The 63,401-nt window shown below is 54.3% G+C and overlaps 3 protein-coding genes and 1 non-coding gene across 4 annotated transcripts; all 4 read left to right on the top strand.

Annotated features, from left to right (window-relative positions):
* The first annotated feature begins 2,938 nt into the window (after nucleotides 1-2,938).
* EHD2 (EH domain containing 2) lies at nucleotides 2,939-21,920 on the top strand. The gene is made up of 6 exons (XM_090261114.1): nucleotides 2,939-3,059; nucleotides 5,022-5,486; nucleotides 6,246-6,343; nucleotides 10,741-11,153; nucleotides 17,364-17,528; nucleotides 20,145-21,920. Exons 2-6 carry the CDS (start codon nucleotides 5,083-5,085, stop codon nucleotides 20,694-20,696), a joined length of 1,632 nt encoding a protein of 543 aa, XP_090117240.1. The 5' UTR covers nucleotides 2,939-3,059; nucleotides 5,022-5,082; the 3' UTR covers nucleotides 20,697-21,920.
* Nucleotides 21,921-23,435: 1,515 nt separating this feature from the next.
* Nucleotides 23,436-32,711, top strand: NOP53 (NOP53 ribosome biogenesis factor). Its single transcript, XM_090261113.1, has 13 exons — nucleotides 23,436-23,678; nucleotides 24,130-24,194; nucleotides 26,147-26,255; nucleotides 26,873-27,072; nucleotides 27,416-27,486; nucleotides 28,535-28,630; nucleotides 29,948-30,052; nucleotides 30,132-30,335; nucleotides 30,753-30,928; nucleotides 31,129-31,195; nucleotides 32,194-32,270; nucleotides 32,359-32,415; nucleotides 32,635-32,711. Exons 1-13 carry the CDS (start codon nucleotides 23,455-23,457, stop codon nucleotides 32,639-32,641), a joined length of 1,458 nt encoding a protein of 485 aa, XP_090117239.1. The 5' UTR covers nucleotides 23,436-23,454; the 3' UTR covers nucleotides 32,642-32,711.
* LOC149994914 (small nucleolar RNA SNORD23) lies at nucleotides 31,239-31,349 on the top strand. The gene has a single exon (XR_016507952.1). It is a non-coding gene; the product is annotated as a small nucleolar RNA SNORD23 (small nucleolar RNA).
* Nucleotides 32,712-47,012: 14,301 nt separating the features above from the next.
* SELENOW (selenoprotein W) lies at nucleotides 47,013-51,390 on the top strand. The gene is made up of 6 exons (XM_090260577.1): nucleotides 47,013-47,306; nucleotides 48,725-48,749; nucleotides 48,857-48,910; nucleotides 49,068-49,142; nucleotides 49,246-49,344; nucleotides 51,151-51,390. The coding sequence occupies exons 1-5, from the start codon at nucleotides 47,278-47,280 to the stop codon at nucleotides 49,324-49,326; spliced, it is 264 nt and encodes an 87-aa protein (XP_090116703.1). The 5' UTR covers nucleotides 47,013-47,277; the 3' UTR covers nucleotides 49,327-49,344; nucleotides 51,151-51,390.
* The last annotated feature ends 12,011 nt before the right edge of the window (nucleotides 51,391-63,401 follow it).

Raw genomic sequence — 63,401 nt, 5'->3', positions numbered from 1 at the left:
GTGACCTCAGGGCCCAAGTAACCTGGGCCCAGAAGAGGATTGGAACCCAAGACTGGCATGAGTTCAAAGTTCATCAAGTAACTCCAAGGCTCACTGGCTGCCTTCTCCATGTTTTTTTTTTTTTTTTTTTAATTGTGGTAAAATACATTTAACATAAAATTTACCATTTTGGCCCTGGCTGCTGTGGCTCAGTGGATTGAGCGTCGGCCTTCGAGCCAAGTGTCGCTGGTTCGATTCCCAGTCAGGGCACATGACTAGGTTGCACGTCAGGTCCCCAGTTGGGGGTGTGAGTGAGAGGCAACCACACAGTGATGTTTCTCTCTCTCTCTTTCTCCTTTCCCCTCTCTCTAAAAATAAAATAAAAAACAAACAAATAAATTATTTAAAAAAAATTTACGATTTTGTAAAGATTTGACTTATTTATTTTTTAGAGAGAGGGGAAGGGAGGGAGAGAGTGAGGGAGAGAAGCATCAATCAAAGGCCTCTCACACACCCCCAGCCAGGAATCTGGCCCACAACCCAGGCATGTGCCCTGACCAGGAATTGAACCAACAGCCTTTTGGTTTGTTGGATGACACACAACCCACTGAGCCACACCAGTCAGGGCAGCAGCTTAGCCATTTTTAAGTATAGAGTTCAGTGGCATTAAATACATTCACGTTGTGTAACCATCACCACCATCCATTCTCGTGATGTGTTTCATCCTGCAGAACTGAAACTCTGCCCCTTTAAACAATACCGCCCCTTCGTCCACCCCGCCCCAGCCCCTGGCAACCACCATTCCACTTTCTGCCTATGAATTTGACTGCTCCAAGCACCTCAAATGCGTGAAATCATACAGTATTTGTTTTTTCAGGACTGACTTATTATTGCACTTGGCATAACGTCTCCAAGGTCCATCCATGTTGTAGAATGTGCCAGAATTTCTCCATCCAGTTTTGACAGAGAGGGAAAGAAGGAGCTAGAAAAAAATTTGAACTTGCGCCTTGGAGAAGGGGCTCCAGAGGCTGAGAGGGCATCAGGGACACGGGAGGACACCGGGGACAGATCTCAGAGAGTCCCTGATTCTGAGAGCAGGGAGATGGTGAAACGGGACAGTAGTAGTGCTGGTTATTAGGGCCCAGAGAATATTTAATGAGGCAGGGTAATGTCCACCCGGGGGCTTTTCACTCCACTGACCCCTTTCTAGAAAAATGTCTGTAAATGCATGAAATGAAACCTGTAGGATTACAAGAGAAGCAATTATACCGAAATACAGTTCTCTGTTTATTAAGAAACCCACAAATCTGTGACATGCTCATAGGGGCTGCTATTCATCACACATTAATTACATAGAGCTAGCGGCGGGCCTGGGTGGTGCCGGGTAAACCAGCACCGGAAATCTTGTAAACGACCGAAATGCGATGAAAACATCAGTGATTCCTCCTGGCGACAGTGACATAGGCCTTGCTGATGCCACTGTGTCTCGTGGCTCACACTCATGAGTGAAGAAAACCCTGAATTTCAGTGGAAAGTCCAGAGGTTGTTATTTTTTCCAGGCCAAGTTCACAACCCTCCTGAATTTCACCTGAGAACAAATGGGGAAACTGAGGCTGAGAAGCTCTGGGACAGCCATGGAAGCAGGGCTCTGCCGTCAGGCAAGCTGGCTGCACTCCTTGTCATTTTACTCCTTGGGCCAGAGAGACTCAGCTTCCTTGTACCTCAACTTCCCCATTTCAGAAACAGGATTAATGACAATAGTATATGTAGAAGAGGACCTCGCCTCCTAGAGGGGAGGGAGATGGTCCATGCCAAGTTTTCAGCATAGAGCCTGGCTCCTATGGTCCTGTGAAATAAGACAGATGGGGAAACTGAGGCTCAGGGGGGCAAAGTCTCTTCCCTGCGCTTCTCCAGCAAGCAGGTAGCAGGGTTGGGATTTGACTGGGGCCGTCGGTGCCCTGTGTCGCACGCTGGGAGGAAAACCCAGCTCGGGGCCTGAATCAGTAGAGCAGATGTTTTTTTAAGCATCTGCTATGGACCAGGCGGGACTCTCAGCCCTGAACAATCTCTCTGGGTTTCCTAAATCCACTTCTTGGGGACTCAGTTGTCTCACCTGTAAAATGGGGATAATAATACCTACTTTTCAGGGATATTCTGAGAACTCAAAGAGCTTAGACTGGTGCTTGCACAAAGGAAGTGCTCCGTAAGCATTAGGGATTCACTCAACAAATATTGACTGAGGCCCTTCCGGGTGTCAGGCCTTGTGCTTAGGCTGGGGCCACCGCAGGGAACCACCTACCCGGCTGGAACTCCCTGCCCTTGTGGGGCTCCGTTGTTTGAGGGCAGCAGTCACTTAAGCAGAGAAATGTGGAATACGTGGAGTGATAAGGACTGTGGAGAAAAGTAAAGCAGCCATAATGGCTACCCGGTGGGCGCTGCACTCAATAAAGAGATCAGGGAGGGCTTCTTTCGGGAGGTGGCATTTCAGCAGACACCTGAAGGAGAGGAGGGAGAAGCCATGCCTTCCAGGTGGAGGGAACGGCAAGTGCAAAGCCGCTGAGGTTGGAGGGTGGTTGGTGTGTTGGAGGAACCGCCAGGAGGCCAGAGCGACCGGAGCGAAGTGAGCAAGGGGACGCGGAGGGAGGTGAGGACGGAGGGTCTTGAGGGCCACCCGGTTTGACTTGGACTTTGGCTGAGAGAGAAGCCAGGGAAGAGCTGTGAGCAGAAGAGTTTCCTGAACTCACTTAAGTCTTTTATTATCATAATTATTGCCGCCGTCGTTACTGTTCGTTTTATTCCCTTGTTAAGAAGGTCGAGCCATAGCTCACCTCGCGAAGGCGCCCTCCCGCTCCCCACCAGGGGGCGCCAGAGGCCGGGCGCCGGGTTTGGGGAGGGGGGGCGCCTCGTCCCGCCCCCCCCCCCCCGCGCCCCTCCCTTCCCTCCTTCGGGCTCCAGGCGCCTCCCGGTTCAGACGGCTCCAGACGGGACCGCGAGCACAGGCAGCTCCGCGGGCGCCTCTGATCCCCGCGGGACCCCCGCCCAGCCCGCCTGCCCTGTCCAGCCGCCTTCGCGCCCCGTCGGTGAGTGGCCCCCTACCCCCGCGGTCGCCACGCAGCCCCCGCCCACGGAGCCCCAGAGCCAGCTCTGGCACCCGGTTAGTCCCCTGCTCGCCCAAGACCCTCGGTCCCCACCCCGCAGTGTGTAACGGTCTCCTCGGCGTCCCGAGTCCCTCCTGAAACCCGGCTCTTCCCCTCCCCAGCCCCTCCCAGTCTGGAACAGTGTCCCTCACTCTGTGCGTCCCTCCCAGCCTTGCCCTGTCTCCCCTCTCCCCCAGTCTCTCTGAACTCCCCGCCCCACCCTCTGAGCTAGGGGATCTCCTGGGGTCTCTCTCCGCCGCCCTCACCCATCTGTGTCCTGCTTGGTCCTCCTCCCACCCAAGAGCTCCTCTCCTACCCCACCGACCCCATCGCCTGTCCAGCCACCCCAGGCGTCCTTTCAGCACGACCCCCGCACGCCTCCCTCCTTAGGGCACCCCCCAAGCCCCCTCTCCTTCGCCGACATCCCAGGTCCCAGCTTCTGCCTCTTCTTTACCTTACCTCTTCTTCCCTGACTGCCCCCCCAACCTTTTTTTGAAAATTATTATGATTTTATGGATTTTAAACATTTAATTTCAAATTGTCCCACCTTTGGCCAGTGGGGCCCCTTCAGGTGGGGTCCTGTGTCCCCCCTACCCCTCCTGGAGCACTTCCCCTCTCTCTGATCTGGGCTCACTTCTTTCCCTCTGGCAGCCCCTGAGTCAGCCACTTCTCAAAGGAGCGCTGGTTTCTTTTAGTGGAAAATGATATTTAGAGAGATGACCAAAAGTTGGTCCTGTGAAAAGACCAGTAAAATTATAAGCATCTACTTAGACTGATCAGGAAAGAAAAGAAAAGAAAAGAAAAAAGACAAGACACAAATAACTGATAGTAGGAATGAAAGAAGGAACATCACTACAGATCCTACAGAGAATGAAAGGCTGGGAAGGGAATAGAGAACACAGTCTGGGTGCTGGGGGTGTTCGTTGCTGCTGGGTTGGTAATTCTTTTTCTTTGTAACTCTTTAGACCTATGATAAGAGTGCAGGTTCTGAGGTCAGGTTGCTTGGAGTCCCAGCTTCAGCCCTTTCTAGCCTGTGGTACAAGTTATTGCTGTCTTTCTAAGCCTCCATTTCCTGGTCAGAAAAGTGAGGATAATAATAGCCCTACCTTACAAGGCTGTTATGAAGATTAAATCATGTAGAGTGGTGTCTGGCATTCAGTGATCATAAATGTTGAGTTATTATTCTTGTGAATGCCCAAGGCCTCTCATGACCGGGGTACACCTGGGCGATTTCTCAGCTTTATTTTCCCCCTCCTCCTGGTGCCCCTGTGTCCAGCCACCCCGTCCATACATTTCACAGCCCCAGACCTTTTCACACACCATCCTCTCGGCCTATATGCCCTTGTCACGCCCACTTTGCAAGGAGCAGCTCCAAAGTCAGCCCAGCCGGAGCTTGCTGACTGGTGGCCAGTTCTTCACGTCCCCCTCTGGTGCCCACAAGTCCACTGCCTGGCATTTCCCAGGCATCACTGGCTGCTTGGTGCCCAGACCCTCTTCCCACTGGAGGCTCTTGAGTGGTTGGAAACTGGTCAGCGGCCTATTTCTGGGTCCATAGCTCCTGACACGTGGAGCAATTTCAGTGACAATGTGTGAAATGATGGAAGGGGAGAGGGGAGGAAGAAAAGAAGGAAGGAAGGAAGGAAGGAAGGAATTTTTTCTATGCAGCTTCTGCATCCTTCCCTTTGTTCCTCGGTCTTCTGCCACCAATCCCACTCCTTCAGTCAGTCGTTCCACTGTTAATCTCTCTTCCTCCCTTGGCCATCACCTCCTGCCATCCACCATCAATGGTAGCTGCTCCGCCTGCTGCGCACACTCCATCCCCCTCCTCCTCCCAGTCCACCTCGCAGTTCCCTTCCTTCTTCTCCTCCACCAGGCAGTCCTCATCCACACCCTCTCCTCCTGCAGGCAGCTCTCCTCCTGCACATCTCCCTCTGCCGGCGAGCCCAGTGGGTAGCGTGCTGCCGCCATGTTCAGCTGGCTGAAGCGAAGTGGGGCGCGGGGCCAGCAGCCCGAGGCCATCCGCACGGTGACCTCGTCCCTCAAGGAGCTGTACCGCACCAAGCTGCTGCCTCTGGAGGAGCACTACCGCTTCGGAGACTTCCACTCGCCCGCCCTGGAGGATGCAGACTTTGATGGCAAGCCCATGGTGCTGGTGGCCGGCCAGTACAGCACAGGCAAGACCAGCTTCATCCAGTACCTGCTGGAGCAGGAGGTGCCGGGCTCCCGCGTGGGGCCGGAGCCCACCACCGACTGCTTTGTGGCCGTCATGCACGGGGAAACTGAGGGCATTGTGCCGGGCAACGCCCTCGTGGTTGACCCAGAGAAGCCCTTCCGGAAACTCAACCCGTTCGGGAACACCTTCCTCAACAGGTGTGCAGCTGAGAGCAGGGGGCATCTTCCTGTCCCTGGTCCCCATCTCTGTCCCTTCCCTGCCTGTGCTTCTCTCCGTTTCAGCCCCAATTCCCTTCTCTCTAACTGACCCTTCCCCATCCTGCCTCTGCTCTTCTGCCTTCCCTGGGGCAGCTGTTCAGCCAATGCACCCAGCTGCCGGGGTCCCACTCCTGCCTAGCTGGGTTGCTTTGGGCAAATGACTTGACCTCTCTGTGCCATTCCTACCCTCATCTGGAAAATGGGGATAACCATAGTCCCCATTCCGTGGGATTGTTTCAATGACTAAATGAATTATAATGCATAGAAATGCTGAGAACAGCACCCGGCACAAAGTAAGTGCTCAGTAAGCATCAGCTCAACTTTTTAAAAAAGATTTTACTTATTTTTAGAGAGAGGGGAAACAAGGGAGAAGGAGGGGGTTAGAAACATCAATGTGAGAGAGAAACGTTGATCAGTCGCCTCTCAAATGCACCCCAACCGGAGACGGAACCCGCAACCTAGGCATGTGGCCTGACCGGGAACCGAACTGGTGACCCTTTGCTTTGCAGGATGATGCCCAACCAACTGAGCCACACTGGTCAGGGCACACCTCTAATATTTTAATACTTACTATTCTATGTCCTGATCTTTCTTTCTCCCCTTTAAGTCTTCCCTTCTCTGAACCTGATTGAACCTCTCGATGGGTCCTCTCCTGTCTTTCCCCGCATTGACTGATCCCTGTCCTTCTTTCCACCCCAGGTTTATGTGCGCCCACCTCCCCAATCAGGTCCTGGAGAGCATTAGTATCATTGACACCCCGGGCATCCTGTCCGGCGCCAAACAGAGAGTGAGCCGCGGTGAGTGAGGCTGGGCTCCTGGGTCTGAGCGGGAAGGGGCTGGGGGCCTGGACTCCTGGGTCTGAGGGGGGAGGGGCCGGGGATCCGGACTCCGGGGTCCGAGGGAGGTGGGCCCGGGCCTCTGCTAAGACTTGCCCCTGTGTCAGCCGGCCTTGAGCTGGCTGGGAAGGGAAGGGAGCTGGTGGGAGGGAGCCTGTGACTCGTCCATGTTGGCGCACGTTGCCGGTGGGGGAGGCGGGCGGGCGCACACGTGCGAACAGGCTGCAGCTGCAGGTCCGGGCCGCCGACGGCCGCGGGGTAAACGGCAAGAAGGAGAGACGGGGAGAGACGGAAAGTCAGTGTCGGAGGGACCCGAGGCCGAGGGCTGAGGCCCGGCCACCGAGCCCAGCGGGGAGGCCCGGGCACCGCGCGCTCCCGGCCGGGTCTGGGCCACAGATGGGGCTGGGAAGGGGCTGGGAGGGGGGATCTGGGCGGGGGCCAAGGCCCGGCCTGGAATTTATAAACAGCTGTGCAGGGGGAGCGGCGGGAGGCGAATTCCAGCGGGGCCTCCAAGGCCTGGCCCCCACCGCTGCCCAGCGCCACTCGGCATCTGCGCCCCGCACCCCCACCCCCGCGTTTCTGTCCCCCTCCTCGCGCTTCGGAGGCCAGGAACTGGGGCAAAGGAGGCTGCAGTGTGGGCCAGAGGGGACCGGGAGCGTGGGCCGCGGGGCAGGGCGAGGGCGCGGAGGGTTACTGTGTCCCTGGCTGCGGCCCAGCGGGCGAGTCCCCGGAGAGAGAGGCCGGGGCAGCTGCAAAAGACATTGGGTGGGCGCGGTGCCAGCCCCACCGGGGAGGCAGGAGGGGCGGGCTGGGGAATTCCTGGGAGGATGGAACGGAGTGCGGTCTCCAACCAATGCAGCGGTGCTGGGTGGGGGGCCCAAGGGCAGTGGGGAGGGGGGAGAGTAGAGAACGGGGTCTCCTTCCCTGGCAGTGGGGGTAGAGAAAGAGGAGGAGAGTCTGTCTGCCTGTGTGTGTGTGTGTGTCTGTCTGGGAGTCTGTGCCCGTGCCTGGCCGGCTGTGACTTAGTGCGCCTCTGAAGAACTGTGGGGGACTTTGAGGGACTGTGTGTGACTGTATGTGATGGTATCTCTGTGTACGGTTGCGTGCCTGTGTGTGCAAGGGTGAGTGTGTGCGTGCAGGGGTGCTGTGTGCAACTGTGCCTGGGGGAGTGCCTTTGGGTCTGGAAGGGTGTGGGGGTTGCGTGTGTAAATTGTGGGCGTGCCAGTGTGCTTGAGTGTGCGTGCTGGTGTCCGTCTGTTATTTGTGCAGGTCTCATAGTGTCTTTGTGATTGTGTGACCGCGAGTATCTGTGCAGGTCCTAGATGGTGAGCAAGAGTGTGCCTGGGAGGCTGCAGCTTGTTCGTGTGGCCAGGTGTGCGCTGGGTGTGAGCACGCCTGTGTGTGAGCATTCGTGGGGTGTGGTGGCCTCTGTGTGTAGCATCTGTGAGCGTGCGTGTGTGTGACCGTAGCGTAATGGAGCCCCCTGGGCTCTGCTGTTTTTAAACGGTGGGACCTTGGGCAAGCTACTTAACCTCTCTGTGCCTCAATTTCCTCATCTGTAAAGTGGGGATGATAATAGTATCAGCCCCATAGGTTGCACTGAGGGTTAAAATTAAACGTCAAAATGTGCAGAGCCCCGCCAACAGCGTGTGGCACACAGTAGGTGCTACAGAAGTGCTAGTGTGACTGCTTTTCCTGAGCGAGTGCACATGCGCCGTTCCTCTCTGCCAGGCTGACTCAATCTTCCGCCCTCCTCCTTCCCTCTTATATGAGACACACTTTCCAAATCCGGGCTGGTGTGTGTGTTTGTGTAGACATTGGGGAGGGAGGGGTCCCCAGCTGCCGTCCCTCTGGTGACCCAGCCCTTCCTCCCCCCCAAACAATGTCCCCCACCCGTCCCATCCAGTCCCTAGCAGCCACAAGGAGCCTGCTTCCTCCTTGAGGGGATGGGCCTGGCAGCAGTTCCCCAGCTGATCATGGAGGCCCATGGGGGCTCCTGCTCCGTCATCTTCTGCCTGTGTCTTGAGGAAATTCCTTAATCTCTCTGTGCCTCAATTTCCTCATCTGGAAAGTGGGGGTCATAAAAGTGCCTGTCTTCCTGGGGTTGTTTTGAGGGTTCAGTGAGGAGTCAGGAAGAGCATAAAGTGATGTCAGGGAAATCAGTTCTGGCTCCCTGTTCTGCCAGGTAACTCCTCCCCCTCCCCTGTGGCCAATCTGAGGTCCTTCCTCCAAGAAGCCCTCCCTGATCCCCCAGGCTGGGTCAGGAGGTCCCTCTGGGCTCCTGCAGCTCCCTGGGCTCCCCATCCCAGCCTGACCACTCTGGGGACAGGTCTGTGTCCCCCTTGGACTGTGAGCCTAGTAAGGACAGGGAGGGGCTGACTGAGCAAGCTATGTCCCCAGCACTGAGCAGGCATCTCTGGGGACAGTCCCTGAATGACCCCCCCAACAGTGTATGACATGCACTATGACTAATACCTGTTGAGCACTTACCATGCACTCAGCACTGTTTATTATATATTTTTAATATTTTATTTATTTACTTTTTAGAGAGAAGGGAAGGGAAGGAGAAAGAGGGGGAAAGAAACATTGCTGTGCAATAGATTGGTTGCCTTTTGCACATCCCCAACCAGCAACTTGGCCCACAACTCAGGCATGTGCCGACTGGGAATTGAACCGGCAACCCTTTGGTTCACAAGCGATGCTGAACCCACTGAGCCACACCAGCCAGGCCCTATTTTTAAATGTTTTATTGGGGTATAATTTATAAGCCTAAAACTCGCCCATTTTGAGTATATAGTTCAGTGCCAGGTACTATTTTAAGCTCTTTATATACATTAGCTCATTCATATTCTCTTATTTTTATTCTTTAAAAGGATTTTCTGTATTTATTTTTAGAAAGAGGGGAAGGGAGAGAGAGAAACAGCAATGTAGAAGCATGCCCCCAACCGGGGACAAGGCCCACAACCCAGGCATGTGCCCTGACTGGGAATCAAACCAGCAGCCTTTGGCTTTGCGGACAATGGTGCTCAACCAACTGAGCCACGTCAGTCAGGGCTCATTTATATTCTTTTAATATTCGCAAAAGTCCTATGAGGTTTGTTTTATTATGATTTCCATTGTCCAGAAGAGGAAACAGAGGCTCGGAGAGGTTTCCTACTTGTTTAAGGCCACACAGCTGACGGGGGCGAAGGCAGGATTCAAACCCAGGTCCTCCTGTCCTGAGCATTGCTTGGGAGTAACCAGTGTGAATGCGGGAGTGAATGAGGAAACCAGTGGGGACAGGAAGGAATGAACCCCTTGCGGGGATGGGCGAGAGCCTTGTCTGGGTGGCTTCTGTGGTGTCAGGGCCTGGCACACACCAAGGTGCTCAGTAAGTAGCGTTAAATAAATTTAAAATATTTAATGCCTGCTATGGCAAGAGTGTGGCTGGGCCAATGTGAACTCTCTAGTCATTGGATTGTGAGGAGATCCAGCAGGCCTGGGGTGGGCCCAGTGTGATGGAGGTACTTGGGGGTATTTGGGGGGGGGGGTCCACAAAAGCACAGCCGTTGGAAAATACTTCAGTGTCTTTTTTTTTTTCTTGGTGGAAAAGGAAATTGGCTTTATTTAAAATTTTAACAGATTCAGAATAATGGTGGGTTTCTACCATTATGTCCCCCTCCCTTTAAAACACCCCAAAGCACTTAGTACTACGTCCCCCTGCCAAACCGGGCCAGCTTCAGAACATGCAGTCAGAAGTACCCTCTTTCAGAAAAGCAGATGTCCGCGGCTCAGCCTTCCCGGTCACGGCTCAGCATTCCGGCCTGTCCGACTGATCCGTGCTTGGCTAGGCAGGTCCCCGCAATTCCAGCCTCGCCAGCCGTGCCGCCATGTATTCCAGGCAGGATTCCCGGTGGGGCTCCTGTTTCTTACTTTTGACCTCGTGGTGGACTCTCTCCAAACCACACGGCTTCCCCCTTACACCACAGACCTCCTAGCCGACTCCCATCTACACCCTTTCAGACTGTGCAGCTCCTCTCGCTTCAGCGTTTTAACAACCTGTAAGTCAGGACCCACGCACACCACGAATATCCGCTGAATGAATGCATGCCTGTGTGAAGGAATGAGCGCAGGGGGGTGAGTGTAGCTAGATGGCTTGGGGGACTGGAGCCAGAGTGTTGGGAGAATTTCGCTGGTGCTGTGAAGCCAGAGCAGTGGGATGCTGTAGGGACCTTGGCTATTTCACATAGACAAGGGTTTTGATAGTTAACAACCTGGACATCTGTAAATTCTGGCGCCGACCTAAAGGAAGGGATGCATCCGGATGGCTGCAGGGTGGGGGCTGATCTTGGTCCCCCCTCCCCCCCACCGCCCCCCAGGCTATGACTTCCCAGCGGTGCTGCGCTGGTTCGCGGAGCGCGTGGACCTCATCATCCTGCTTTTCGACGCGCACAAGCTGGAGATCTCTGACGAGTTCTCTGAGGCCATTGGCGCCCTGCGCGGCCACGAGGACAAGATCCGCGTGGTGCTCAACAAGGCCGACATGGTGGAGACGCAGCAGCTGATGCGCGTCTACGGGGCGCTCATGTGGGCGCTGGGCAAGGTGGTGGGCACGCCCGAGGTGCTGCGCGTCTACATCGGCTCCTTCTGGTCCCAGCCCCTCCTCGTGCCCGACAACCGGCGCCTCTTCGAGCTGGAGGAGCAGGACCTCTTCCGCGACATCCAGGGCCTGCCGCGCCACGCCGCCCTGCGCAAGCTCAACGACCTGGTGAAGAGGGCCCGGCTGGTGCGGGTGAGCAGTCCCGGCGGGGCGGGGGGCGCGGGGGGGGGGCGGGCAGTAGTGGGGGCGGGGAGGCAGGGGCATCTCTAGCCTTCCCTCTGACCCTCCGCTACTTGGCTGCCAGTCACGGACATAGCAGCTAACTCTCTGAGGAGTTGGTTGTCTAATCTAAGAGTCCTCCAGGCTGGGTCATTCTGGTGTACAGTGGCCTGGGGGAAGCAGAATTGCAAGAATTGTTCCTCTACCATTGTGTTCAGGTCTCTATCTCTTTCCCTGTCTCCTTGTCTCTTCTCTGTTCTATTATTCCTTCATGTACCACCTACCACCAAATTGTACCATGTCCCACCCTGGACTCCTGAGTCACTCAACAACAACCAAACCCTCCCTGTGGTCCACAGTCCACCCCTTCCTCTCTGTCCTCATCTTCCACTCCCTGTCATCCATTGCACTTCACACTGGCCTCCTCAGTCCTACCTCAGGGCCTTTGCACTTGCTGTTCCTCTTCCTGGAGCCCTCTCCCTACCCACCCCTCTCCCACCTGGCTTGTTTTTCATCTCCTTCTTGTTTTTACTCGTGTCACCTCTCAGGAAGTTTTCCCTGACTGTCCCCCCTTTTTATGAAAATAACTACCCCCTCCTCCCTCCCCCTTCAAGTCCTGCTTTATCACTGTTGTAGTTTTCTTCATAGCTGTCATTACTACCTGGTCCTGTGTTATCCGCTCATTGGGTTTCAGTGTTTATTTCTGTCTCTCCTGCACTTGCATTTAAGCTCCACAGAAGCAGGAATCTATATTTCTTTGAGTTTTTTCCCTGCTCTATCCCCAGTGCCTAAGACAGAGTTGGCGCTCAGTAAATATTTATTGGATGAGTGACGTTGAACAAGTGTGCTCACTGACAAAATCTCTCCTGTGCCTGGCCCTGTGCCAGGTGCTGCAGGGCTGTCCCAGCTCCACCGTGAAGACCCGCTGTGGTCAGGGCTGGAACTGGGGAGCCGGGGGCAATCAGAAGGGCTTCTTGGAGGAAAGGGCACCTGAGCTGCAAACTAGAGGATGAGGAGATGAGGAGGGGAAGGGATTCTAGACAGTGGGAGCAGCGAGCACAGGGACCAGAGGTGAGAACATGGCAAGCAAAGGAAGAGGGAAACTGTCCATTGAACTAGTGCAGGCAGAACTCGTAATGGAATTGGGGAGGTGGGTGGCAGTCAGAGCACCCAGGGCTGTGGCCAGGAACACTGTGCCCCAGGAGCCCTGGGAGCCAGGGGAGGATTCGGAGCAAGGGAGGGACGGTGCAGACGTCAGACGCCTTCTGGGGGGTGGATTCAAGGGTGGGGAGGCTGGGCACCAAGGAACGAGGAGGGGCCTGGATCAGGACAGGCCTTGGGGAGGCGGAGGAGAGCACTGGTTTCCGAGTGATTTTGGAGGCCAGATGGAACATGCATGGAGGAGGCGGCCAGGGTGGAGGCGGGGTAGGAAGCTGGGCAAGCTGGGAGGCCCGGAGGTTGGGGGTGGGGTGGTGGAGGAGCCAGAGGTGTTGGTTTAAAATGCAGGAGAGGGGGTGAGTCAGAGCTCCCACCCCAGGAATCCTCCCTGGGAGGGAGGGCGTGGCCCAATGTGCCCTGGGACCTTCCGAATCCACCTTTCTTCCCTCCTCTGCCCAGGCCCGCGTCTGTCCGTCTGTCTCTCTTGTCTTTCCCTGTGTATATCCTTCTGCCTACCTTGTTCTCAGTTTCTTGCTCTCTTTTCTTTTTTTTTCCCAAAAGATTTTACTTATTTATGTTTAAAGAGGGGAAGGGAGGGAGAAAGAGAGGGAGAGAAACATCAATATGTGGTTGATAATTGCACACCCCCAACTGGGGACCTGGCCTGCAACCCAGGCATGGGCCCTGACTGGGAATCGAACTGGCGACCCTCTGGTTCGCAGGCCGGCACTCAATGCACTGAGCCACACCAGCCAGGGCTCTCTCCTTCTTTCTTTATCCAACTTTTTTTCTTCTTCCGTCCTTCCCTCATTCTTTCTCCCTTTCTCCCTGCATCACTCATTCATTCTCTCCTCTTTCCCTCCGTCTTCTCCTCCCCTCTCTTACTCTCTGTACTTCTCTCCCTCCCTCATTCTATCCATCGATCTACCTTCCTGTCTTCCTCCCAGTCTCTTCCTCTCTGTGTGGTTCGCTCTCGCCGCGCCCCAGGACACCATCCCCCAGACCCCTTCACGGCAGCAGGAGCTGGAGCCCGCGGCCCCGGGGGCCGAGGGCCGGGTCGGGCCGGACACCTGGTACCCTCGCCGGACAGGAGGCGGCTCCGGAAACCAGGACAAACCCCGGAGCCCGGGACCCGCGCCCCGGCCCACTCCGCCCTCCCACCTTATCTCTTCCTGGCACCTTCCCCCGCTTCCTCTCTGGAAAAGCCATCAGCGTTCTGCCGCCCCTCCTCTTCTGGTCCCCGAGAAGCCGCCCGGAGACCCCGCCCCTCGTCTCATTGGCCCGTCTCAGGCCACGCCCACCATCCTGGCCACACCCCTGCCCTGATTGGCCCCCTCACGCCTACAGGCCACGCCTCCCCCTTCGTCCTGCAGATGCATCCTTGGCTCCCCACTGCTACTCGAAGCTCAAGGTCCACTGCGACTGAGCCTCATGGCCCCTCCCCTGCTCCATGTCACCTGCTCACCCCTGGCGTACGATTCTGCCACAGTTGGTCCCACCATCAAACATGTTTTCCCCCAAGGCTTCAGAGCCTTTCTGGACTCTTGGTAGCCACCCCTCTCCACGAGGTCCGTTGCAGAGGAGGCCTCTGGCTCTGCCCTTCAGGGAGGCCAGAGCTGCGGGAAGGGGTGGGTTCGCTGGGCTGTGATACCTGAGGCCACGGTCTTGGGAGGGTCTGAGTCTCCAGAGGCCAAAGGTCCTGAACCTTCATACTGAGCTTCTCTGAGTGGCCCCAGGGACACTCGTTTAACAGACAGTCCCGGAGTGCTTGCAACATGCCCCTTCGCTCTTCCAGGCTCAGGAGATGCAACAGGGAGCCAGTTACTTTGTAATGGGGAAGGGGATATTAAATTGATCGATAACACTATATTGTATGGGACAAGGATAATAAAGATAAATGAAGCAGAGGGAAGAGAGGCTGGTGAAGGACTGACTATTTCAGGGACGTCAGGGAGCGTCTGCCCAAGGAGGTGATGTTTGAGCAGGAGCCTGAAGGTGGGGAAAGGGGGAGCTGAATGGAGATCTGGGAGACCATACAAGTAGAGGGAACAGCAAGTGCAAAGGCCCTGGAGGAAGGGCGTGTTTGACAAGGAGCCAAGGTGGCTGGAGGAGATGTGGTGATGGAGGTAGGCGGGGGTGAGGATTCAGAACCAGCCAAAGTCACCAGAATTTTTAGCATTCTGAACTTATGATTCATTCAATAAGTGTTTTTAATTGAACACTTAAGATCATTCACGCCAGGTCAAACAGGCTCCTTCCCACCTCTGACCCCCCAGCTCTCTGGGCCTCTTCCCTAGAGGCAGCCCCGCAAGCAGTTTCTTATGCCTTTGCCTGGAGATACTGTTTTTACTTAAGCATATACATTTAATTATTTAGCTTTCTACTTAAAATGGAACATAGTATACTCATTACTCTGCCCTCCTTGTTTGTTTTCTGATAACATGTGAGATTGTGGCTCAGAGGTTTGTTCCCTGGCCCATTGGCTTATTCTGCAAATATTTCTTGAGTGTTTTCTGTGCACATTGTGCCAGAGCTGAGGACAGAGGGAACAATTAAGGTCTCAGCCCCCCTGGAGCTCACATTCTGATGGAAAGAGACAGAATAAATAAACCAACAGATAAGTAAAATAATGGTGAATTGTGGCCAATATTGTAAACAGAACAAAAAAGGTGAAGCTAGAAAACAGTTGGATGGTGGTGGTTTGAGGCATCTGCTTGCCACAGTAGCATGTGTGAGGAGGCGACCTCAACAGGAAGCTATAGGGAGACCAGGTCGAGTAGCATGTGCAAAGGCCCTGAGGTGGGGAAGGGGTTGGTATCTGGTCAACCTGGGAAAGGAGGCGAGGCAGCTGGAGCAGTGCCTCGGGGGAGGTACTGCTGGATGAAGCGGCCAGAGCCAGACCAACCACGGAGAGTAGTGTCCCTCAAACCTTTCAGTCCCAGGACGTCTGTACACTCCTAAAAATTATTGAGGACCCCATAGAGTTTGTTCTAAACCTGTCTGTGTTGGCCATATTAGAATTTAAAGCTGGAAAAAACGTTTAATGTTTATTTCAGTATTAACGAGCCAATAACTAACAATTACATCATTATTAGGTAGTCATTTATTATCATTGTTTTCAGTTGTTTATGGATGATGTTAATGTGTATTAATAAGTGCCCATAATAATTAACATTTTAAGATCACTTAAAATAACAACCAACGTTAGTTAAGCTAAGTAACACGTTTTATGAAAATTAACTATTTTTGAAACAAAAAAGTTTAGGAAGGACAGTGAGCCTGTTTTACAGTTTTGCAAATCTCCTTAATGTCTGCCTTCCCCACATCTTGTAGCCTTAAAAAAAAAACTCCACTGCCCACTGCAGAGGAAATGGAAAGTTAAAAAGCTAAATAGCGCCTTCCTATTATTATTCAGATGCTTTTGAGTGGGTGAACCCCTAAAGACCACACTTTGAGAATTGCTTGCTATGGAGCTTTGGCCGCTGGCTATGGTAGGAATTTTGAACTCGGATGAAAAGCAAATCTAGACTTGGGAGCAGCAGCAAAACCTTTGGCGGAGAAGGGTTCCTAGGGAAGAGAGAAGAAGCCAGGAGACCAGTGGGGTGACCGGTGTGTCTCCCGAGGCAAGAGATGGTCACCTTAGCCGTGGCCACTGAGGCGGAGAGAAATGAGAGCTTTAGGAGGGAACAGGAGAAGGACTCACTGTGGGGCTGGAAGTGGCCAGTGAGGAGGAAGATTGAAATCAGGACTGATTTCCAGATTTCTGGCCTCCATGGCAAAGGGAGAGGGGGGTGGGGCACTTGTTTTCCAAGATGAGCACAGCTGAGGGGGACACAGCTCTAGAGGCCGGGCCCACATTCCGCAGAGGGTGGTCTGCGCCGGAGCTGTGCGGGAATGTGGGCACGGCAACCAGCTCTGAGCCTGGAGCTCCAGGGAGCGGGCCGCGCTGGTGTGTAGGTCTGGACGTGGGTGGTGCTGCGGGGTGCTGAGGCCTGGGGAAGGGCTGAGATCGCTGTGGGAGAGGAGCCCTTCTTCCTGGGACGGCTACAGCGCAGCAGCTCACCTGTAATGGTTCAAAATGCACATCCTTCCCTGGCTGGTGTGGCTCTGTGGACTGGGTGCAAATCTGCGAACCAGCGGGTTGCTGGTTCGATTCCCAGTCTGGACACAGGCCTGGGTCGCTGGCCAGGTCCCCAGTTGGGGGCGTGCAAGAGGCAACCAATCAATGTATCTCTCACACTCTTCCTGTATCTGTCTGTTTCTTTCTCTCCCTCCCCCTTTTCCTCTCTCTAAAACAGTGGTTCTCAACCTTCCTGATGCCGCGACCCTTTAATACAGTTCTCATGTTGTGGTGACCCCCAACCATAAAATTATTTTTGTTGCTACTTCATAACTGTAATTTTGCTACTGTTATGAATCATAATGTAAGTATCTGATATGCAGAATGTATTTTCATTGTTACAAATTGAACATAATTAAAGCACAGTGATTAATCATAAAAACGATATGTAATTATATATGTGTTTTCCAATGGTCTTAGGTGACCCCTGTGAAAGGGTCGTTCAACCCCCAAAGGGGTTGCAACCCACAGGTTGAGAACCGCTGCTCTAAAAGTAAATAAATAAAATCTTTAAAAAATGCACATTTTCAAGCCCCACCCCTGGACCAATTGTATTGGCAATACTGGGCAGGAACCTGTGTGCGTGTATGTTTTAAAAGATTTTATTTATTTTTAGAGAGGGGGAGTGAGAGCGAAAGAGGGGGAGTGAGAGCGAAAGAGAGGGAGAGAAACATTGATGCATGAGAGAAACATCAATGGGCTGCCTGTCGCATGTGCCCCGACTGGTCAGGAACCCACACCCCAGGCATGTGCCCTGACTGGGATCTGAACCGGTGACCTTTTGGTTCAAAGGCCAGCACTCAACCCACTGAGCCACACCAGCCTGGGTGTGAATCTGTGCTCTAAGGAGCCCGCCAGGGCACCGTGAGGCAGACGCAGGCGAGCACGCTCCCCCGTCCCCGCAGGTGCACACGTACATCATCAGCTACCTGAAGAAGGAGATGCCGTCCGTGTTCGGGAAGGAAAACAAGAAGAAGCAGCTGATCCTCAAGCTTCCTGTCATCTTCGCCAAGATTCAGCTGGAGCATCACATCTCCCCCGGCGACTTTCCCGACTGCCAGAAGATGCAGGTGGGAGGCCGCCCGGGACAGAGTGGAGGGGTGCCCGGAAGGCGGGCTTTTGTGGGCTCCAGGATGGGGCCTGGGAAACGGGAGGGGTGGGTGGCAGGTTCTGGGAAGCACCTTCTGCAAATGGTTTTGTGGGAATGTGGCTTTATGAATTAGGATAAGGGAGTGAAGGAAAAAACCCCAATAACTGTGGCTTAATGAAGATAGAAGTGTATTTCGCTCTTTCATAGATGATTTAGGGCAGGTTTGGTGCTTCACAGAGCCAGGGACCCAAGCCTTTTCTTAGTTCCCCTCCATGCCTGGCCTCCCAAGAGCCCTCATGGTACAAAATGGCTGTGGAAACTCCAGCCCTTGTGTCTGCGTTCCAGCCAGCAAGAAGAGTGGAGGGGAGGGAAGGTGATGGGACGGTCTGTCTCTTTATACAACAGTGCCGTCCAATAGTACTTTCTATGATGATGGAAGTGTTTTATGCTGTGCAGGCCAATATGGTAACCACTAGCCACATTAGAATTGAAATTTTAGGTTTTATTTAATTTTAACTCATGGAAATTTAAATAACCACATGTGCCTAATGTACTGAACAGGGCTATCCTACTAACGGTGCGCTGGTAACTTGTGCTGACATTGAATTGGCCAGAAGTAAGTCAGGTGGCCACAGCCAACTGCAAGGGAAGCTGGGAAGTGTAGTCTTCCCTTTGGGTGGCCAGGAACCCAGGTAATGTTCAGGGATTCCAGTACTGAGGAGGAAGGGACAAATGGATCTTGGGGGACCAGTGGGAGGCTCCTCGTATGCGCAGGTCTAGGATTAAGCAGTGCTGGGGAAAGCCCTGGGTCGGGGTGTGGCAGCATGGGGTCAGTGAAGCGCTCCTGGGGGTGGGCAGGGCAGGAGTGACCAAATGAACATGGAGACAGAAGATCAGGCTCAGGCACCGAGGTGGGGACTAGTTCCTGCCCAGGCCAAGCCTGGTTTGAGGGCTGATCCTCAAAGCCTGTGATCTTTGGGCCTGAGGTGTCTTCAACTCAAGACAGAGGAATCATGGTAGAGTGAATTTTTTGCCTTGGCCACTTACTAGCGCCATGAACATGAGTAAGTCATTTCGTTTTCTGAGCCTCAGTTTCTTCAACTGGAAAATGGGCATCCTGCCAGTATCTACTTGTTGCTGCGAGTTCTGAATCAGCTAATGCTTGCAAACCCCATGGAACAGTGTCTGGCACAGAGTTTGGACTAGATCAGGTTTTTTACCCTTAGCACTACTGACATTCGGGGCCAGAGAATTTGTCATTGCAGGATGGTGAGCTGCATTCCTGGGCTGTCTAGAGACAATAAAAAATGTGTCTAGAGCTTGCCAACTGTCCCCGTGGTGGTGGGGGATACCATCACCCCTGGTTGAGAACTACAGGGCTAGATAAATAGCAGCTGTTAATATTACGCTGACATTTTTATCCAAGTTAATTTAGCCTTTTCCACCCCTCACATGAGGGGAGTGCTAGTTATCAACCTGTTTTACAAAAGTGGAAACTGAGGCCCAGAGAGGTGAAGTCACTTGCCTGAAGACACACAGCTCATAAGTGGCAGAGCTGAGTGGGAATCCCAGCAGCCTGGCTTTGAAATTGCCACCCCACCACCCCCACTTCACCATTCACACCTCCATCTCTTTCTCTCTCTCTTTAAAGATTTTATTTATTTAAATATTTTATTTATTTTTAGAGAGAGGGGAAGGAAGGGAGGGAGAAAGAGAGGGAGAAAAGCATCAATGTGTGGTTGCCTCTCGTGTACCCTGAACTGGGGACCTGGCCTGCAGCCCAGGCTTGTGCCCTGACTGGGAATTGAACCAGCGACCCTTGGTTCGCAGGCCAGCGCTCAATCCACTGAGCCACGCCAGCCAGGGCCACACCCCCATCTCTTTATGGTCATGATCAGTCAATCTCTCTGCCTTGCCTTTGGAAATTAATGTGGTGCCATAATGTGGGTCAGTCTTTGTTGTGACCCTCCCAGTGTAGGCGACTTAGAGCTGGCGGAGCAAGAAGCCCAGTGTCCACAAACCCAACTCCACAGCTGTTCTAGAGAAAGGGGACTTCTTGCGGGGGTGGGGGGAGGGTCCCGGGATCTCTTCATGATCTGTCCATCCCGAAGCTAACGTCCACATTTGGCAGGAAGCCCCTTCGCGCTTTGCGTGTGGTGGGGTAGCGGAGCTAACAGAGTGGCAGGAATTGTATTTTCTTCACTTGCGTCATGGCGGGGGGAGGGTGGGGGTGGCTGCTGGCTGGGCTGAGGGCTCCCCTCTCCGGGGCTCTGGTGACACGGGAGCTGATGTCGAAATGTTGAAATCCTCCTCGACCAGCTGGTGAACGGCTGCTGCTCTGAGTCATCGGAGGTCCCCCCGGCTCTCTCCTGTCCAGTGACCCTGGGGCACTCCCGGCACAGGGGCAGGGCTGGCAGGACCCTGTTGCCCAAGTCCCTTCTGAGTGGCGGGTGGCAAGCAGATAGTCAAACACGCCTTTCCTCTCGGTAAGGAGCTGCAGCCTGAGCCGCTCAGGCGTCCTGGTGCCACCACGGAGCTGGGGGCCTTGGGGATGGTGCCCCCTGACTTCTCGGTGCCCCCCTTCCCTGCCCCACAGGAGCTGCTGATGGCTCACGACTTCACCAAGTTCCACTCGCTGAAGCCGAAGCTGCTGGAGGCTCTGGACGACATGCTGGCGCACGACATCGCTAAGCTGATGCCGCTGCTGCGGCAGGAGGAGCTGGAGAGCGCCGAGGTGTGCGTGCACGGCGGTGCCTTCGAGGGCACGCACATGGGCCCCTTCGTGGAGCGGGGGCCCGACGAGGCCCTGGAGGACGGCGAGGAGGGCTCAGATGACGAGGCCGAGTGGGTGGTGACCAAGGACAAGTCCAAATACGACGAGATCTTCTACAACCTGGCGCCGGCCGACGGCAAGCTGAGCGGCATCAAGGCCAAGACCTGGATGGTGGGCACCAAGCTCCCCAACTCAGTGCTGGGGCGCATCTGGAAGCTGAGTGACGTCGACCGGGACGGCATGCTGGACGACGAGGAGTTTGCCCTGGCCAGCCACCTCATCGAGGCCAAGCTCGAAGGCCACGGGCTGCCCGCCAACCTGCCCCGGCGCCTCGTGCCGCCCTCCAAGCGGCGCCACAAGGGCTCTGCAGAGTGAGCCAGCGCCGCCCACTGGTCCTCCCTCCCACTCGCCCTGCTGTGGCTCCCCAGCTTTGGTCAGCTGCACGCACACTCCTGGCCCACGTGCACCCTGCCCGCCCACCTTCCCGGCTGTAAGGATGGGGGTCTCTCTACCCCCCCACCAGACAGAGGGGGCCAGGGGAGGGGCAAGACTTCTCTGCTCACCCTTCACACTTCTACCCGTATGTACACTTAGGCACATCACACCAACACTAACACACACACACACACACACACACACGCACGGAGGCCTCCCTCCACCCATTCGTCATCCATTTGAGTATTTATTGAGCACCTACTAGGTTCAGTGTTTGGGGCCCGTTCTAGGAACCGGGGATTCCAGGAGAGAGCAAATCAGACACAATATCTGCCCTCATGGAGCTGACGTTCTCAGAAGAGAGCACTTACATGTCACTCAAACACACACACAGACACCCACCAGCCCTGACCAGTGCCACCTTGGATTCTGGGTAGGACCCCCTCGCCTCTCCCCATAAGTGAGCAGCCACTTGGTTGAAATGACTAATAGGCCCCCTGCTCTACTTCCTCTTGCCCACACAGGCAAGAAACCCCCCCCCCCATCATATCCTCAGTCTTGGGACCACTGGGGGTTCAGAGGGGAGACAACCTCCTATTTCCTCAGATGGACCCCTCTTAGCCCCTGCCCCCAGCTCTAGTCATAGCCTACTTTAATAAGGATCTTTAGGGGACGGAAAAGGCCCTCCGATTTTTGCTCCTACCAGACTGTGCCCACTTGGAGGTATTTCTGTCCTCCGCCCGCCTGCCTCGGGTTGGAAGCCCAGCCTGGCCCCTGTCGCCCCTCCAGCTGGTGGTCATAATTTGAGACTGCTGGGGCCCAGCCTCGCCGCCCATCAGTCCGTGTTGAAGTGGCGCCCCTACCAAATATAAAAGACCCCAGGGCTTTATTTTAGTCCCCCTTTCAGGGATGTCACGGGGGTACAGGCTCTTGGTGCTACAACCCCCCTCCTCTTTCCTATAGGAACCTTGTACCCCCCCCCTTTCCTGCCATCACCTCATATTAGTGCTTGACCCTGGTGGGGATCCCATGGAAGAGACAGGGAAGAAAAAAACAGGGCGCTGGATGGGATTCCCACGCTCACCACCACCATCCCGTGTCTGGGAGGGGCCTGTGAACGGAATAGCGGCCCCACAGAGCGAATAAAGCCAAGGCTTCTTTCCATGTGGGAGTCAGGCTGTGTTGGGACGGGCTGAGGGGGGGATCGCTCTGTTCCCGACCCCTGGGAAGGAGAGCCCGGGGTAGGACTTAATGTGGGGGGGGGGGTCCCCTCCAAGCTCTCAGGGGTGGGGTGGAGGCCATGACTCAATGCTGCGGAGCCTAATGACTCAGCCTGGGCTGGGGGCCAGACCGGCATATTTTCCGAAGAAAAGTTTCTCTGGGGCCCTCCCTCCGGGACATCCCTCCCTCCCGCCGCCTGCCGTGGGGCCTGGGAACCGAGCCCTGGGGCGTGGGGTTGTGTGCGCGCCAGCTTGGGTACAACCTGCCCCCGCCCTGCGCGCCAACGAACACCCATCAACCAGGGCACACAACTCCTGACACGTCACTCCTGGAGGGGGCGGAGGGGTGCTGCTCGGAGGACCACCACGTGTGCGCGCGCGCTCACGCCCAGAGGGCTCTCCGCCTTCGCTGGGCAGCGAGCACACACCCAAGACCACACCCGCGGCGCCCGGGACACGGCGGCCCCGCGCTCGGCCCGCCCCCGCGCGCCCGCTCCCGCGGCCCCCAGCGCCCTCTGGCGGACGCTCGGGAGCTGGGCGGGCTGGTGGCCGAACCCCCCCGCCCACGGTGGCGGGCGCTCGGGTTTCCAGGGCCACAAATGAGGGCCTGTCGCCTTCCAGGTTCTCTGCGCAAGGACCCCGCGGAGTGGTGCTGTGCGACGTCCCGCGGAGGTCCCTCCCTCTCTGTGCCTTTTTTTCCTTTTTGGGTCGAGAGCAGCCTTCATGCGGCCCTGGATCCCTTGGCTGGTTGCCCGGGCCCCAGGGCCTCTGAGCTTCCTTCCTTATTTGTAAACAGTTAAGATTTAGTTGATTCTAGGATGAAGTTCATGGGTGAGACAGTAACGAGGGCCAACGATCTTAAGCGCTTTGTATAAATATATTATCTCGTTTAAGCTTCAGAATAATTTGAGGCAGATGTACTATTATCATCCCCATTTTCAGAGGAGGAAACTGAGGCAGAGCTAAGGAGTTTCCCCAAGAGTAACGACTCGGAGTGTGCGCTTCTAGGATTCTAATAGTTTATGTTCCTAACATTCTTCCCATATACTTTTCCGAGCGTGCAACCTGGACTTTCCGAACGCTCTTTGATTTCCAGGATTCTAGGATTGCTCCATCGAGAGGCCAAACGCTCTGAGATTGGGACGTGTGTTGCTTCGAATCTGCCATTGATGGTTCCGATTTTTCTTTTCTAAGAAAACGAGATTAAAAAAATAATACTCGGATTCAGAAATATTCCTGGGCAGCCGGGAAAGATGTTCGGCTAGGGAGAGAGCCAAGAACCTAAAACCCGCGGCGCACGGGAATGCAGAGGTGGGAGGAGCCGTTCGCCCTTCCCAAGATGGCTGCCTCCCCGCGCCGCGGCCACTTTACCAAGATGGCGGCCACCGGCGTGGGTCTCGGGAGTGACCGGGGCATCTGCGCGCGCATGCCCCGAACCGGATTTCCGCCGCCGGCGCGTGGGTTCTCCCTTTAACAAGATGGCGGCAGGAAGCAGTGGCGGTAACGGCGAGCTGGGCTCGAAGCGCGAGGCGGATTCCGGCTTCCTGGGGCTGAGGCCCACCTCGGTGGACCCAGCGTTGAGGCGGAGGCGGCGAGGCCCGAGAAACAAGAAGCGGGGATGGCGGCGGCTCGCCGAGGAGCCGCTGGGGCTGGAAGTTGATCAGTTCCTAGAGGACGTGCGGCTGCAGGAACGCACGAGTGGGTGCGTGGGGCGGGACTTTGCAAGCTGGGCCGCGTTCTGTTTGGTCCGGCGTGAGCCCGAGTGTGCGGGAGCTTCCGGGTGCTGGGCGCTCCTGTCCCGGGTCGCCCTGGGGAAGCCGAGAGCAAGGGCTGGGGACCCTGGGTCGGTGGCTGGGGGACTTGGTAGTGTGACCGTACACAGGACTCCCAGATAAATTAGGAATCACGTAAACAAGTACTGTCACTGTCTAGTGTCTGTATGCCCCGTGCAGCCACCATAGCATAGTGCATTTTAAGTATTCTGCAAGCTGACGGGGGAAGCCTTGGCCGGAAGGGGTCCCGTGCCAGCAAGAGGACGAGTGGGCATAAGAGGAGAGCTGGGCCCCGCCTGCCTGCGAGGCGACACCTACTTCTTTCGCAGCGTCTTGCTCCCTCCCCAACATCTGTGGCTGACCTGTACTTCCGTCTCCCAGTGGCTTGGTATCAGAGGCCCCGGATGAAAAACTCTTCTTTGTGGACACCGGCTCCAAGGATACAGGTGAGGGTGGGCTTTGCGGTGTTGCAAGGCCGTGATTGGTCGTTGTCTAGCCCACCTCGGCCTCTCAGGTGTCTGTGTTGATGACATGGCTTGGATGGCAAAGACCTTCCAACAAGAGCACCTGGAATGAGCAGAAAGCTGGCTAGACACTCAAAAGAAGTCAGATTTTCTTTTTGAGGAATCAGATCTCAGTGCCCCCAAAACAGCCAGCAGGGGTCTGCCTTGATGAGTAGATTAGACCTAAAATAGTGGTGCTCATTAATTTGCTGAAAAGCAAGTCAAGGACCTGCTGTAATGAATCAGATCAGTGTTAATAAAATGTGTTTTAATAAGAAGTAGAACCCTAGCTGGTGTGGCTCAGTGGTTTTTGTGCCAACCTGCAACCGCAGGGTCACTGGTTCGATTCCCAGTCAGGGCACATGCCTGGGTTGCAGGCCAGGTCCCCAGCTGGGGGCATGCAAGAGGCAACCACACATTGATGTTTTTCTCTCTCTATCCATTCTCTCTCTAAAAATAAATAGATAAAATGTTTTATTTAAAAAAAAGTAGAGGATCCACTTGAATAAGTGGGTGAGAAGCTTGTCTTAGCCTGCAAGTCCTAATTTGCCAGAAAGCAGGGACAGGACTTGCTGGAACAAGTGGAGAAGGGAGGTGGGGATTGTTAGGGTGCGTGTCAACCCCTGGAACCACAGACTAAGGACAGGCAGTCTGCTTTAATGGGGGCGTAGAGAACAAGCGCCAGGACAGGGCCTGCTTCCGTGGGAAAACTGAGAGCTTTAAAGGCAAGCCACTTTAACAGCAGGACACCCTTAATGCTCATGTTTGAGGTCAGTCAAGTGACCTGCCCTAGCCAAAGCGGGCAGACCCATTTCAGTGAGCAGGAAAAGCGTGCGAGGGTCTGCTTTCAGGCTTGGGAGCCTTTCCACGGGCAGGGGAGAAAGGATTGTGGAGGAGGGCGACTCTCCCCGCAGTGAGTGCATCTGGGCTGCGGACAGAAAGGGTGGGTCAGATCCGCCCTGGTGGGCAGTTGAGGAAGCAGTGGAAACTGCCTTGGCTAGTGGGAAGTGTCTGGGGAATGGAGGGGGAGGGCAGGTTACAGGCTCTGCTTTAGGTTAAAGCGGTAGAAGGACAGTAGCGATCGTGCGTGCTCACGGGGTCGCTGTGCCTTGGGCCTGCACACCCCGTGAGGTAAGCAGTTACGTTCTCGTTTTGGGAGCACGGGGGAGCAGTCGTTTTCACGAGGTCCCATGGTAAATGGAAGGGTACAGATTTTGTCCCAGCATGATTTGTCCTCGAGTTCTTGCTTAGTACTACTAGGTTTTATTTTTATTTTTTATTCTTTTACTGATTCTAAGGAGAGGGGAAGGGAGGGAGAAAGAGAAACAGCAATTGGTTGCCTCTTGGGCATGCCCTGACCAGGGACCAAACCCGCAACCCAGGCACATGCCATGACTGGGAATCAAACCCGCAATCTTTTGGTTCAGGCTGACGCCCAACCGGCTGAGCCACACCAGCCAAAGTTACTATCAGGTTTTAGACGTGAAAAGCAGGAAACCCGCCTGTGCTGATAATCTGTCACATTGGGTCCTGAATCCAGCTTCCTGGGCCTCAGTGTCACCTGGCTACCTGCTTTCTTCCGTGTTAGCATTCCCGGTTCTGTGGCCATTTCCCTGCATGTGCGGGGCTGCGGGGCTGACTCCCTCTGTCCCCAGCACAGGGCTGCGTCCCGCTGGCCCAGGAAGTAGGTGTGGTGGGGGCAGAGCTTGGGCACCTTGGGCCCTGCTCTTGGGGACCTCTTTCCTCAGGTGGGGGCCTGGGGTCAGCCTGGGGCCCCCATGTCTGTGCTGGGATGCAGGTCCCATGGAACTGAAACGTGGGTGGGGGGCGGGGGGATGGTCTTGGGACGTATGGACGCCTGAGGCCTTGACTCCCCTCTTTTCTCCCACACCCAGAGCTGAAGAAAAAGAGGACCAAAGACCAGAAGAGGTCACTGCATCTCAAGAAACCCCTTCGGGTTGACCTCGTTTTAGAGAACACATCCAAGGTCCCTGCTCCCAAAGAGTGAGTGTCCCGTCGCCCTCGGCCCCTTTCCTCCCACTGGCTGGGCCTCCTGCCTTCTCTGTGGCAGTCCCTACTCGCTTCCTGGCCCTACAGGACTTGCTGGGGAAGGAGGGGGCAGGGGCAGGGTTGGATTTGGGCTTTGGAGAACGGATTGGAGGGAGGGAGGCTCGGGAGGCAGGGGCCGGGGAGGAGGGGGTGGGCAGGAGCCATCTCAGGAGGTGGGTCAGGCAGGGCTCTGACTGACTGACCGCTGAAGGGGGGGATGTGGTGGCCGGTGGGAGGGGCTGCCCCTGAGATGGGAATATGGGGGGACGAGGGGCTTTGGGGGCAGTGCTGAGGCCAGTGGCGCGTGGTGCTTGGGAGGCAGCAGAGCAAGGGCTCCAGGGGCTGTTCTGTTGGGGCTCGGGCTCCGCGAGACCTGGGCTGGGGCCAGAGGTGGGCACGTGTTAGTGAAAGCTGCTGGACAGTGGGCGTGGGAGGCGCTAGGAGGACGCTCACCTTGGGGAGGGGGCTGCGGGAGGAGGGGCTGCCCGAGGGCTGGGGTCTCCCTGGAGAGGCCGGGACTTCCCCAGGCCTCTGCCTCACCCACTTCGCCTGTGCGGCTACTCCCGCCCCAGCATCCTCGCCCACCAGGTCCCCAACGCCAAGAAGCTCAAGCGCAAGGAGCAGTTATGGGAGAAGTTGGCAAAGCAGGGCGAGCTGCCCCGGGATGTGCGCAGGGCGCAGGCCCGGCTCCTCCACCCTCCTGTGGCCAAAGCCAAGCCCGGGCCCCGGGACTCCGTGGAGCGGCCCTTCTACGATCTCTGGGACAAAGACAGTGAGTGCCCTGCTGTCCTCGTGGGCAGGGACCGGCCGCCACACACAGCCGTGCCCGCTGCGCGCGAGCGCTGTGTCGGAGGGGAGCCCTGCGGGGGTCGTCTGCACCGTGCATCTCCAAGTGCTTCCCTTCCCCAAGTGGGCGTTGCTGGGGCACCCCTTCCCCTCCGCGGTGGAGCCCGGCCGGATGCTTTTGGGCCTGGCTTTAGAAGCCCCTTGGGGTCTGAGAATCAGCTCTTCCCTGGCCCGTGCTTCAGGGCCACCTTTGTGCGGAGGGAGCCCCGGGAGGCCGTGGTGTCCCCGCGCTGGGAAGCCCCCAGCAGCCGCCTTCCCTCTCTCCGCAGACCCTCTGGAGCGGCCCTTGGCCGGCCAGGACACGTTTTTCCTGGAGCAGACCAAGAAGAAGGGCGTGAAGGTGAGACTTGCCGGGGGAGCATCCCGGCTGCTGGAAGTCGGGGGGCGGGAGGGGCTGGGAGCCCAGGCCTCAGAGCCCAGCCGGCCTGTGACACACGCGTGGGAGTTGGTGCCGTGAGGGAGAGAGCAGGGGAAGGTCAGGGAAACAGTCCCTTGCAGCGGAGAGGGTGGTACCGACTGGTGGGATCTGGTGGGGCCTGCAGGCCAGGGAGGGGCGGGGCCAGCGAGGGGGAGGAGCCTTGAGGTGGGGGCGGGGCCAGCGAGGGGAGGAGCCTTGAGGTGGGGGAGGGGCCAGCTATGGATGGGGCCTGTGAGGTGGGGGGGAGGGGCCTGATGGGTGGGGGAGGGCAAGGCCAGCGAGGGGGGGGCGGGGAGCTGGAGGGAGGCTGCTGTGGTTTCGGCGTTCATTCTGGGGATAGCGTGCAGATGAGAGTGGTGGGATCGCATCCGTGCCACGTGCCATCCGTGTGGCTGCTGAGGAGGCCGGATTGAGGCGGAGAGGGTTGAGGGCAGTTGGGTGGGGGGAGACAACGAGGGCTGGGGTGACCCTGGCTTCTGCTGGGTGGAGGCCAGACAAGCTGGGGCGAGGGAAGAGCGCAAGTGGGGGCGCCGTCGAGCGTGCTGCCAGACCTGAGCGAACAGTGCCACCCCCGGGGGGCTGGGGGGCCAGGGGGCCGGGGTTGTGTTCTCCTCTCAGGGTCCCCAGGGGCTGCAGGGTCACGTCCTGCTCCGACAGCCACTGCTGCAGGCTTCAGAGGGACAGGCCGCGGTGACTAAGGTCAGACGTGCTGGACCATCTCTGCACCAGTGTCACCACCCCCAACTGCAGTGGAGTTTACAGGGACTTGTCTCGGGAAAGGCGGGCAGAGCCCCTGCCTGCAGGGAGCCTGCTGGTCCTGGGGGTGCTACCCCCGGGGCTACCCGCCATCGCTTGTTCCAGAAGCGAGGTCCCACAGCATCACCTCGCTTCGGGTCCCAGCTCTGGAGCTCATGCGAACGCGGGTCCTGGGGCTCCTGGGCCTTATCCTGCTCTGGTGTCTGTCCTCCAGCGGCCACCACACCTCTACACCAAGCCGTCCCGGGTGCCTGCCGTGGAGGTGACGTCCGCCGGAGCCTCCTACAACCCGTCCTTTGAGGACCACCAGGTACACAGCTCTCTTCTTGGTCTGGGCCTCGCCGCTGGTCAGCATTTCCTTGCCTGGCACTTGCTCTGCGCCCACTGGGAGCTGAGGGCTCAGCAGGGACCAGAAGAGTCCTGGGCCTGCCCTCTTGGGGCTCAGACCTGTCCTAGACAGTGGTGGCCCAGAGTAGGCAGGGCTGGGAAGGGGGAACCCAGAGGGATCTCCAAACCCAGCCTCGGGGGGTCAGGAGGGCTTCCTGGAGGAGGGGACATGTGCTGAGCCTGAGGGGAAGTTGGCAGTGGGAAGAGGGGAACGGGGGCTTCTGGCAGGGAACAGCATGCGCAGAGGCCCAGAGGTGAGTGAGTCCCTGGCACCTTCGGGAAGCTCACGGGCGTCGGTGCTGAAGGCCTCAGTGAACTGTTAACAGACACACTGTGTGACCAGCTGAGGTTCACCCAAGGCCAGAGCAGTTTAGCAACAGGAAAACCCGGCTGTGAGAGTCACTGTGTTCATTTCATAGACGTTTGTTGAGCGCAGGTGTCCTGAATGGTGGGGACACCCCCTTTGCCCTTGGGGAGCACATGTTCCCAGAGAGCAGTCAAGGTCCTTGAGTAGATGCAGGACACACTTGGAAGCTCTTCCGCGTTCATGGTTAGAGGGTCTCAGCCGACAGGAGTGGATTCGGTGCTCCTCACCCGGAAACGGTTTCTACGGGAGCGGACACCGGCACCCCCGGGTGACAGGAGGATGGGCGTGGCCGCACGAGGTGGCGCCACGACTGCAGTCTGTTGGCAGTTTCACTGACATGGGCGGTGTGGGTGCTGGGGGGGGGTTCAGACAGATGGTTGCTTTTAAAAATACTTTTATTTCTGTAATTGCTTTGCAGAGACATAGTTCCTAGGCCATATGATTTGCTCACTTACAGGCACATTTCAGTGAATTTTCAGGATATACACCGAGCCACGTAGCCATTGCCACAATTTTAGAACATTCTTATTGCCCCAGAGAGACACCTCAGGCCCACCCACCGTCATCCCCAAGTGCCGTCCCCCCCAGTCTTAGGCAGCCACCGCACTCCTTCTGTCTGTGGACTAGTCATTCTGAGTGTTGCATGCAAATGAACTTGGACGGTGTGAGGAGACCAGTGTCCTTGACGGGAACCAGCAGAGCGGCCAGGAGGTTGAGGGTTAGAAAGTCCCCTCTGGCCTCTGCAGGAGGGCGGGGTGAGGCTGTAACTGGGGGATCAGGGAGAGGACGGCATAGGGATGGGGGGCCAGGTCTCTAACTCCCAGGAGAGGCCCCTGGGGGCTCGGTCCTAACCCCACCCTCGCACCCGGCCAGACCCTGCTCTGGGAAGCCCATGAGGTCGAGCTGCAGCGGGAGAAGGATGCAAAGAAGCTGGAGCGGCAGCTGGCCCTGCCCCCCGCAGAGCAGGTCGCCACGCAGGTGAGCCCACAGCCGCCCACGAGCCCCTCCCTGGCCGGTGTTCCCCCTCCCCTGGCCCCTGACGCCCCCCTCTCCCCAGGAGTCGACATTCAAGGAGATGTGCCAGGGGTTGCTGGAGGAGTCGGATGGGGAGGGCGAGCCGGGTGAGGGCCAGGACGGGGGGCCGGGGGCGGCCGCAGACCAGGCGGGAGAAGCCCCGGCCTCGGCCACACCTGCCCGCCTGGCCGCCGTGGAGAAGAAGACGGAGCAGCAGCGTCGGCGGGAAAAGGCCGCCCGGACACTGGTGAGCACTGGGCTCAGGCCTGCTTTCCCCGCGCCGCAGCCTGACGTCTTGTCTGCAGCCCGCTTTCTGTCACGTCCGCAGCCTGCTCTTTTTTTTTTTTTGCCTTGGGATCCTCGCAGTTGCTGAGAGCTTTCTGCCAGCACCCTGTTGGCGTTGCTCTGGGTTTAGGGGAAAAGTGGGGGACAGGCTGAGCTTACCTGGGGGGCTGAGACGGAGGGACCACTGACAAGCAAAGAGGCGAGGACAGTTCCGGGAAACCGCTGCTGTGAAGACACTAGAGCAGCTGGCCTGCTGTGACCTGGGCTCGGTGGCCAGGAAAGCAGTCCCCTGGGAGGCGGTGTTGGAGGGGCCCTGGGTGGGGACAGGCCCGAAGCCAGATGGCGCTGGGCAGAGCCCTGACCCCAGCTGTCCCTGCAGCGGGCACAGCAGGCTGCGGTGCGGGCCACCCGGCTGCAGCGCCAGGAGCTCTTCAGGCTGTGTGGGATCAAGGCCCAGGTGGCGCAGCGGCTGGCGGAGCTGGCACGGCGGCGGGCGCGACGTCAGGCAAAGCGGCTGGCCGAGGCGGACAAGCCCCGCAGGCTGGGGCGGCTCAAGTGAGGCCCGGGCACAGGGGGTCCTGGGGGGGTCCTGGTCCCCCATCCTGGTGCCTTCCTGCCTGTGTTCAGCCTGGCCCCTCCTGGAAGGCCGTGTCTTATCCCCAAAGGCCTCCTGCCCGGCCCACTCTTGCCCAGGAGGGGGCTCTGGGCTTCACGCCCTGGTCCAGGCGCCCTGAGCTCGCTGCCCTGTTTTCCAGGTACCAGGCCCCGGACATCGATGTGCAGCTCAGCTCAGAGCTGTCCGGCTCGCTCCGCACCCTGAAGGTACTTGCCCGTCGGGTGACTAGGTTCTGTACCGGAGAGCCCGTGCCCAGTGATGACACCCATCCTTGCTCCCCATGCCCCCCGGGGGCTGTGGGCGACACCATGGCTGCCCCCAGGCTGGGCCGGGTGGGCTGATGCCTGGGGGCTGAGGGCACGGGATCCCGAGATTGCGGCTCCCTGGGGTGAGGCGCTAGGTGATGTGTTGGTTTGGACCTGTGACCCTCAGAAGGCCCTTCCCCCCAGCCAGGCCCCATTGCAGCCCCTGGTCTCCTGCCCTTGCCTGCTCCAGTCCCAGAGGGGTCACCCTAAAGCTCACCTTGCCTCTCCCCGACTCAGAACCTCCCATGTTGCTCTGGCTGGTGTGGCTCAGTGAATTGAGCGCTGGCCTGTGAACCAAAGGGTCACAGGTTCAATTCCCAGTCCGGGCACATGCCTGGGTTGTGGGCCAGGTCCCCAGTTGGGGGTGCATGTAATAGGCAACTGGTTGATGTTTCTCTTGTACACTGATGGTTTTTTCACTTACTTTCTCCCTCCCTTCCCTCTCTAAAAGTAAAATCTTTAAAAAAATTTTTAATATGCAATTTAAGAAGAGAAAATATTTTTCCGTGGCTCCCCAGTGTGCCAGGAGAAGCCAGGGCCCTCACGGGCCATGGGCCCTGCGTGGTCTGGCCTGCCTCGGGCTCCCGCCCCCAGGCCTCGTTGGTGGGCTGACCGTGCCCCCTTCTCTGAGCCCTGGCCTTTGCCTCCCTGCTCCCTCTCCTGCACCGCTTTTCCACTTCCCCAGCCTCCTCCCTGTGGTTCCTTCAAACCCGGCTGTGGGTCGGTACCTGCCACCCCGCGAGCACAGGCCCAGCGGAGCCCCGGAGCCTGGGGAGAGCTGGGCGTCTTTGCTGACACGGAGACTGTAGGCCTGAGCCCGCACTGCAGCCCCGGGGGGCTGGACCCTCACCGGGGGTTCCTGCTGGGCGCCCACTGAGGCCACCTCCTCTGTCCCACAGCCCGAGGGCCACATCCTCCGCGACCGGTTCAAGAGCTTCCAGAAGAGAAACATGATCGAGCCCCGGGAGAGAGCCAAGTGAGCGCCGGGCTGCGGGGGGGAGGCGTCGGAGCCGCCGGCGCTGGTGGGCCTGCCCGTCACCCACCGCTCTTCTTTTCTTCTCCAGGTTCAAGCGCAAGTACAAGGTGAAGCTCGTGGAGAAGCGGGCGTTCCGAGAGATCCAGTGAGTGACACCCCCTTCTCAGTGGCGGCCGCTGGGTCACCGGGCCCTAACTGTAGCCAGTGGTTGAGGGTCAGCCCACCAGATGCACCTGAACCTGAGTTGGAACAGGAGGGTCCCCACGGGGAAACGGAGGGGTCCAAACCAGGGAGGGGTGTCAGGTGGGTGAGAACGTGGGACCCCCACTCCTCTCATCCACCCTCAGCCTCCCTCTCTCCCTAGGTTGTAGCTGATGCTGGATGCCGGAGCCCTAACCCCTCAATAAAGCCTTCTGACCAGCACCCTGGGTCTCATGTGTTACTTGTCCCCTGCTGTGGGCAGCTTCTCTCTGTCTGTCCCCCGCTAGCAAAAATCCTGGAGAGGACCAGGACGTGGCAGAGGGCCCAGCCCTCGGGGGCAAGGTGGGCCACCTTTCCTCACAGCCCCAGGGGATGAGAGGCAGGTCTTGAGGACAGGCCCGTCACATGGGTGGTGGCCACAGTGAAGGTTGCCGAGTGCCTACTATGATTTCAAGCAGATGGAGACACTCCCTGACCCTCACGACCATCCAGTCAGGGAGGGCTGTGCTCACCCCATTTAAAGGAGGAAATGGAAGCACGTCAAAGGGGGTAATTTTCCTTCCTGTGACGGCTATTTAATATGTTTTTTTTTTGAAACCTTAATTCTACAAGTAATAAGGGGCTGTTCTGCCCTGGCTGGTGTGGCGCAGTGGATTGAGCATCGGCCTGTGAAACAAAGGGCCACCGGTTCGATTCCCAGTCAGGGCACATGCCTGGGTTACACAGGCCAGGTCCCCAGTTGGGGGCGTGTGAGAGGCAGCCAATTGATGTATCGCTCACGTGTTGCTGTTTCTCTCCCTCTTTCTCACTCCTCTTTCTAAAAATAAGTAAAATCTTTAATTTAAAAGAAAGTGACTGTTCTCAGTGTAAATCATTGATATGGTACATAAAAATACCAAAAACCATGCTGTCATTGTTGACCTTTGCCCTCTATGTAAACCTCTACAGTTGGGGTGAAGGGTGCAGTTATGTCCCTGTTACTTTTTAAATACTTTATTTTTATTTATTTTTATAAACAAAATATTTCTCACACTGCTGGAGGCTGGGAAGTTCAAGATGAATGTGTCAGCAGACTTGATGTCTGTCTGGTGACAGCTTGCTTCCTGGTTCACACATTCACCTATTCGCTGTCCATTTTTAGAGAGAGGAGAAGGGAGAGAAAAAGGGAGACAAAACATCGATGTGAGAGAGAAACATCAATCAGTTGCCTGTCACATGTGTCCTGACCGGGGCCAAACCCACAAGCTAGGCTCATGCCCGGCCTGGGAATTGAACCAGTGAACTTTTGCTTTGTGGGACGATTCTTAACCAACTGAGTCACATTGGTCAGGGTGAAAATAGAATTAGTTTTTATTTTTCTGTGCCTTGGAAGGAATCACACCATATGTGGTTTCCAACATGCTTTTTGGTGTCTGTACAAGGCAAGTCCTCATTCTTCTTCGCACCTGCGTAGACTTCCACTGTGGGCGTGTGTCATGATTTCACTGAAACAGGCCCAGGTTGCTGCTAGTGACACTGAAATGAATAGCTGTACACGAGCCATTGCACACGTAGGACAAGAGCCTGGGCTAAAGGGAAAGTATTCCTAAGGGGTCATTTGATAAAGAGTCAACTGTGTGGGCCGTGCTGATTTTTATTCTCTAGCTGCACGGGAGCCCACATTTCCTCGGGGCTTCACCGCTCTGTGATCTTGCCATGTTTACCTCACTGTGCTTGGGTGCCAGTGATGTCGAGCATCTCTTCATAGGATCAGTGGCAATTTCCTCTTCTATGCAGGTTCACACCTCTTGACCATTTTCCTCCTGGGCTATTTGGCATTTTCTTGTTTATTTGTGGTTACTCTTTACTTACTGTGGATCGGAAGCCTGGGCTGTGCCTTTTGACTTTGTGTAGGGTATATTTTGTCAGAAGTGTTGAGTGTCTTTAGTTTTCTGTTATCTTTTCCTATTTTTTATTGCGGCCACTTAGAAAGGTTCTTCCAGGACAAGTTATTTATAAAAATAGACCAAGTAATTTATAAAAGATATTGATGAAGGGAGTCTTAACGTCAGAGGCTCCCCCCATATCCTGTGAATCATCAAGACTTGAAAGAACTGAAGCCCTGGCCTCTGACCCAGTAAATCCATCCTGGGGAGCGAGTCTGAAGGAACCTGCTGGAAGAGGGGAGGAAACTCTTAATGTCCAGAGGGGGCCATCAGCACATCTGGCAAATTAATGGATGGGGTGAGGCGGTCACAGCTACTTGGGCAAAATCTGCAGCCTGGACGTTAAGTGGAGTCCGCAGGAAACTCACGCATTTTGGTGCCTGCGGAAATGCATCTTCCCACGGGTGCAAAAATGGGCTCTGTGACAAAGGCAGCCTGTGTTTCATTGCACGTCAACTGCCTTTCACATCTGAATTTTACAGCAAAAGGAAGAAAACTTGGAAATGCTGAACTCTAGTTATAAACAACTTGCAAAGAGTATAAAACAAAAAGGAGGTGAGTGGACGGATGAGGGATGGGTGCCCGGACGCGTCCACAGCCCAGTACAGTGAGACGTGAAGGCCAGAATCTAGGTGGCGGTGGCTATGGAACGTTCGGACCCCACTGTTCGAAAATATTCCTAATACAGGGAGAACGGCACATTGGGATTTAGTGAGATGCTAATGGAGCTCATGTCTCGGCCACTTACTTGCCTGCTCTCTTCCAAGGCCCTAGGCCTCCTTTTGAATTTGTAACTGATTTTTCCTAGAACAGGTCCCCCAAACCGTAAAGCTTCAGGTGCCGCAAAACCTGGATCTGCCGCTGATATAAAACAAACTGAAAGGACTACCCACTGACCGGGTAATCTATACTGAAGAATGAACACAACTTGACTATTTAAAAGGATGACCGTGGCCCAGTAGCTCAGCTGGTTAGGGCATCATCCAGATACGCCACGATTGCGGGTTTGATCCCCGGGATCAGGGCACATAAGAGAATCAAACGAATGCATAAATAAGTGGAACAACAAATGGATCTCTCTGCCTGTCTATGCCCCCCCACCAACCCGCCCCCTGCAATCTTCCTTTCTAAAATCAATAAAAAAAAAAAAAAACAAAAAAACGCTGGAGATTGTCTGTTGGCAGCAGCCTAAAATTATTAAGGGCATGGTTTGGGAGCCAGCGCTCTGATTTCAAATCCCAGTTCCGTTGTGGATCAGCTGTGTGACCTTGTGAAGGTTACTCACCTTCTCTGCTTCAGGGGCCCCAACCACAAAATGGGCATCATGATCGTACCTTCCTCGCTGTGGCTTATGACAGGGTTACGTGAGTCTACACAGGGGAGATCTCATAACAAAAGGCCTGGCACCGAGTAAGCCCTAGATGAGTGCCTGCTATTAAAACAATGTTGAGGAAAGAAAATAAACACGGCTTTAAAAAAAACATGGAAACTTGTGATCTGTGCCAGAGACCCCTCACAAAGACTTGCTACCTTCTGGCCCACTGATTGCTCTCTTGGGAGTGTGCCCTAAGGAAATGGCCGGAAATTTGGGTCCAGCACAGTGCTGTGTAGAATGGAAGGAAACGTGGTAATGGACTTGGGCAGGCCCCACCGCTTCGGGGAGGGAGGCCTCTGTGGCCAGTAACCCAGGGGTGGGACACACGTGTAATCACGGGGACTTGTTTACTTTCTGATACTTTGTGGGAAAAGCAAACCGGATCTGGCACCATTCACCCTGGGGCTCATCAACCTGACCCCGGGCCCCAGGTCTCTGGGCGGGGGGATTCCAGGGGCTGCTTTCCCCTTGCTGTGACTTTTTCCAGCACATCCAACTTATTTCCATAAGGGAGAAAACTTAAAAACAGGAATTCAAAATGTGCACAAAGGTTTATCGATATACATGAGGATGTCTGCCACTATGGTATTTGCAAGATCAGAAAGAGTCCAAATGTAGAACACTAAGAAATGGGCTTTTACAACGGGGATGTCGACAACTTGGGATATTTTACTACCATTAAAACAAACAAACAAACAAAAATCAGCTTTGGGCAGAATTTTCAATGATCTGGGCAAATCCTTATGATCTGTCTCAGAGAACTGTTAAGTGGGAAAGGGCACAATGCGACCCTGACTACTTTAAAATGTGTATGAACACATGCAGAGAAGACACCTGGGAGGATGTACACTGGGGTTAACAGGGACCATGCCTGGGATAGTGAACGACGGTGGATTGTTACTGTGGACCCTGAGAAAAAAAGACACCTGTTGAAAAGGGCTCCTGGTGGCTAACTGGGCTCAAACTTTTAAAAACAGAGCCTAGCAGCCATTTCTACGCTTCAGGGAGAAGCCTGCGTTGATACCTGGCTCTGCACTGAACCGCCTGCATGCACTGTTTCCCACTGTGAACCCACCCTTATAAAGAAGTTCCTGGAATCCTATTGAAACCAATAGGACTGAGGCTTTACTCGAGCTGCACAGCTCTGACCAACCAGAGCAACTCTTTTTGACCAATCAGGACAGTGTTTTTTGGACCAATCAAACTGTGAGGATTTGGAGTCCTTATCTGCATGAGGATGAACCAATCAGGGACCAGGGGTGGGAACTTCTGTCTATATAAACCAGTTCCCCCCCCTTGTTCTGGCAGCACACTTTCTGTTTCCCCAGGAGGGTGTAACTTGTGTCTTCTTGGCTGAGCTGAAACACCCAAGGTATCTCGCTGGAGAGAGCAGACAGGCGCCGCAGCGCAAAGGCCACGCAGCACGGAGCAGGGTAGACCGGGAGGAGCAGCGCTGTCCAGGCAGAGAGGGGCCTGGCCCCAGGGCTGCCTCACAGCCCTGCTGTGTCACAGTTGAGCTGTTTTGCCCTGAGTCAAGCTTCCTTTATCACCGCACCCCAAGTTGGGATTCCTGTTGGTATTGAATTGGTGCCCATGACCAGCAGACCTCACTCTTCCTCACATCTGCTTTTCTGCCTCTTCGCTTCCTCCCTGTTCTTTATTTTGGGAGGACACTGGTGGGCTTGGCTGACCTCCGCCCATCCTCCTCACTGCCGCGGCCACCGCGTTTCCCAGACTCACAGCTGGAGTGTGGATGCAGAACGGGCCCAGCAGTTAGTCCCCCCAGAGGGGGACAGAGGAGGTGACCCGGGGTCACAGCTGGGACTCCTGAGTGTTCTTGAACCCGGTGATGCCAGCAGCGGCCTCAGGCACAGCACCCCTGGGCCGTGGGTTCTGTGCAGTCGCATCCTGGGCAGCATTCCCGAGGGCCGGCCCGGAGCCGCTGCTCCAGCCTCCCAGGGTCGTATAAGCACCTGGCGCCCTGCCTCGAATACCTTCCCGTTTAAAACACCTGGAGTGGTTTCTGTTGAGGTTTCAGTCCCTGCCTTCAACAGTCGTGTGCTGCTTTTATGTTAAGAAAAATAGTTTTTTAAATTCTAAGAGCCTTCCAAGATAAGCATGAAACAAAACCAGTGTGAAAAATGGACATAGTTTCTGTGTTCATTTGCCAGCAAAGAAGATGGTGGTTCAGCAAAGGAAGGGACTTACCCAGGGCCACACAGACTTGCCAGGAGTCAGGGTCCAGCCAGGACTTTTGTCCGTTCCACTTGGAGCCCAGTCTTCCATGAGCGAGGTGGGAGGGCACAGAGACAGTTGAGGGTGACCCCACCACTTTGTGCCTTACCTGCCCAACACGTTCGGGGGCGAGGAAATAACTCATGATCTAAAATCCTGTGACCCAAACTCTGGAGTGACACAAATGTCCCCCAGGCCAGAAACCTGGCAACATTTGAAATTCCTCCCTTTTAAAAAAAATTGATAATATGTCATTTAAATAATACTTATTCCAAATGTAGAAAGCTGTCTCTGTCCCAGGTCCTTGTTCTGGTCCTAGCGAGACCCTCTTTTTTACAACTGAGGAACTTGAAGCACAGACAAGGGGAGTGACTTGTCGGGATGTGAGATTCCACCCAAGTGGTGTCCGTTCTCCCTTTGAAACAGTCCGTCCGCTGTCCCCACACCCTCACCCACCCAGCTACTGAGCCAAAATACTGAGTCCTCTCCTGGTAGTTGACATTTGAGCAGAGACTGAAATAAAACAAGAGAGGCAGCCATCGGGATATCATGGGGAAAACCTTTCCCGTGCAAAGGCCCTGGGGTTGGGAACCTCAGGAAGGGCAAGGAGACCTCGGTGCCTGCAGCCAAGTGACCCAAGGAGAGAATGTGGTAGGTGAGGCCCATGATGCAACCTGGGACCAGAGAGAGTCCCTCTGACTATGGGTGGGGAACAGATTGTAGGGTGCAAGGGATGAAGTGAGGGGCTCAGAGATAAAACAATCGCAATAGTCCAGGGGGGAGATGATGGTGCTGGACCACAGCGGAATCAGTGGAGGTAAGAAATGGTCCGGTTCTGGGTCGTTTTGAAGGTGAAAATGCCCAAATTAGCAAAGAGGCCGCACGTGGGTGTGAGAGGTCGGGAGGGAGACAGGGGACGACCCCAAGGACGTTCTGGGTGGAACGTTCGGATGGATGGAAGGACCCTCTACTGAGATGGGACACGCACAGTTTTGGGGACACAGGCTCTGGAAAGAAAAGCCCTCACGCCTTCCTGGGTGAGGGGGGGGGGGTGGATGCAGAGGGAGGCGGAGCGAATGGAAACCGAATGCATGAATGGAGGGAGCGTGAGTTAACGACGGGTCAGCTGAGATGGGAGCAACTCGGGTGACAGCGGGTTTGGGGCAGAGAAATTTGACTTCGGCCGGATGAAGCCTGAGCTGCGTGTTAGGCTTGCAAACGGTGGGGTGGGGGCAGTGGCTGGACGCAGGAGCTGGAGCTGGGGGTGGCGGCGGGAGGGCCCGGTCAGGGGGACACGTGGCCAGCGTGTGGAGAGGGGGCACTTGAGGCAGCGGAGCGTGGCCGAGCGGGGGAGGAGGGAAGAGAGCGAGGTCAAGATGGAGAAAGGAAAGGGGGGCAGCAAAGAGGGCACAGCAGAGGCGGCCAGAGAGGTGAAGACGGGGGACCAGGGCGGTGGATGAACCACTCGGGCCACCATCCCCACCCCACAAGGCTGGAAGTAACCCCAAAAATTGCCCTGGAGAGATAGGAGCGAATCCAGGGCGGAGACCCACCCCCGCGACTGTGTGGGAGCGGTCTGGGGGCGCCGCCGGTGCTCCTTCGTGAACGTGACCCCCCCCCCCCCGCCCCCGAGTGGCCCTTCGTGGACCGTCAAATGCAGGATCTCCCAAGTTCGAGGGGAAGCGATACGGAGGAGAGATAGTGGCCGCCAGGGGGCGCCGAGACCCCGCGCCGGAACCGGCCTGGGCGATCCCGCGCGACCCCAACTCCGGGGTCACCCTCACTCAGGACCCCTCAAAGGGACACACCGCAGCAGGCGGGATAAAAGCTGCACCGGGGTGGGTGCACATCCGAGGAGACACCTCTCTAGGCCCGCCCCGAGGGCTTCTGGGGACCTGGGAGCTGTGGGTTGGGGCTTGAAGGTCCTGCTCCTTCTGTGAGACTTGATTAATGTCCAGGAGGGTCACAAACGCCCTCAACCGGGGCCTGGACCAAGACCGCGCCTGGGAGTGCTGAACCTGGAGAGCTTGAGGGGGGCTATTGAACGCGTGAGGGCCAATGGGAGGGTAGGACGGACAGGGTTCGCTGCTCCTGAAGGTCACGTATAAATCCCAGTGGGGCGAGGCCGGAAGGTGCAGGAGCTGCACTACAGGTCTTTGCCACTTTGCTTTGGGAAGGGGGTGGCAGGCCTCAATCTTGACTCCCCCTGCCCCCCTCCCTGTGCCTCCTCCCATCGCCAGGCCGAGACCTTACCCAGATCCCCCAAGGACGGGCAGGTATCTATCATTCCATCCCATCGTTCCTCAGCGGACCCATCTATCCACTCTCAGTCCATGCGTCCGTCCGTCCACCCATCCATCCATCCATCTATCCATCCATTCCAGACAGGATATAAGGAGCTAGGGAAATTCCTTGACAAATGGAATGAGGGAAATTGAGACAAAATAATTATTTAAAAAATTTTTCCTTTATTTTTAGAGAGAGTGGAAGGGAGGGAGAAGAGAAGGGGAGAGCTATCAATAAACCTGGCCTGCAACCCAGGCATGTACCCTGACTGGGAACCAGAATTGAACCAGTGACTTTTCAGTTTGCAGGCTGGTGCTCAATCCACTGAGCCACAGCAGTCAGGGTGAGACAAAATAATTAAACAAGGCCAAATAATGTGAGCAATTTACAGCCAGCTAATGAATCACAAGGTTTTATCTTTCTAACCAAGGCTCCTTAGGAGCAAATGGTTTACACATTCCAAGCCGTGTCAGGGGAGACCCACCTTAGTCCTGTCCCTCTTTGATGAGGTTCTTTAAAAATAAAACTAACACCCTGGCCAGGTGGCTCAGCTGGGGTGTCATCTGGTAAACCAAAAGGTAGTGGGTTTGATCCCCCGTCAGGGTGTGTACAGGAGGCAACCAATTGATGTTTCTCTTTCACATATCTCTCTCTCTCTCTCTCTCTTAAATCAATAAAAACATATCCTCTGGTGAGGATTTAAAAATAAAAATAAAAATTAGCCCTGGCTGCTGTGGCTCAGTGGATTGAGCGCCAGCCTGTGAACCAAAAGGTCACTGGCTCGATTCCCAGTCAGGGCACATGCCTGGGTTGTAGGCCAGGTTTCCAGCTGGGGGCGTGCGAGAGGCAACCAGTTAGTTGATGTATCTCTCATGTGTACATTGATGTTTCTCTCCCTCTCTTTCTCTCTCCCTCCCCCTCACTCTAAAGATAAATAAATAAAATCTTCAAAAAAATAAAAATGAAAATGGAACTAACCAAAAATAGCCCTGACCCCTTTATACACACATTTTGATAAACTGACATACTGAAGGACACACCTGGAAAGCTGATGACTATTCTGTTGACCCCTCTCGTGAGACCTCCCCTAAGATTCCAGCTGGCCAAAGGAAGATAAAAAGCCTCAAGACAAATAATTATTCACTCATGTTCTCTCTCCGGAGCACGCCCAGGCCTTTCTCCCTTGGGTGTGTGTCTCTGCTCTCTTTCTCCTAAACTCTGAGGGTCCCCATGAGACATGCAACCAGGGGAGCAGTGGGCGGCTGCAGCTAGTCCCGGGGCTGACACCGTGCACCGGTCCCCAAAGCCCCCTTTTCTCTGATTCTCCAGTGAGCTAAAAGTAGCCCCACCTTGGCTCACTTCTTTTCTGTAACATTTCTAGAGCGCCAAAGGAGCCCTGCCTAAGCTAAGCTCTTGCTTCTTCTGCCCTAAGCCCTTCCCTGTTTCACTGTCCCCAGCTTTAATAAACAAACCCTCCCAGTCACCGGGACACGTGTTGTGAAATCTTTCCTGCATGAGGTCAAGGACCCACACGCTGCCAGCCAGCTGGAGGCAGACCCGCTCCGGGCACGGACCCCGTCTGAAGCATCCATCCATCCATCCGTCCGTCCATAAAGAGTGAATGCTGTACGATTCTGTTTCTGTGAAGTTCTAGAACAGACTAACCTAATGTACGGGGATGTAGGTCAGGATGGTTGTGCTGCTTGTCGGGGAATTGATGGGGAGGATGGACTGATCTGTATTTTGATCTGGGAGGTGGTTAAATTGTTACACATATGAAACATTCACTGAGTTGTGCACTTAAGATGTGTGTGCTTTACTGTGGAAGGAGAAGTAAATTTAAAAAGAAAGAAAGAAAAGAGATCAGGAAAGGCCTGAGGAGGTGACATTTGAGTAAATGCCCATGTCACCAGTGCCCCTGAATGCTCCCAGGCTACTGCAGGTACCACATTCCTCAGTGTAGCTCACACCCAGATACTTGCCCTGGCTCCTTCAGGTGCCGTATTCACCCGAACAGGTCACACCAGATTCCTGTCACCTATGCAGGTATGCGCCTCTGCCAGTGGGCCTGATGGGGACTCAAATGGACTGTGGACAAATCTGCCCTTGGTGGAAGAAGTTTCTCTAAGCCCTACTTTTCAATCAGAAATACGCCTGTGCCTTTAAGGATGTAGATCAGCTTCTTATCAGACAAGGGCCAGTCTGGAAGGAAATGATCCCGCACCTCCACCCCAGCCAACTTGCCTGAATTCTAAGGGCCCCCTACTTGCCTAGAAAGAGATAAGAATTATCGCAGGGAGAGGAAAATAAAGAATTCTCCTGGTGCTAACAAATGACTTAGTTTGCTTTCCTGTTTCACAGACGGTTTTTACATGATTCAATTGTTTTGAATGTTTGTGAACATTCCAGTACATGGCATGTTGGTTTAAAGAGCGTGCTTGTGAAAAGAAATGACATTCACAAACATAACTAAATGTTTTCTTTAAGATATATATATTTTAAAGATGTTATTTATTTATCTTTAGATAGAGCGGAAGGGAGGGAGAGAGAGGAAGAGAAACATTGATGTGCGAGAGATACATCGATCGGTTGCCTCTCACAACCCCCCAGCCAGGGACCTGGTCCACAACCCGGGCACGTGCCCTGACCAGGAATCGAACCGGCGACCCTTAGGTTCGCAAGCTGGCACTAGATCCATTGAGCAACACCAGCCAGGGCTCAAGATGCATTTGTATGACAAATATTTACTGAGCGCCTACTGTGTACCACTCAGCGCTTTAGACGCTGGGCACACACCAGGGAGGGAACAAAACAGAAAAACACCAAGGGCACCTTCTTGCAGGAGGAGACAGCGAACAGCATCAAAAAAATCACATTAAGAAAGATGCATACAATGGCGGGAGGGGGGAGGGGTGCGCGCGCGCGCTGTTGTGTGCAGGTGTCCGCCTCCAGGCCAGCCATGTAGTTGTATAATCTCCCTGTGCTTCTTGTCCCCAGCATGACGCTGCGTGGTATTGTTGCGGCGTTACCGTGCAGCTGTGTCTCTCCGAGGCAGGTGCGGCTGTGTGTTGCTGTGGGGCGGGGGGCACGCGATGGGCGTTCAGGATCCCGTGTGTGCTGCTGTGACTGATCTCTGCAGTATGTGCTTTGTCCCGGGGAGCCCGGCGCTCTGGGAGAGCTGCCCCGCCCCAGGCTGGGTCTGTGCATGTGTGTGTTGTGCGACTGTGGCTCTGGGGGACAGTTGTGTGTGCCACCATGTGGCCAGATGGACGTCGCTGCCGCTGTGCGTGTTGCACATTTGGAGGTGTGTTGTGGTGACACTGGGCTGTTGTACATCGAGAGCCCGGTGTGCTTTCGTGTCACCATGTGGTGGAATAGAGGCGTGGGCGTTGTGCTGTGTCTCTGGCTGGGCTGTGGTTCGTCTGGACGTGCAAGTGTGTAGCCAGGTGACGGTGGGCACTGCCTGTTACAATTGGTGTGTGCCTGTGTGTGTGTACATGAGAGAGGGGAAGAGAGAGAGAGAGAGAGAGAGAGAGAGAGCCAGCCTAGAAGCCGTTACTAATTCCTCCAGCCTGCCCCACTTCAGGACAACAGAGCGCTTGTTCTCAGCAGCAGAAGAGGGGCGTCTTTCTTCTTTTGAGGCCCCTGGCAAGTTCTCAGCTGGGCAACAAAGCATCCTTTGAGCTTCTGCCCCGTGCCTGGCCACCTGCTGGCTGTGCTGGGGATGTCAGTGGGGCATGTGAGAGCGCAGAGGGGACACCGACCCAGCCCGAGGGGACGCTGACCCAGCTTGTTATGGTATTGTTTCAAAAATATTTTGGAGGGAAAATCATGACTCCTACAGATTGAAAAGTAAATATGTGTTAAAGGTGAGGTTTTACAACCAGTTCAAAGATCAAAGAACAGACCCATGTATAGATCAAGACTATTGAAATGAATGCTCAAACGGTGGCAACACATTTTAGGGGTCCTGTGGTCTGAACGTTTGTGTCCCCTAAATTCATATGTTGAAGCCCTGCACCCAAAGATGATGGTATTAGGAGGTGGGGCTTTGAGAGGGGAAGAGGTCGTGAGGGTTGTGGATGGAATTAGTGCCCTTAGAAAAGAGGAACCAGTCCTGGCTGGTGTGGCTCAGTGGATTAAATGCGGGCCTGTGAACCAAAGGGTTGCCAGTTTGATTCCCAGTCAGGGCACATGCCTGGGTTGCAGGCCAGGTCTCCAGTTGGGGGCATGTGAGAGGCAACTACACATCGATGTTGCTCTCCCTCTCTTTCTCCCTCCCTTGTCCCCTTTCTGAAAATAAATAAAATCTTGAAAAAGAGGCACCAGACTCACCCCTCGCCCCTTGCCCCACTTCCATCACTTCCACCATTCAAGGACACAGAGTGAAGGTGCTGGCTATGAACCATGAAGAGAGCCCTCATACGACTATGCTGGCACCTTGATCTTGGACTTCGGCCTCCGGAACTGTGAGCAATAAATTTCTGTTGCTCGGGCCCTGGCTGGGTAGCTTGATTGGTTAGAGCATTGTCCTGATACGTCAAGGTTGCAGGTTTGATCCCTGGTCAGGGCACATGCAAACATTAACTAATGAGTGTATAAATAAGTGGAACAATAACTCAATGCCTCTCTCTCTCTAAAAATCAATAAATACAAAATTTTAAATAAATAAATAAATGAATGAATGAATAAATAAATAAATAAATTTCCGTTCAAAGCCACCGCGTCTGTGGCATTTTGTTATAGCAACTCGCAGAGACTAAGATGGGGAACGTGGCTGTCCCTCTGCTGCACAGAATTCACCCGATTGTCTATAGGGAAGAGTTCCTCTGCACTGCCACCCCTGACCCACAACTCACGGAACTGGAACCCACATCCCACAGGACCAGAGAGCTCTGACTGAGGTTCTGGGTTGACTTGTGAGTCACCCAAAATTCGTGTGTTGAAGTCCCAACTCACAGGACTTCAGAATGTGCCCTCCTTTGGAAATAGGGTCACTGCAGCGAATGTCATGAGTTAAGATGAGGTCTAGCCCTGGCTGGTTTGGCTCAGTGGATTGAGCGCCGGCCTGCAAACCAAAGGGTCGCTGATTCGATTCCCAGTCAGGGCACATGCCTGGCTTGTGGGTCAGGTCCCTGATTGGGGGAGCATGAGAGGCAACCACACATTGATGCTTCTCTCCCTCTCTTTCCCTTCCCTTACCCTCTTTGTAAAAATAAACAAATAAAATATTTTTTTAAAAAGAGGTCCTACTGGAGTTGGGGGGCCCTAGCCTGACATGACCGGTGTCTATAAAATGCAGAATTTGGATGCAGCGGCTTGCACATGGGAAGGACGCCATGTGAAGATGAAGACAGACATTGGGGAGAGGCATCTACACACCAAAGAGCACCGAAGTTTCCTAGCAAAACACCAGTAGCTGGGAGAGAAGCAGGGAAAGGTTTCTTTGTCAGCCTTCAGAAGAAACTTTGCCGACACCTTGATCTTGACTTTCGGCCTGTAGAACTGCGACATAAATGTCTGTGGTTTAGGCCACTCAGTTGATACAATAGTATGCTGTGTGTCAACGGCCCCAGCAACAAATATAGATGCGCTATAGACGAGGCGCAGTTTTCCACTGAAGACATACTTCCTACAGTAGGCTGGAGCTGATTACTGGAGGGTGAGCGTAAATCAGGCAGGGGAGGGCAGGAACAGCATGTGCAAAGGCCCAGAGGCAGAAATATGGGTGGGGTCCCTGATGAGATTGCAGTGCTTCTGTGTCGCTGGGCCTCTGGGAGAAGGGGCAAGAGGCACCAATGGGACCAGGTCAGGGGAGATGGCGCTACAGTTTGGGGTTTTGTTTTGAGGGCCCCAAAAGCCACTGAAAGAGACTGTGCCCGGGACACGGACTGCACCCAGCCCTGCGTGAAGCTCATCCTATCTTCCCAAAACCACAGGATCAGAGGTCACACAGCACCAGGAGTGGAGTGGCACTTGAAACCCGTCTGTCACGTGCCTGATATGCTAGGGTTACAGCCGGTGAGAGGCAGACAGAAACTGGGACAGGAAGACCTCCCAGCGGGGTCCATCTATACTGAGCTGTCTCCACGTGCCCAACGCTGTTCTAATTCTTCGCAGTGTGTGAACTCCTGCGAGGCTCACGGGAGCCCCAGGAGAGACGTACTATTTTCAGGATGCCCTGGATCATTGTCACCACTGGCCAAACCACGCCCAGGGCAGGGACTGTCGATTTTATCATTTCTGTATCCCCAGAACTAGGACTGCAGGTAGGTCCACTGTATAGTCCCCTGAAGATCATCACGCCCATCTTCCAGACGGGGAAACTGAGGCTCAGAGAGAGGCGTCCACGCCCTAACACCTTAAATCAGCTGCCAGCACCTTCCATGAACCTCTCGTCTTCAAGGGCTGGAAGGCACAGAAAGAGGGGCTGATCGGGCGTCACCCGGGTTTTCAAAAGGCGGCTGGGGGCCCTGGCGCGCTCACCGGAAACCTCGGTGTCACGGGCCGGCCCCTGCGGGCGGGTAATCCTTTCGGACCCGGCCCTCTCGCCCTCCCCGAGGGAGGAGAGGAGCCCAGGAGACAACGCCTCCCGGCCCACGTGAAGCTGCCACCCTGCTTAGCAATTCCCTTTCCGGCCCGTAGCGGCGCCTCCGGGCCCCGCCCCACTAGGCCGTGCCATTCAGGCCCGGAGGGGGGATCGGAGAGGGGGCGCGCAGGGCTTCTCCCGGGGACTCCCTCTGTCCGGACGCTCCCCGGCCCACCCCGGGGGGACATTCGGGCGAGGCGCTCAGGGTGGCGGGCCCCGGGGCCCCTCGTCCCCCGCTGTGGGCACTTTTCCTCTCCTCCCCCCCGGGCATTGGTTCGCGCCTGGGACGCGGAGGCTGGTGCCGGGTGCGGGCGTTCTCGCCGGGGCGCAGACCCAGCGAGTCGCGGCCGCGGGCGGTTTGTGCGCGCGGTCCCGCGGGTGCTGCGGTCGCGCGTCATGGGGCTCGCGGTCCGAGTCGTTTATTGGTGAGCACAGCGGCGGAGGCCCGCGCCGGGGACGGGGGCGTCGGGGGCAGGACCCGTGGGGACTCTCCGCGAGAACAGGGACTCCCGCGTGGGTGGGGCGAAGACTAGAGGGCCGTGACCCCTGTTCAGTTTGTGACCTTCTAAGCCCCTCAGGTTACAAAAGGTAGAGCTGAGACACGGGTGTGGCCATTTGGAACCCCCCCACTCTTGGGGGGGCGGGGAGCGGTCTGATCGGTAACGCACAGGGGCCTCCGTCAGTGCTTAAGTGCCCACCACCCACTACCGTGGACAGTCGTGTGTGGTCGGAGAGTTGAGGATGTTCGAGAATATTCGGGGTGGGTTTTGAACGGAATAAATACAATGGATGGACCTCGGTACTAATCCTGCATCTTTTCTGGCCTCAGTTTCTCCACCTGTGTAGGGAGAGAGAGAGGATAATCTTAATAGGCCTCAAGGACGAAGTCCTGCGTGTTTAACACGTTTGGTCCGACTCCTCGCAGGGGGAAAAGCCCAGGAGGGCAGGCGCTTTCTCTGGGGGACGGCCGTGCCCTCTGGCCCGGGCACCGTGCCGGCCTGTCTCTCTTAGTAAATACGGTTCTGTGAAATTCCCCTACCAGCAACCTCTCGAGGGGGGACAGTCTTAGCTCCATTTCGCAGGTGCGGAGGCTGAGGCTGGGAGTTGGGGGGCTGGCAGGTCAGTAGCTTGAGGTCCAGACTGCAGCTGACAGCCTGGGTCCCCCAGCTGTCCTGTTTGTGAAATGCCCACCTGGGAAACCCCTGGCTTTTCAGATCATCAGGTCTGTCCACTCAGCAAGGCCCCGGGTGGAGTGACATTTGGAGGCTCCCCTTGGGCCCGTGCGCCAGACTCCAGTCCTGAAAGAGCCTGCAGTGGGGGCTGGGGACCCGCCGGATTTCATCCCCAGGACCGACTGGCAGGGCGTTGGGGATCCCCCAGGGCCTTCCAAGGCTGGGAGGCCGGGAGGCGGGTGGACTGGCACGGGGTGGGGTGTCGTTTCTGCAGGTCTCATTCTAATCCAGTTCTCTCTGATCCCCTCCCTCGTTCCTCTCTCCCTTCCTCTTCCTACTTGTGGCTTCCTCATCACCCCCTTTTCCTGCACCCCTCTTTCTGTCTCTTGGCTCCCTTGCTCTGTGCTGGGTTTCTGTGGATGGGTGTCTTCCTCCTTCCTGTGTCCCTGTCCTACTTCTCTGCCCACTCCCCAACGCTTGGTATGTGTGTCTTTCCTTTCCCTTGAGGATGTCTGTCCCCTCCTTGGTTTTATCATCTGTGTTCCTCTTCATTTCTTCCTGGTTCCCCTCCTGTTTCCTTCCACCCCACCCCCCTTCTCCCTGCCTGTCCCTGGATTCCCACTGTCTCCCTCTGTCCCTGGGCCCCACTCACTTGGACCCTCTCCCACCAGTGGCGCCTGAGGCTACAAGCCCAAGGTAAGCATAGTGGCCAGCCAACCATCCCGGGGAAGATGGGGGTGCGTGGGGGCTACCTGGCATGGCCTCTGCTGACCCTTATTGTGACCCCCTCCCCCCCCTTACAGTATCTTCAGCTCAAGAAGAAGTTGGAAGATGAGTTCCCTGGCTGCCTGGACATCGTGAGTCCTGGGGAAGGACTCTTAACATGGGTCCCATGATCTGTCCAGCAGAGCGGGCTAGCCTGACCCTTCACCCATGGTCTCCATTCCTGGGAAGGGGCGGGTATCCCCAAGAGAGTACCTCAGCCCCCTCAACACCTCTCTCTCTTACCCCCAGTGCGGTGAGGGGACTCCCCAGGTTACCGGGTTCTTTGAAGTAACCGTAGCAGGGAAGTTGGTTCATTCCAAGAAGGTATGTGTGTCTGTCTGTCCTGCCTCACTTTTGGGCTGTCAGGGGTTGGGTGGTGGGTTTGGTGTCTTGGTCCCAGCTCACCACTTCCATCTCCCATCCCCAGGGAGGCGATGGCTTCGTGGATACAGAGAGCAAGTTTCTGAAGCTGGTGGCCGCCATCAAAGCCGCCTTGGCTCAGGGCTAATGTGCCCTAAAGGCAGAGGTGAGGGGGCCCCCCTCCTACACCCTAACATTGACTCCCGCCTCCTAGAATTGACTCCTAGTGCCTTGTGGACTCTGATCCTAAGTACTAACTTCCAACCCAACACATCCCAGAACAAGTAGCAATTTCTGTACTGTTCTTGCGATCATAGAACTGCCTTTCGGCACCTTCTCAAGCGAGTATGTTCCAGATGAGCCCCAAACCCAACCTGTTCTTGAGCTGGGCACTGGTTACTAGCCGAGCCCAGAACCAGATTCTGCCTCCTGACCCTGGAGAACCTAGAAGCGCTTTCTACCACCCTCCCAACTTGAGTGGCAGCTCCCCCGCCGCCCAGTGTCTAGAACTGAGTGTCCTGTCCCAGTGTCCTGTGACCGTGGCACCTGCCCCCAGCGTGCTGGCTCTCAGACGCTTTCAGCGCAGGTTCCACTTCTCAGAGTGCTTTGCTAGAACAGAGTGAGGTCACGGTCCGCATGCATTTGGACCTGCAGGCCTCAGTCAGTGCGATGCAGAAGTGCACCGTCATGCCTGGTGTGTGAGTCTGAAATGGAGATGGAGAGAGCCTCCCCCGATTTAAAAAAAAAAAAAAAAAAATCAAGAACTATGCCATTTCAAAGCTGCATGAGCTGAATAAATTGCGGATGGGTGCTCTGAGAGGAGGGGGGATGGGGTGCCCCCCGCGTGGGACTTGACTACTTAATGACACAAATGGAGCCCACTCCTTGCACAGACACACCGTGGGCCACTTCGAAACTGAGCCACTCAAAGGTGTGCCCTGAAATCAGCACGAGGTTTACTCGGAGTCCAGAGAAGCCCATCAATGCATGATTTCAGCCAACAAGCAAAAATGGGGTTGGCATCAAGAAAGGAGAGAGGGAAAGGGTGATTCTCGTTTGCATGTTTGTGAATGTTGTTTCGAGGGTCCCCGAGGCCAGCTTCCGTTCGGCAGTTTGCTAGGAGGACTCAGCACTGGGCGACGCTGTTGTACCCCGGTTTCAGTTCATGAGAGGGGAGAGGTAGAGGTTCAATTCAGCGAAGGGAAGAGGCGTTGGGCAGGGTCTAGGAGAGACGGCGTGAGCGCCCAGTGGGGGCGCACGGATAGCACTTAGCCCTCCCAGCATTGGGGTGTGGCAGCCGGCCACCGAAGGTCACCTGGTCCTTGGTGTCCAGGGTGCTTCTTGGGGGTCAGGCATATAGACACAGCTGACTGCCTGCGTGGCCGACCTTAGTTTCCAGCCCCTCCAAAGTTCAGGAGCTGCCACCTGTGGGCCAAGACCCGCCACCGTCAGTCACGTGGTTAGCGTAGGTGAGCCCGTGCGGCCCCAGGCAAGTGAAGGCTCACCGACCAGGCTTACTGCCAGTTAGCCTGTCTGGGCAAGGTGAGCCCCACCTGATCGGCTGGTGACCAGGGAGGTGCGAGCTGCGTGGGCCTGATGGGGGGAGGGGCCAGAGAAGCCAGTCCCGGTTGGGATGGTTGCTCTGAAAACGGGCCTTACGGGGGCGCGGCGTGTGTCGGGCTTTCTGTAAGTGCTGGCGCCCCCCATAAGGCCTTCCGCCGTGGGGCCCCCACTTGCCTCGTCGGGGTTTCTCAGGGCAAACTCAAATGAGGACCAAGCATGGGCCCACCTTGCCTTGTGGGGTTAGAATTGTCCCCTCATGGCCATCCCACGTTCCTTGTGCCTCATTTTCTCCCTGCGGTTGCATTTTCTGTGTCTCCGAGACTCTTAGCTCTCTCCCCTTATTATGGGTCCCAACCCGGCCTCTCTCCATGCAAACTGACCCCCCCGCCCACCTCTTCTCTCTGCACAGTCCAGTGACCTTGGCCCAGCCCCTCTCAGCAGACGCTTCATGACGGGATGGACTGAAATGCCTCGTGGACGCCTGGTCTTTCCCTGATGTTCTGTGGCCGCCGGGCGGGGCAGAGAGGACGCCCCTGGTCTTTGCCTGTGTGTGTATGTGTGCGTGTGTGTGTGTCTCCCCGGAATCTAGCTTCGCACGTTGGCCCTCCTCCCCAGCCCCCGCTTTGTACTGTGTCCCTGCACTCCCTCATGTCTCCCAGTCTCCCCTCTGGTGTTTGGGGTGGTCCCTCTCCAGGCTTCCTTCGCAAGGAGGGGCCAAGAGAGGGATCCGGATGTGAGTCTCGGGTGTCAGCCCTGTTTACAACGGTTCACAATTCAATAAATGTTGAATGAGTTTAACAAAAAGGGGCCTGTGCCTCTGCCTGCATCCCTTTGATTCCTGGAAACCCCCGATTCAGGCTTCCTTCCAGAAAAGGGGCCCCAGGCACTGAGTGTCCTGGTTCCCAGCGCCTTGCTAATTAATAAGCACTTGATAGCAGCTCTGAAGTTACACAGTTGGAAACGCGCAGCCATGATGGGAATGTAAACCAGGCTCAGGCTCCCAGATCATTTGTCCAAATAAGTCTTGCCAGTGGCCCGAAGTCACCGACACTAGTGTCAGTTTGCCAGGGCTGCCGTAACAACATACGGATGACCAGGACGTTCCCTTTCTCGTGGTTCTGAAGGCTGAAAGGCTGAGATCAAGGTGGCAGGGGCAGCTGGTTTGCTTTCTTCTGAGGCCTCTACCTGTCGTGCGGAAGGTCACCTCACCGTGTCTTCACATGATCTCCGTATATTTGCTCTCGTGCCCGTGTGTGTCCAAATTTCTTCTTACAAGACACCAGTTGAAACCCTGGCTGGTGTGGCTCAGTGGATTGAGCGCTGGCCTGGGAACCAAAGGGTCGCCGGTTCGATTCCCAGTCAGGGCACACGCCTGGGTTGTGGGCCAGGTCCCTAGTGGGGTTATGTGAGAGGTAACCACAGATTGGTCTTTCTCTCCCTTTCTCTTCCCGTCTGTCTATAAATTTTAAAAATCTTTTTAAAAAAAGGCACTAGTTGGCTTGGAATAAGGGCCCATTTTAATGGCCTCAGTTTTAAAAAATATTTTATTTTTAGACAGGGGAAGGGAGGGAAAAATAAACGTCGAAGTGAGAAACATCAATGCATTGCCTCTCATACGTGCCCTGATTGGGGATCAAACCTGCAACCTGGGTATGTACCCTGACCAGGAATTGAACCCACAACCCTTAGCTTTATGGGACAACCCTCTAACCAAGCAAACCATCCAGCCAGGGCCAGACTGTCACTTCTTGAGTTCTTGGCAGTTAGGGCTTTAATATGTGAATTTGGTGGGGGGAGAGAGGGGAGGCCCATAATGACACTGCTCCTGGGGAGAACAGGTCGGGGGTGTCCTGCCTCCAGCTGGGCTGGTAATTCCACCCCCAAAATGTGGGAGAATGTCCAGGGTAGAGACAGGGCATGCTCCACAGGTCCTTGGGCCTTTGAGCATCCCATCTACCGGGGTCTCCTGGGGCCGGCAGGTTTGGTGGAGTGTGTTCTCACATTGAGAAAAGCATAGCAGAGCACTGAAAAAAAAAAAAAAGATTTTCTTTATTTATCTTTAGAGAGAGGGGAAGTGAGGAAGAGAAATATTGATGTGTAGTGGGCATACCCCCAACCGGGGACCTGGCCCAAAACCCAGGCATGTGCCCTGACTGGGAATTGAACTGGCAACCCTTTGATTTGCAGGCAGGTGCTCAGTCCACTGAGCCACACCAGCCAGGGCACAACAGTACACTTTTCAAACATTTGAGCACACCAATCCTACCTTCCGCCTGCTGTTTAAGCAAATCACACAGCTGAACCCAAAGTCAAGGGGACTGTGATATCCTGCAAGAGGCTTTAGACCTTGATGACTAAATTAGGAATTGGTTGGGTTGGATTAGCCCCCTCCAGCAAGATCAAAGAATGTTGTCCCCTGATGAAGCTCAAGAGGTACCTGAGTCATTAGCCATCATTTTGTGTGACCTTGTTCTGGGTCAGCTGCCAGGGCCAGTCATGCCAAGGACGGGGTGCTCAGACACCCCATCACTGCCTTGGAGTCATGGAGGGCACCACCAGCTACCACGTTGACGTTCTGTACTGGAAGCCTTACAGGCCCGCTTACTAATATTTCACGTGCCGAGACCACAAGAGCTGTGGGCGTCTGGCCGCTTTTGTCGTGCTTCTGTCCAAACAAACCTCAGCTAGGTCACCTTTCCAGAATTCCCTTTTGGTATTTCACCACCCCAGCTGATTCTGGATGATGTGAGCCATGAAGGTGTAATCCATGTCATAAAGGGTAGGTCTCAGTGGCTGCTAATAAGTGGAGGTATTTCGAAATTAGGACTAGATCTTTCAGAAGTCCTTTCTCTGAGGGCCATTTATATCTTATGTGCTTCTAGCGATCCTGAAAAACTCCGTTCAAATCAATGAAACACATAAACAAAATTTTATTTGTTTAAAATCCTATATCCAGGAAGGGGAAGAGAGCCCTAGAGATATCTCCTATAGTTTTTAATTTTAATTTTATCTTATCCACGGAGGAGAAAGAGAAAGTGTCACGATCGTATTTTCACTTAATTAAGACAATTCACACCTCCAAGCTAAGAGAATTTAGCAACAGGCTCGCTGATGGCCTGAGTCCGGCGACACATTGCATTCTTTTCTAACAGCGTCACCACGCGGCCATCTTGTGAACTGCACTTTCCCTGATCGCCTCTGATCAATCACCAGGAAGCCATCTGGGGTCCCAGCACAACTCCATGGAATAAATCACTTCTGGTCATTCAGACTTGGTATAGTCAAGTGAGTCACCACCTTTGGCTCGGTGACATGACTCTTTTCAAAAAATTAAGGGTGAGGGAAAAATACATCTTCTCAAATTTTTTCACTCCTTCCTCTCTGCGGGACCAAAGAGAAGCGACCTCGCCTCTCTCGGTGAAGATTTGATGGCAGGAGGAAGCAAGGGAATTGGGGGGGGGGGGGGGGATCAAGGCCACCCGACACTGAGGTCGGGCATGGCCAGGCTCATGTGCAAAATGGGAGACTTTGCCCTCAGTGCCTTTGGGATCCCTCACTTTTGGGGGGAACCTCTGCAGCCAAGCTATGCTTCCTGAGCCTTAACCGCCGCACGTGCTGTGGGAACCAGCCTGGGCCGCGTCTCTCCTGAGTTACGGGAGTTCTGCTCAGCTAGTTTTCCGACGGTTCTCCAGCGTCATTGTTCTGTAATGTTGTCATTTCGATGAGGTTGTGGGAGGACGCAAACACGGCGTTTCCCACCCCTGCCCTCAGTGCCTTTGTAGCATCAAGACGTCTCCTCTTCTTGACTCAGAAGACTGCGTTTGATGCCTCCGCTTTTCCTTACACCCTCCATCCAGGGAAAACGCTGAGCCCTCCTCTCCCCGGAGCCCACCCTCTAGCGACTCGACTCTGCGTAGCCTGGTGACAGGCAGCTCCCCTTGCTTTAAAACAAAAAACAAACAAAAAAAAACCTATTTTATTTATTTACTTTTAGAGAGAGGGTAAAGGCGTGAGAAAGAGAGGGAGAAAAACATCAATCGGTTGCCTTTTGCTCTTCCTCAAGAGGCAACCCAGCCCGCAACCCAGGCAATGTGCCCTGACTTGGAATTAAACGCGCAACCTCTGGGTCCACAGGCCTGCACTCAATCCACTGAGCCATGCCAGCCAGGGCTCCGCCTGCTTTTTCTTAAATTTAAATTAAAAAAAAATTTTTTTAAAAATTTACTTTTAGAGAGAGGGAAAGAGAGAGAGAGAGAGAGAGCGGGAGAGAAAACATTGATGTGAGAGAGAAACATCAATTGGCTGTCTCTCACACGCCCCCAACTGGGGACCTGGCCCACAACCCAGGCGTGTGCCCTGACTGGGAATCGAACCAGCAACTTTTAGGTTCACCAGCCAGCGCTCAATCCACTGAGCCACACTGGCCAGGGCAAACCACTTTGAAGTGTATGCTTAGACCAGTCCTCTGGTGTGCTTGTCCATTCTTTCTGAAATAACATTGAACAGGGTTCTACTGGAATTTGAAGACACGTATGGTATGCCCACATTTTTAAGTGACTTCATCAGGCAAGAAGAATCATGTTACATCTGGGCAGTCTAAACAAAGGTCTTAGGACATTTTAGAGTCTGGATCAAAACATCCCTTTTTGTCTGAATAAAGGCTCCCAAGATTGGCTCTTTAAATTTATGAGTGGAAAATTTATACAGAGATGATAGTTGACTGTTTTAAGCAAAGGTAATGGATTTTTAATATGAACACATATAATAATACTGAAGTTAACAGCATTCCTCAGTATTGATTTTCTTTGTTTGTTTGTTTTTTGAGGTACCTGTGGATTCACGGCCGATAGAGGCTGATCAGCGAGGTTTCCCTTTTTGGGGACCTTCTGCATATGCGGAGCACTTAGGATGATTCAAGAACACCAATATTGCTATATGTTCTTATTCTCATAGCATGTAATCCAAAATAATGTACAGCGTAAAGCGATGCCTGTTTTCAAGAGTTTAGATTATTTTCCCTGCCAAACAGCTTAAACTATGCTATAAATAACGGATAATCCAATGCAAAATGACATTGTGCCCTAGCAATGCAAAACGTTCCTACGTACTTAAGGTCATTTCAGATACTGTGTAGTGGAGGCAGGAGGGCAAAGGGATCAGCTCGCTGCAAAACTGAGGCAATGAAAGTATCTTCGGTAGTTATTCAATCACATGACCCTCTCTGGAGAAATGGATTAAAGGAAACGGAAGAGACAGTAACAAAGATGGAAATGTCTTTCTTCAACAGAAGACACTTGCTGATGAGGCTGATAAAAAGCAAAGACAGCGAAGTTGATGGCTCCTCAGAACCAGGACCAAAAATATCTCTAGTGGGCCCTTCATGAAAGAATGGAAAATGCATTCATGTGTGTTAAACGATTAAAATTTAATAAAACATTATTAAAAGGATGATTTTAAAAAAAAGTGTATGCTTAGTACACTTTAGTACATTCCCAGTGTTGTGTAACTATCAGTATTTTCTAGTTACAGAATACTTCTTCACTCCAAAAAGAAAATTTTAACCCCTTAAGCTGTGCCCTCCCCCCAGCCTCTGGTAACTAATAATCCACTTTCTGTGTCTAGATTGCCTATTCTGGAGATTTCATTGAAAGGGAACCATAAATATGTGGACTTTTTTGTCTAGCCTCTTTCACTTGGAATGTTTTTCAAGGTTCATCCACATGGTAGCATGTGTTAGAACTTCATTCCTTTTTCATGGCTGAATAATATTTCATTGTATGGACACCCCAATTCATTTATCCATTCATTAGCTGACGGATATTTGGGTTGTTTCCACCTTTTGGTGATTGTTAATAGGACTACTAGGAAGATTTGTGTACAAATTTTTGTTTGAGCATCTGTTTTTCATTCTTTTTAAAAACTATATCTATTTGGTTATGCTATAGCAGTAGTCCCAATTTTTCCCTTTTTCCCCCCTCTTCCCAGTACCTCCCTTCCCTCCAGCAATACCCCCCTCCCTTAGTTCATGTCCATGGGTCATGCTTCTCTGTTTCCTATACTATTCTTAATGTCCCCCCTGTTTATTTTGTACCAACCAATTAAGCTTCTTGATCCCTGCACCTTTTCTCCCATTCTCCCCCTTCCCCCTCCCAGCTGATAACCCTCCATATGATCTCCATATCTATGGTTCTGTTTCTATTCTAGTTGTTTGCTTAGTTATTTTTTTTTTAGATTCATTTGTTGATAGTTGTGAGTTTGTTGTCATTTTACTGTTCATAGTTTTGAGCTTCTTCCTTTTTTTAAGTGTGTCCCTTTAACATTTCTTGTAATAATGGCTTGGTGATGATGAACTCCTTTAGCTTTACCTTGTCTTGGAAGCACTTTATCTGCCCTTCCATTCTAAATGACAGCTTCACTGGATAGAGTAGTCTTGGTAGTAAGCCCTTGCTTTTCATCACTTTCAATACTTCTTGCCAGTTCCTTCTTGCCTGCAAAGTTTCTTTTGAGAAACCAGCTGATAGCCTTATGGGAACTCTTTTGTAGGTAACTCTGATTTCCTCTTACTGCTTTTATGATTCTCTCTATCTTTAACCTTTTACATTTTAATGATGATGTGTCTTGGTGTGGTCCTCTTTGGGTATAGCTTGTTTGGGACTCTCTGTGCTTGATAAACTTGTATATCTATTTTCTTCACCAAATTAGGGAAGTTTTTCTTCATTATTTTTCCACATAAATTTTCCATTTCTTGCTCTTTCTCCTTCTAGCACCCCTATGATTCGGATGTTGGCACATTTAAAGTTGTCCCAGAGGTTCCTAAGCCTCTCCTCACTTTTTTCAATTCTTGTTTCCTCATTCTGCACTGGTTGACTATTTTTTTCTTCCTTATGTTCCAAACCATTGATCTGAACCTTGGTTTCCTTCTCTTCATCATTGGTTTTGTGTGGATTTTTCTTCGTTTCACTTAGCATAGCCTTCACTTCTTCCCTTATGTGTTTGCCATACTCAAGCATATCTGTCAAGCCTGTGAGCATCTTTATCACCAGTGTTTTGAATTCTGCATCTGTTAGGCTGACTATCTCCTTGTCACTTAGTTCTCCCACTGAAACATTGATCCATTTCCCCTTTTGGGCCATACTTCTCTGTCTACTCATCTTCACAAGCTCCTGTGTTTGTTTGTCTCTGTGGCTTTGGTAGAGCTGTGGCACCTGTTACATTATAAGGGGTGGAACCTTAAGTTTTCATCAGTATGGGATGACTCATTTCACTGCCTGTGGTGCTGTGTGTGGGAGAGGGGCCTCAGAGGGAACAGTGCCACTTGCTCAGCACTCTCCCCTTTTCTGTCACTTCACCCACTTCCTGTATTGGTGCCCCTCGAGCTGTTGCCCTGGTGGTGGTTCCCAGAGTGGGTAGGTTTGCAGACGTTCTAGGACTGTGGGGGCCACTAAACAGACTCTCATGAGAGACTGGCAGTTTCTTCATCCACCCCAACCCCCACTGGTTTGCACAGTCAGAGGCAATGAGGCTTTATTCTTCCTGGCGCTGTAACTGTGAGCTGTGTGGTCTGGTCTGGTGCTGGGAGCGCTCCCCAGGTGTCCCTCCTAAGTTTTATAACATGTGACTGCACTTTCTGTTGGCTGGCCACAGCCACTGCCTTGCTGCCACCACACTGCGTCCTCTCTGCCCTGGCTCTGCCCCTCCTACCTGTCTGGGTGAGTATTTCTTCTTTTATTTTTGTTTGTTGGAGTTCCATGCATTTCAACTTTCTGGTAGTTCTGGCTGTTTTTAGTTTTGAGGTAGATGTGATCCTTCTTACGTTTGTGGAAGGAGGCAAAGTGTGTCTACCTGCGCCTCCATCTTGGCCGGAAGTCTGTTTTCCATTCTTTTGGGTTATATTTTATATTTAAAATTAAAACAAAAATTTAAATCCTCATCCAAAGACATGCTTATTGATTTTAGATAGAGGGGAAAGAGAGAGAGATGGAGAGAAGCATCGATTGGTTGCCTCTCACCACACCAGCCAGGGCATCAGATGTGGGAAGGGGGAGCTTTTGCTACATCCCGGCAGCCACTCGTCCTGTCCGCCCTGTTATATATGGCCACCCTCCCCTTCCTCCGGAACCTGTCACGTGTGTCCCCCTTCCCTGTCAGATGTCTGATCGAATTCCCTCTCTGCTCTGCAGGGGCTGGCCTGGCCTAAGAGGATTGGAGCATTTGCTAAGTGGGACCAGGACAGGGTCAGAGAGGCCCGGCTGTGGGAGCCGCAGGGGCCGGGACGGCCACCAGGGGGCGACAGAGGAGGTGGGATGTGGAGACAACCGAGCAGAGGGAAGGGGTGAGAGGCGCTCCCACCTGGAAGGGGGAGACACGGAGGGAAGGGGGACATCACGAAAGAGGGAAGCTGCTCCCTCGCTGTGACCTTTAACAGTATTTACATGGTCGCCTGATGTACATTAACAAAATAAAATATACGGAAGAGCTGTGAGTAATACAAACGAATAGTGATGGAGGAACCAAGACAGGAGAAAAATGTGCTGGTCCTTGCGCAGGTCCCACTGACTCCTCACCAGCCTCACGTATCTGCATGCGTGAGGGCGCTAGGAGCGGAAATAAGAACATGGTATTGTCCCATACAAAAAGCTTGCTGAGATTTTTAATGGGATTGCATTCAGTAGTATTATAATAATAATTATTATTACTATTATTATTTTAATGAGTGGGAACTTCACAACAGAGAGGGAGAGAAACATTGATGTACAAGAGAAACATCCATGTGTGGTCGCCTCTCACGTGCCTTCAAATGGGGACCTGGAGTGCAACCTAGTCATGTGCCCTGACTGGGAATCAAACCAGCTACCCTTTGGTTCACAGGTGGGCACTCAATCCACTGAGCCACACCAAGCAGTGCAATACTGTTTTTTTATTTTGTTTTGTTTTGTTTTTTTAAAGCTTAAAAAACCTCACTGCTCTGACGAGAAAGTTAAACATACAAAAGGAAATAAATACAATGGAAAACACACATTTCCTTCCCACCCCCTTCCCAGAGGAGAGATCTAGGTGGAGAGCTGAGTGGAGCCAAGAAAAAACAAATTTTTTTCTTGGAAATAAAACACTTTATTCAAGGAAAAGACAGCTTGGGGGAGGGGAGCCTAATAAATGACCAAGGGTGACTGGCTTGAGCACATTAAAGCCGATGTCTGCGATAAGCAATGAAATCATTGATATGAATGGCTTCACCATAAATGAGTCCAATTCTGGCTGAGGCATTGCAGCTGTGCTGCCTGTTGGATGGTATGTTTTAAAATTTCTCTCTCTCTCTCTATATATATATATCGTCGTCGGCAGCCATCCGTCTCGAGAGACGATGGTGTAGCTTCTTAAGAGTCTATCTGCACCGCCGAGAATGGCTGTGCAGTCCGACTCGGGAGTGACACGGTATCTGTCTCCTCCCGTGTTGAATCGACATCTTGCGATGACGCTGGAGTGTCCTCTCCAGTGAAGCTGAAGCTACAGAGCCTGGGCAGGGTGATATGGAGGGTCTGCTGTTGCCCAAGCAGCAGACCCCCCCTCTCTTTGCAGCTGAAGGGTCCAAGGGAAAGACGGAGTCAATACAGCTTGGCTTCAGGTGCGCCGCAGGAGTTGCCGGTGTTGACTACAACGTCAAACCGCCTTAGGGACTCCGGCTCCGGATTTTCTGTCGGGGTTTACTCCCTTAGCCTTTCCCCTGAAGAGGTATGCCGCAAGGCAGCGGAGGTTTTTTGGAGTCAGAGTTTTCCTTCTCTGATGTGCCCTGACTGGAAGATCGAACCAGCGACACTTAGCTCGCAGGCCGACGCTCAATCCACTGAGCCAAACCAGCCAGGGACATATATATATATATATATCTTTTTATATATAGAGAGAAATATCAATTTGTCCCACTTATGTATGCATTCATTGGTTGATTGTTTTTGAAAATTTTTATGTATTGATTTTAAATAGAGGAAGGGTGTGAGGGAGGGGGAGAGAGAGACAGAGACAGAAAGACAGAGAGAAACATTGATTTGTTGTTCCACTTATTTATGAATTCATTGGTTGCTTCTTATATGTGCCCTGACAGGGGATCGAACCCACGACCTTGGTGAATCGGGTTGATGCTCTAACCAACTGAGCCACCTGGCCAGGGACTGGCCTGCTTTTAAAAAACCACTCTACTAGGCCAAGGAAAGCTGCTGGGGAGAAGCCGGGACTGAAGAGGAGGAAGAGAGACCAGAGAAGGGGAGGAACGGGAAGCATGGGTGTACGCAGCACAGACAGGAGGGAGGAGGTGGGGGGTGTCTAAGTGGCAGAACAGTAAGACCTCATGTTGACTCAGCACCTGTGACCCAGCTCTGTGCCGAGCATGTACATTGGTACAGTCCCTGTAACACACATGCACATGTGTGGAGAAGGTGTGGTCATTACCCAATGTCTCATGGACGTCCAGCTGTCCACATGTCCTTCTCCGAATAGTCCCAGAGGCCGAGGGGCTCAGCCCAGCTCACCAGGGCAGAGGGTGAGGGCTGCGCTCCGCAGCTGGGCAGCCCAGCTCCCGCTGGGCTCTGACACTCCCTTTTTCTCTGAAAGGCACCTAACGCTCTGATGTTTGGCATGACCTCCTGTAGGCTAGGGATTAGGCTGCCAGCCGAAAGGACATTTTCTAAGGCTGTTAGAGTACATAGGGCAGCTGCTGTCACATGGGAAGTGACCCATGCTGGAAACATCCTGCCTGGTTTTGAGATTTAAAAGAACTCCAATGCCTCAGTTTCCCCTTCTTCCTATTCCCCATCTCCCCCCTCTCTGCCCCGTGTTTCCCCTTCTGCCTGCCCCTCTGTTTCCCCTCTCTCTGGCCCTTGGTCTCTCCCTCTCTGCTCCTTTGTCTCTTTATGGGGTCTCCGTGTGTTTTCCTGTACATTTTTACCAGGGCTCTCTGATATAAGCAGGAGGGGTCTCATATACTGCGCACCCTTCAACCACCGTCTGTCACGTGCCCCTCTAAATCCCTGCTAATTCTCCCTATATTTTGCTGAGGCTGGCCTGGCCTAAGAGGATTGGAGCATTTGCTAAATGGGACCAGACAGGGTCAGAGAACCGGCTGTGGGAGACGCAGGGACCGGGATGGCCACAAGGGGGCAGAAGAGGAAGCCGGAGACAAGAGGCGGAGGGAACGATGCAGTCTGTCAAGTTTATAGAGACCACGGACCCAGATCCACATATATTAGTGGACCGGTGACTTATTTTTAATTAAAAATTTCCGTTACAATTGACATTTAATATTACATTAATTTCAGGTGCACAGCATGATTATACATGTACGTAACTTATGAGTCTAGCACACACCTGACACCATACATAGCTATTACAATATCATTTTTTTAAAATTTTTACTTATTTTTAGAGAGAGAGAAAGGGAAGGAGAAAGAGGAGGAGAGAAACATCAATGTGCGGTTGCCTCCCGCGCGCCCCCAACTGCAACCCAGACATGTGTCCTGATTGGGAATCGAACCGGGGACCCTCTGGTTTGCAGGCTGGCGCTCAATCCACTGAGCACATCAGCCAAGGCACTATTACAATATCTTGACTATATCCTGCGCTGTGATTGACATGCCCCTGACTATTTTCGTAACTGTCAATTTGTGCTTCTCAATCTCTTCGCCTTTCTCACCCAGTCAGCAGATCCGGTAACATTCGACTATTCCATACTCTTAGATGTTGGCGAAAAGCTGCCTGCTGGGCGATAAGGCTGGTCTAGGTCCTTTGGGAAGTTCGCGGGCAATCTCACGAAAGCCGATAATCCACCGCCGGCAGCAATTCCGCTCCTGGACCTGCGAACCTACAGAAATGTCACATGCCCCCTAAAGAATGTGGCGGGGGGGCGGGGAGCGGGGGCGCACAGTGAAAACAGCATGGACCATTTAAAGTTGAGAAATGGAGGTGCGTTCACACTGCTGAGACCCACGAGCCACCGTTTCCGGAACCAGCTGGGCCCACGGCGCTGGCCCGAGACACCCTAGTCACCCCTGGTCCCGCAGGAGCTGCAGGAATTGTGGGACAGAATCCCCTACAGTTCCTGTAGCGTCCTGGGGCCCCAGTCATCCTCATCCTCAGAGCCCTCTCCTCCTGGGTCCCCAGACATCGAGGCGGAGGGCACCGGCACGGGCTCATGGGGTGAGCGCATCTCTGTAAAACAGGGGCCCATAAAAGGGTCTGGGGAGAAACCCAAGGCACAGGCGCCCTGAGGCCAGGCTGGGGCCATGGCCGGAGCCGGAGCCGGAGCCGGAGCCGGAGCCGGAGCCGGAGCCGGAGCTGGAGCGGCCGGGACCGCGTTCTGGGCGCCCTGAGCAGGGTCCCACCAGGCCTGGCTGTAGCCGGAGACGCCGGGCTCTGCCGCCGGGCCGCCTCCGAACGGGTTGAGCGGAGGGGCGCTGCTGCAACCTGGGTCCCCGGGAAACAGAGAGCCCCCATGGAACATGGCGCCCCCAGAGAACGCAGGACCCGGGGGGTACGCAGGGTACACGGGGCCCACCGGGGCAGGCGCAGGGGCAGGGCCCAGGTCAGGCGCAGGGGCAGGCGGAGGGGCAGGCGCCGCGGCGCCGACTCCGGGGCCCCCGGTGGAAGGGCCGGCTTGCGGGTCTTCAGGCTGGG

The sequence above is a fragment of the Furipterus horrens genome, unplaced genomic scaffold (genome assembly GCF_987537825.1).
Source record: "Furipterus horrens unplaced genomic scaffold, mFurHor1.1.pri manual_scaffold_13, whole genome shotgun sequence".
NCBI lineage: Eukaryota > Metazoa > Chordata > Mammalia > Chiroptera > Furipteridae > Furipterus > Furipterus horrens.
Note: the sequence above shows the minus strand (reverse complement) of the source record. Positions and strands in the feature narration are given on the sequence as shown.

What these genes read in the sequence shown, in the direction of transcription:
- EHD2 (XM_090261114.1), top strand. Translation starts at nt 5,083, where the DNA reads ATGTTCAGCTGGCTGAAGCGAAGTGGGGCGCGGGGCCAGCAGCCCGAG. An exon ending in CAAACAGAGAGTGAGCCGCG is followed by an intron (nt 6,344 to 10,740) that starts GTGAGTGAGGCT and finishes ACCGCCCCCCAG; the next exon opens with GCTATGACTTCCCAGCGGTG. An exon ending in AGAGGGCCCGGCTGGTGCGG is followed by an intron (nt 11,154 to 17,363) that starts GTGAGCAGTCCC and finishes CCGTCCCCGCAG; the next exon opens with GTGCACACGTACATCATCAG.
- NOP53 (XM_090261113.1), top strand. Translation starts at nt 23,455, where the DNA reads ATGGCGGCAGGAAGCAGTGGCGGTAACGGCGAGCTGGGCTCGAAGCGC. An exon ending in AAGGTCCCTGCTCCCAAAGA is followed by an intron (nt 26,256 to 26,872) that starts GTGAGTGTCCCG and finishes CTCCCGCCCCAG; the next exon opens with CATCCTCGCCCACCAGGTCC. An exon ending in CGCAGGCTGGGGCGGCTCAA is followed by an intron (nt 30,929 to 31,128) that starts GTGAGGCCCGGG and finishes CCTGTTTTCCAG; the next exon opens with GTACCAGGCCCCGGACATCG.